This window comes from Tuber melanosporum, assembly GCF_000151645.1.
Source record: "Tuber melanosporum whole genome shotgun sequence assembly, scaffold_195, strain Mel28".
NCBI lineage: Eukaryota > Fungi > Ascomycota > Pezizomycetes > Pezizales > Tuberaceae > Tuber > Tuber melanosporum.
This window is the reverse complement of record NW_003298858.1, coordinates 36,778-95,394: the sequence shown is the minus strand read 5'-3', so window position 1 is coordinate 95,394 and position 58,617 is coordinate 36,778. Positions and strand designations below refer to the sequence as shown.

Genomic DNA, 58,617 nt, shown 5'->3' with positions numbered 1-58,617 from the left:
AGGGGGGGCGAAAAAAATTCCCTGTTTTAAAAAAGGTTTGGAAACTTGGGGGGGGAAATTTTTAAAAGGGGGGCCCGGTTTTCCGGAAAGGGGGGCAAACCCCCCATTTTTGGGGTTTTTCTTTTTTTTTTCCCCCCAGCCAACCCCGGGGGTTGGGGAGGGAAAAAGGGGCGGGGGGGGGAAGGAAAAACCCGGTTTTTTTCCCTTTTTTTTTTTTTTTTAAAAGATTAGTTTCGAAAGGGCCGGGGTCCCGGGGGGGGTTAGGGTTTTGGTTTTGTTTTTAAACCCGGCCCCTTTTTTAAAATTTTTTTGGGGGGCCCTCCCTTCGGGGTTTGGAACAAAAAATGCCGGGGAAAATTTTTTTTACTGGGGTTTGGGGTATTTCCCCCCCCCCCCCCGAAAGCCACCGCCATGTCATTTCGCGGCGGCGGGTTGGTGACCCCCCCCCCCCCCGATCCCGATCGATAGCTATATACTCGTACATGTACATTAGGTTTGACGAATGGCTTGGGGTACTCCCGCGGGCGGAAACCTTGCCTTGCGTTCCTGGGTGGGGTGATTCCAAACGTTGATTGAGCATTACAAGTAACCACGAAAAATTATGCGGCCCCCAAGACCTTATTCACAAGTTTTTCGTTAATGGACGCCATGGCAGCTTTCGTTAGGGGGGTTGTTGTCTTTGGACCTTTTCGAGAAAGTGGTACAGTACAGTACTACTATTGTGCCGTACCGGTACAGTACTCCTGCTACGAGTACCGGTTTGCTCAAAATGGAGGTGTTTGCCGCGAGCTCGGTTCAGGGGGGGTAAATCGCCAATTTGGCATTGCGGCACTATGGAAAGGGGCATTTGGCGAGTTTGAAGACATTACCCTCCTCACGTGCAAAAAGTATCATATTCATACTGGTGAAGGCAGAGCCTCATCATGAGGGATGGATGGATGGATGGATGGGGGGTGGAGTAGGGATAAAGTTCAGGGTGTCACAGTTTCGGCTGCATCCTGGATGTTGGAACCTTTTTTACCCTTGGGTCAGGAGCAGCTTCGGCAACATCCACCATACCCAAACCATGGAAAGAATCGCACTGCCACGGACTTATAATCCGGTAATGGCCCCCAAAATGACAGGTCTGTAATCTGGAGCGTGATATGCCTCCTGTCAATGTCTGTATTCTGACCGTGTAACACTTGGCTATCCAATCTCAGGCAGGGCTAGTCACCCCCCCTTCAATGGCTCCCCAACAGGACCAGGGAAGGACACAACTTCTTTCAACCCTCTTCCCCTCAGTTCGGTCCAAGCCCAGTCCAGCCCAGCCCACCGACCCCAAAACAGTCGACAATGTCCGAGCGACCGTTACAGCTCCTCACACTTCCATTCGATGTCCTCACAGCGCTTCTAAAGTCACTGGATACATTCGGTGACCTCCTCTCCCTCATCCGCACGAACAGCACCTTCTACAACGTCTGGAGGGCAAATACCCAAGGCGTGAGCCGACACATTTCCCTGCGACAATTTGCGCCATGGAGCGACGCCGTCGCAGCGCTGCGCGCGATCGACGGCAAAAGGTCGGACGAGAAGGACGACGACGACGAGGGACCAAGTTCGCGGGAGCCTCCGCTCTTCACACTCGGCGGCGAGAGCCTCTCGGCCGCGGACGTCAGGAGAATGATCAAGGGCGCGGGGCGCATCAAGGGGACCGCGAATCGCGATCGACTGAGGGACTTCAAATTTTCCCTCGTATCGGCGCGCTTCGAATCGCCGACGGCGTCCGAGCGCTTCCGCTCCGATCGCGCGCTCTACCGCGTCGCCATGTACTCCGAGAAGATGGCGAAGGATCGCCAGGGCTGGAGGACACCCAACTGCCTCGAACGAGACTTGGCGCAGCTCTCCCTGGTCGAGCTCACCGAGATCAACAAGGCCATGGAGATCTTCGCCCGGACTTTCGAGAGCCCGGCCTTCGGGGCCGACATGTGCGGCCAGATTGGAACCAAGATCTGCATGGCGGTGAACTTTACCGTGGCCAGGAAGCTTCAGAATCTGCGGGAAGATCCGGCCCGTGGGGTCGGAAAGGAGAAGGTGCGGAATCTAAAGAGGTTATTGGATAGGTACTCCCTTCTAGATATCGCCGTAGGCTACGTGAACGAGATGAATACGCTGGAGAAGAGGTTATCGGTATCGTGAGAAGGCGGTACGTACAATACCCGCGCCAACCCCCCACTGAACGAAAGAGTGCCCGGATGATGGGCGGTAACGAATACTAGGTGCCACCGTGAAGATGACCATAATATTATGATATCATACATTCAAAGCTTAAGAGAGCAACCCTAGCCCTAAAGATATTTGTGGGGGGGGGGGAAGGTGATGAGAAACTTGCGCGGTTCGGTTTGGAGTTTTCTTTCGATTCTGGGGGTTGGGTGGGGGTATGGGGGGGGGGGTATCTGCAGCCATTAAATTAAAGCATTTCACATCACAAAAAAAAACAAAAAAAAACACGTTATTGTTCAAGTTGTCCATGCAGCTCAGTGAGAAAGGTATCCCATCCGCAAAGCGGACGGCGATGATAGGAACCACTACGATACTCTCGTAATTTACCAGATAAACTAGACCCCGTGAGGAACACCACAGCGAGGCTTGGCGCAATCAACTAAATCGACCCGCCAATATTTGCCAAGCCTCGTTGAGAGTACAGTACAGTACCGCCTCTGAGCCCTCACAGAGTCTATTCTCTCATAATATTATAATTTATTATTATCGAAATGATTTCCAGTAGGGTCAAGTTCCTATTATTATACCTTCAACAACACGAAGCTATTGGTTGGTGACACACAAGATTTCTGTTGCATGGGGGTTCCTTGTTGAGGGTCCGATGGAACCTGTAGTGGATTTAAGCCTAGAGATGCAGTAGTGATTTGGTCGCTGATGTGATGGCCAAAATGCTCTTTTCGAGCCGTGCCGATGACTACTATCATACTCCGATTAGGCACTCCTACCCAACAACTACCCACTCGAGTACTCTGGGTGATCGTCTATGAAGGAACTTGCTCCAGTATGATGATTCCTCGTGTGGGCCACAGCACCCCAAGAAGACTGACTGACTGAATTTCCAACAAAAAAGGTGAAATTTCCCCCACGGATTGATTACCCAATTCACGCGGTTTAACTAAAAGGAAAAGAAAAAAAAACATAAATCACCAGCAATACATAAAAACCTCCATCTCACTCCACCAAAACCCTCAACGCCATCAATGTTAATACCCAACCGTAACACCCTTATTCCTCCACTGATCCCCAGTCAAACACTGCCCAGCAACAAACCAGCCAACATCCTTCCTACTAACCGTCCAACACCGCTCCAGCCTCTCGCCAGCTCTGACCGCACCCTCCTCCCCCTTGGCAACCCCATCAGTCAACAAGGCGGGCCGCACAATAACCACATTTCCCAACCTCCCCTCGTTCTTCCCATCAGGATTAAAATCCACATGGCGGATCCCGGCTGCAGCATGCACCTCCCTCTCCATTTCCTCCTTATCCTCGTGCGGCTCCTTCAGCAGCCAGCCGTAGAGGGGCTTCAACGCCAGCGGGAGGTCAGCGTGCCCCTGCGGGCCCAGACCGTTGGAAGAAATGACAACGAGCCGAGGCTGAGTCGCCGGCGTGGGGTAAAACTCGGTGAATATTGGGAGGAATATCTGCATCGAGCGAGTGCAGATGTGTGGGGGGACTAGCTTTGGCGAGAGGGGGTTTGTGAAGGAGGGGCGGCCGCCTAGAGATGTAAGGGTTTGGGGTTAGCACTGCTACTAGTTCCCTCCCGAGAAGGGATGGTGTGGAGGGAGGAGGTTATCATACCCAAACTGAACATGACGAAATCCACCTTCCCGGCCGCCGTAAATAGCTTGCGGATATCGTCCGCTTCGAACGCGTCTCCCTGGATGATGTGAAGCAAGGGTGAATTGGCGGGTACGTTTTGCGTCGAGAGCGTTTCCGCAGCGGCGGTCGAGTTCCTGGCCAGTATGTAGCATTCGTGACCGGCCCTGTGTAGATTGAGCAGGGTCTCGAGCCCACAGCCACGGGTCGCTCCAAGGAGTGCGCACTTCATTCTTGGGATATGCTGTATATAGAAATGGAAAATGGAGAGATATGTGTGGAGCAAAGGCAGACTCAAGGTCTCGGACGTGGTCTTTATAAAGCCTATCTTGGGGGGGGGGGAGGGTAGGCTTATAGTAAGAAAAAGTGGCTCTGTATCTACGTCCGCGGCTTGTATTTGAATAGGGATTGGCCGGAAGGAGATAGCTTGGGTAGTACGATAGACCGATATAGCATCACCACCAACCAATCCCGCATCGCGCGGTGCAGACTCCGTCGGTCCAAATCCGACCCGCCATGCCCACCGCACCGCACCCTACAGAAGAGATATATCGTACGGCGGTTGTACTAGTACAGTACTTGTAACCAGAAATAACCCAACCTAAGCCAAGCCCGTCCCTGAAAGTGCCAAGCCCAAGTGCATAATACTCCGCCTTGGCGACAAAACCCTCCGTCCGTCCAAACTATCATAGGAAAAGAAAGAAAAAAAACGCCCGGGCGATGCCCTGTTTTGCGGGGGAATCGAGGTTCCCGACCACAACCAATCATGCGGCAGTTTGCTGTTCCTGGGAGGGGGGATGGATGGATAAGCTTCATGCGCCATGCTTCGGTAACCTTACCTGGCTTAACCTTACAAACTTGTATGATACCCCGCTTACTGTTCCTACAACGGCATATCGGGCTTTTACAGGGGGAAGAAGAAGTTTAAGCACGGCACCGTATCATACACTGTACTCGTCGACCACGCATTCCGGGGACAATAAGCCCTGCGAGGTGTTTTACCTCTCAAAGTTAGGCCTGTGTTGTTTCCAACGGTTAACAAAGTTTTCTTGCGAGTGAGGGTTTGTGAGTGCGTGTGTCCACAGTAAAGAGCGATTGATAGCGCGGTTGTGTTGTGTGATGGGCACAAGGGTCAGGAAATAAAATAAAAAAAAGGGGGGGGGGAATCATGACGGAGCGGCAGGGATGTTGATGTCAAAATTTGTGGTATCGTAGCTGTGCAGCGCAGTGAGGATTAGTATAATATTATTACTTGTATTATGGAATACATCTGGTTCAGCACAGCCGGTTCGTCTGGAAATGCAAAAGCCTTCCATTACTAAACGGGAGCCTAGAGAGTACCGGTAGTATGATATCCTTTCGTTGAATTACCTCATCCATCCATTATACTCCTTAGGATTTGACTAAGGCGAGGGGAGACCGAGGTCCTTCTAGTGTCGTTTCCCATGGGTGTTGTCGAGATTTTGGTAATTCGCTGCACCACTCTTTATTGCCCGACCCCTGTATGTCGGCCCGCTAATTTATTGTGCTTGTATATCTTTCAAATATCATACTGGGGAATGTCGCTTAGAGAGCACCAGTAGTACCACTCGGAAAGAGGGAGGCATCTCCCTTCTGGGTGATTGATTGATTGCCGATCGCCTCACTCCATTATATAGCGGCTCGTGAAAATGAGACGAAATAGGTGTAACCTACAGGACACCTTTCATTAAGTAGGTTTTATAAAGGAAAAAGAGAAATAGTCATCCGTCTACATAATTTTGAACTCCACTGGAACCCTGATATCATCATCGTATAATCATCCTAGCGCTCCAAACAAAAGAAATGAAAGAAAGGTGCAAAGAAAGCCCCCCCCCCCCAACCGAACCTGCAAAAGGAAATCTAGGAGAAATGAGAAATCTAATAAACCCCCCTCCACCTAGCTAACTCATCTTCTTGACTCCGCGCCGTCTCCAAACCCGACCCTTCAGAGGGTCGGGGAGTCGGAAAAATGCTCAGATAGGCGTGCGGTTGGTCAAAAACCGGCGAAGGGAAGAACGCGGAAGGCTCCTCCACACCCGGTAATGGTGGAAACGTTTCACCCGAGCCCAGAAATCCACCAAAATCACAAAGCTCCTCAAATCCGGTCACCTGTGCACCGTGCTGGCTACCATCGGAGAACCCAGCACTGCTCAATCTGGATGAACCGGGCAGGGGGGGAGAAGTTTCTGCACCGACAGGAATTTCATCCTCGATGTAAACAATCACACCCTTCAATCGCTTCTTCACCATTCGCGCCCTCCGAGCGACGGCTAGCCTCTCCATCTTTGTGACCTCAAGGAGCTCCCGGGAGAGCCTGGTAAATTCCGCTCGACGGGGGAGTAGGATATCTCGAGACTTGATATCATCCAGTGCTCTTGTGCATGCATCGATGCCCAGCATCAACATATTCGCCGTGAAGGGATCGGCATGCGCGGTCGAATACCACATCATCTTACTCCCTATAAGCGCCTCCTCGGCTCTTGCCACTTCTATCAAAGCGCGAGAAGAAGTGATAAGTGTGTCGAGCGCATCCTGGAGAGGTTGTGTCCCGAAGCGTGGGAAAAGGAAGTGGATGATGAGCGTATGATAAGCGATTAACGTGACTGCGCGGGATCCCCCAGAGACGATTAACGTCTCGGACAGTTGTTCCGAGGCTGCCGCAAGGATATCTTTGACTCTTGAGCAGAGAGCCATCATGTCACGTTCTGGATCGAGCGATTGAATCTCGCTCGTTTGGTCCACCCTCCAATCGGAGATGGAGGGCTCATTCGCTCGAGGAAACAAGGCGTAGATATTTCCAATGGTAGAAGCAATATTGCTCAATGCCCACAGCTCCCCTATGATTTTCCCCTGCCTTTGGAAAGTGTTCCCAGAAGTCAAATCCAGCTTGTATATCATGGAATCCGATTCGCTTGGCGGTGGGAACCCCATTGCTGTCGGGGATGGCAACATATCCGCAGAGAATGGTTGATCAAATTGCATAAAGGTCCACAGTGTGACTGACAGTAGGATCCAGTATAGGTACTTCATCAACTCCGCTTCCACCTCTCCCGTGTCTACCCCATTTACTCGGCTTGTGGGAATCTTGGGGGATTTCATCAACTTGGTCACCATCCTACAGGCATATCCAACAAAACAGGTACCGCGGCGGGCCTTCGCAAGGCAGACGTCATGCCAACCAAGCAGGAGGAGAGATTGCGCTGTCGAGAGGTCGCAAGTATTTGCCGGAAGCCTGCGCAGGACAGAAATTGCATAATTAAAGTACAACTCAGACTGGGGGTCACCGTTGACATAAAGCGCCTGCGAGATTATGACGCACAGCAACAGTGGGTCGTATATCCTATTCTTGTATTGCTGCAGAAGCAGAGTCTTGGAGACAATTATAGAGATGGGATGCACCGAAAACCATGCCCCAATGAGCTCCACGACTCTGCTGGCGCTCATGAGATCAATCGGATTTTCATAGGATGGAGGGATGTCATGAAACATTGCCGGTGTAGGGTCTGACGCTAAGCATCTGAGATAAAATTTTCCGCGCGACTCTCCCAGATGGAGACAATCCAGTCGTCCATATTTGGTAGATACTATCTCCACCAGCTCTTGGGTAAGGACTCCTCGCATTGAATCGTAGCTCATTACCGCGTAGTTGACAGGCTGCTCCATGCTGGTATCCCCCTTGGCTCTGCGAGTAAAGGCTTCTATGGCTAGCTGATAGATGTTGGTCGAGTTTCCGCCAGGCGCAGGGTTGCTGCCAAAGCTTTGTTCGTACATAGTCTCAAATTCGGAAGCGAGAGTCCGTGCCCCAGCTAAAGGTAGGTCCAAAGGGCTACTAGATCCCGCTGGTACCGAGCCTCTGGAAGTACTCGTATCACTCCTAGAGTCATAGTCATGGGGAGCAGGCAGTATGGAGGTGGCAAGACTCTCAACAGTATCGGTACCTCGAGTGACCGAACTGGATCTTGTGCGTTTTCTTGGTCTCCCCTTGGGCGCTTCCAGGCCATAGATACAATCGATATTTCTTTCACGGCAAACATCGCACTTCTCCTGCCCGGAACAACGAACCTTGCGAGCCCTGCAGAACTGGCAGCTCCGACGGAGAGCACGAGTGGGGGCGGGTGATGTCATGTGAGTGGTGAGGAGAAATAAATTGGAATCCCGATCGTAACCGAGTTTTGGTTATTATTTAATAGGGTCGTAGTTTCGGAAAAAGGCTAGGTCGATGGCTTAAAGAGCTTAAATTGGATGCCCTGTTCGCACTCGAGTATGTCTGAAGGCTATCAAGCTCGAAATAAAGAGCCCTTCTTGGCTTCCCGTTACCCGGCTGGCTTGGCGATCTGGGGCGTTCCGCCAATCTGATAAATTTCTGGAGCGCCTGCGGGTATCGAAAGGCGCGTTGGTTCCTTCCGTTCAAGGTTCGCTGAGAGAAAGTTGTGGTGAAAGCGATGAAAGGGCAGCTGGATATGAAATGATTGATTGGAACCTAGAAAAAAAGAAGAGCGATGTTTTCCATACTTATGCTTTGTCACTTAATATGCCTTGCCTCTGCTCCAACCAGTAATCACGAAAATTGTCAAGCTACTATACTCAGCTCCTTAGGTGTTAATAGGGTCTGGGTAAAGTACGTCAGAAACGGTTTCTACCGTGGGATGGGTTTGCCCGCTCCCCGAGCTCAGGGTGTCGGGTGCCACGGTACAGCCGCGCCGGCAACGCTCCAGTGCCCGATTGGCATCTACATCTCGCTTAAACATCTCGGGCGCATTGTTGTGCAGCCACACAGCGATATGCATAGAAACTGAAATTCTCTAGTAGGGCAGTTACTCGTACTATCTCGCGCTGTCCACCCTTATTTGGAATAGCAGCTTGCAGGTAATAGTTTAGTATGCCAGGCCCTCATACATGCCAAGGTACGAGAACTTTGCCGACGACCCTACTACATCTCAGCAGGGCGTATCGTAAACTCTCGGGATTCGCGTAAGCCTCCCTCTTGAGCAAGACCACATCTCAAATACACCTACACAGCAGTAATGATACCGAAATTAATTTTAACCAGCCCACGCAATTATCAGGGGTTGGATTCAATTGGCGGAATCTTCGGTACCGAGCCGGCCCGTTCTCAACTCCCAGCAACTCGCCGGCCATTCTGCGCCCAGTACCGGTACTTGTACTCGAGTAAGCGGTTTTAGGGTAAGCGCCGTTGAGCCCCAGTTGTTGTCACACACGCATGATAGATCCCATCATATGATGCAGCGGTATCATAATATCGCAACCGCAATCACGTTATATCACTCGTGCATCGTGGCGCAGCCGTTTGGCCCTGATTCCGGTGGGGAGGGAGCAAAATCATGTTGCTGCACTCTCGCCTAAAGTTCGTGGTGGGCATTGCGTGGCCCTCACGGACCGAGCAGGCATTTAGCTATTGAACCGACTGAGACTGAGGATAGTGTAGGGAGTGGATACTGTAGTGAGAGCGGACAAAAAGAGCGAACATGGGTGTGTAGCAGCTATCATAGCATAGTTACAACAATGTGTGGAGAAAGTTATACAACTTGAATATTAGTCCATCTTGCAAGCCTTGTCGGGTGAGCGGGCCTAAGAGTTTCATTCTGTCCAGTATATTTATTTACCTTGAACCATGTACTGTACTGTACTGTACTGTACAGTACTATGATGTCCCTTTTTGTTATTATGATAGTATCCCAACACCTTGGCACTGGTGATTCCTATCTTGGCGCCAAGATGTCCGCATACTTTTGAATTGGCTGGTAGACCTAATGGGGAGGAGGAGTTACGGGCGTGATTCAAGGATAATGATGAATTTACCAAGTTCCTTCCACTTCTAATATTTCCTCTATTTCCATAGTATTCCCACTTTGATGCTATTCAATTATTCGGTAAATTGACAGCAGAATTCTACGAAACTGAGACATTCTCTCCGCTAAATCTCGCGTGGTACTCGAGTACAGTACTCGTATCTGGTGAGTCAGTACAGTACTCGTACAAAGACTCAATGCCAGCACCTTTCGCTGAACCCTCCCTGGCATCTTCCCACCTGTGCTGAACTTCCGCCCCGGAGCGAATGCTACTGGAATAGTCAACCAGGGTGCCTTACACGATATCGTATCCGACGCGGATCAAAACACGCCGAACAACCCCGGGGAACTACCGAGAGCCCGGGGGGCAGTAGCACCACACGAGCCTAATACTACGGTTTATGGAAGGGCAAAGACAGGCCATTCAGCTAAGCCCGCCTTCCGTCAGCAGGCGGTAGCGGTCGCTGCCAGGGAGGATCCTGAAGAGAACTCGCTAAAACAACCCATCCGGCAGTCGTCCCTAGCAAATCGATGCAGCATCTACGAGTAGTTCATGCACTCCGAACCGGGCGCAGGGCTGAGAGAGGAATGTCGCGTGGCTGAGTGGACCTGCATGCCAAGACCCCGAATGCGAATATCTCAAATCAAGGAATGGGAGTTCTTGACAGAATTATCATAGTGCACTCGAGTCGCCGGATTGAAGTTGAGGTTTTTCTTGGTAACGCGATTTGAGTATCGTAATTTAAAAAAAAATCTTTTGGATTATGATAAAATCGGTCCCCTCTAAATATTCATTCTTCCCTTGTATAATTCCGAATATTTGCGCCCTTCCTATTGTCTTGTTTTAGGGTAAAAAGTGAAACGGCCTTGGCATAGAAATTTGATGACTAACCCAGATAAAGCAGATGCAGCAGAATCATACAAGTAACCATGCAATGAAAATGCGGCTGTGCATCACACATTTCTCACAAGAAACGCTTCACTCGAAACGATTATGAGGGTCTGCCAAGACCCCAAATCTCTACCGAAAGAAAAAAACACCACACAGTTTTCCCCCTGAAATTCTCTCTGATATGATACTCTGTGCTGTTTTTCCCCTTTTCTCATATCAATTCGATTCGTCGGAGGCACTCAGCCCCGGAGTCGAAAAGAGCGTTTTTCGAGTGCCAGGTATCGAGTCGGTCTATCATACCAGGTTTTTATGCGGAAAGGGCCTTCGTTGCACATACCAGCCAGAGTCCTCAGACTCGAAGGAAAAGAAAGAAGAAGAAAAACTTGCATAAACGTTTTTCAGCCCCGGAGCTGAACGCCTCCAATCGCCCTGGTGGGGGACCGCACAACGGTTTCAACACCCGCTTAAAAGTCTCGTGCGACGTTTTGGAGCGCATGCACTATAAACCTTACTGATCTTGGGGATCTCCCGGCCCTTCCTTGTGTGATAACCTAACTACCGGTTCTAGCCCCCTCCGGAAGCGATGTTGGGGGGGTGAAGAGGCTCGAATATCCGTAGTCTAAGCATCCCGGGGGGGCAGTCTTAAGGATGAATAAGCGTTGTGCCAGAGACCCATTGGAGCAATGCGGACCCAGCCACAATACAGTACGATGTTGTGCCCTAACCGCTCGGCATAAAGCGCACCTTGAAAGAAGATGGTTGATTATATTGCGTGGTGGTTGTGCGGGTCTGCAACTCACTCCCGCATGGAAAAGCTTGTGCAATTATCTAAGCTGTACTGTTAGTGGGTGGAACCGCTACCAACGGTCTTTCATCTGTATGCAGGGCCCCAGGAATTTATATGCTATTCTCTAACACTCCACCGAAGAGCATAGTTCATCGCACCTTAGCACAATGCACGCAGCTAAGAGCATCCAAGGCGTGCCCAGGCGTCTATTGGGATTGTTGTAGACCTCCAAGCAAAGTGCCAAGGCAAGAATATAATACCAAGTTACCGTATTCGAGTTTTCAGTCATAGGGCAGCCCAAACCATTCGTTAGACATCCCCACCTCTACTCGTATCTTTGCGATGGTGAGTGTCCTGTTGACAAAAGGCAACCTCCGCCAAAAATTCGCCATAGCACGGTTTCCATAGCAGTAATGCACTACAATGATACGCCCCCACCTGCCCTTTCTGGGGGGCGTGGTATGATAATCAAGTAGCTTTCCTCCCAAACCCCTTTAACCCCGCTTCTAATTCCGATGATATGATAAGGTAACTTGGATGACGAATACCCCAATACAACAGTTAACCTTACTGCCGAGCTGGCCCAGGGCACCGCGGGGAAAACATGATTAAAGCCACAGGGACGCTCTTGCTCTAGGGTGTACTGTACGTTTCGTCACTCGGGGAAGTTTCAATCAATGCCTGGGGGCTTTCGTGGCCGCCGAACCAATGACCAATTGGACGACACTTTGGGAAACCATAAAGCGAGGGTTAAATCCTCGGATAGGTGGTCGGGGTGAATTGAATGCTGTAGCCCTCCGGGTTTTCAAGAAGTAGAGGATGAATTCTAGGCCTAGTTGGGTCGTATTCTCTCTCAAATTCCCGGTTCACCCTTTCGAAAATGTATGATGTGAGAAGTCTGCTATCATATTATCATACCTCCTAGCTGTGTGTATGTAGGCACGCCCTGGGGCCGAGACCCCAAAGAGCGTACCTTGCTCCGTATTTGCTGTCGAAGCCAGCAATCAAAAAACATCCTTAGGGCGGGCGGGGGGATTGTTCAAAAGCACGATAACTCCCAACCTGTATTGAGATATTCCGAGAGCCAGCACGTTTAAATTGGACTGTATTCCCAGGCAAACCACAAAACTGGTCGATACGGACACGCGAAGGATCCAAACCGCAGATACCAGTCAAAGCAGACTCGCAAGACAATACAGCTCTGTAAACCCCCAACCGCAACTGATATTTGACCCCCGAGTTTCCCCATCAGTTAGCCTACCCTTAAGAAAAAGGCTCGAGACTTCACTCGAGACATATGTGCGAGCTTGGTGCCAAAAATGTGAGCAGAATGGCACGCAACAACCCAAACCCTCCTACTCTACTTCACTCCTTCCGTTCAATACGTTCTGAAGTTGTGGGGGTTTTGGTAAATTGCTAGTGTAGTCCAAAGTTCTATATAAATGTCTCTACAGGTAATTAAAGGATCATCAGCTACTTTTTTATGTGATGCTATGAGCTGAAGTTTAAAAAAAAGCTCAAATCCAGCCAATTTCCCATACAAAAATATGTCTAAAAATGCGTCAAGACCAATATACCGACCTAGCCCTCTTTCTCTTGAAAATTCCCAGCCGGTTTGGGTACAGAGTTGTAATGGGTTGGAAAGTGAAATCCAAGGAACTGCTTCACAATGTCATATAGATGAAGATTTGGTTCGCTTCACCGGATCAGTGGTTGGGGTATCGTGAACATGGTTGTTTTCAGTGGAAGACTGTTTCATCTCATTTGACGCCACCCTCCCCGAAAGCAACTTTTCGATTACGGTCCGATACGAGTAACGCCGAGAAAGCTCCTGAGGTTAAAACTCTAGGTTACTACGCGAGTCTTGTGCAAGCATGATATCATACCGGGAGAGATGTTTTTTCTTACATGGCATGGATTGTTTTTCTGGTTAATTAACAGTATCGCTGTCTTGCACGAAAACATATCCCTGGGTACCTTTCCCTGGTAAGAGGTGCCCGAACATTTAGAGGGGAGAAAGGTGATATCTCGGGGATATTCCACCTTAAGTAGAGGTGGTGTTTATCCCCCCTATGTTCGGGCACAGTACGGCTTTCTGGGGCCAAGTACTTGTACAATACGAAACCTTCACGATCGTGGTCAGGTCAAAATATATTAGTCCTCGAGAGCTGTGTCAAAGAAAAATTCTCCTTTTTTCCCTCGTAAACAAGAAGAGACATCCGGAGGATGAGTGGACTGGCAGCCCCGTAGGAGTGAGAAAAATATGTTGATTTCCAACGAAGATTGTTGTTGATGTGCCCTGTAGGTCAGCGCAGCGCAATGGATTCTCCGGACGATGCACACCTCAGCACCTCCAGAGCCTAGTAGTTATACGAGAGTGCTTCAAGTTACAGAATGTGGGAAATTAAGTTCCAAAAATCGAGTAGTTTAATGATATCAATAGAATTCGTGAAACAAACTGAGTCTGTTTTTCCAAGTAATATCATACCTGAGTGAGATTGCGCGCTTGCTTTACCGTAGCATCCGCCAAACCCAATCTGCTACCCAATCCACAAAGACCCCTTGGAGCGCTCATTAGCCACGATCCAAAACCTCTGCCAACATTGGGGTAAAAGAAGGGCCTGAATCCGGGATTGAACCGGAGACCTCCTGCATTCCTGGAGACCCAAAGCAGGAATCATACCACTGGACCATTCAGGCAATTAGGAGATCACCACCATTCACGTATAGAACTGGCACGGACACGAGAGATAATCTCAATTTCGTTGGGTCATCGAGTGATATTATATGACTGGACATTCTAGTTGGGCAGGGGGCAACACAAATTGGGATAGTCTCTGGAATTGGTTGCGTGAGTAGATGCTTTGATACAAAAAGGCCTACACTTAGCTATCAGTAAGAATGGACATCTCTCCTCTTCCGCCGGGATCTACGAGTATTCCCGTTATCACTATAGTGGCGGTGTGGGAATAGCAGCGATCAAGGGGGATTGGAAAAGTCCATAGCGAGCATAAGCCACTTAAATCCCTTTTCGTCTACGGAATGATAATATACATCGCTCACTGCTTTTCTTAATCGGAAATTCGCCTACTGCCATGAATGTATACCTGTAAAAGTTTTTTATCGGGCAACACAGCTGCCTTTCGTGCTAATCACGCGGTATCCATTTTATCGTCGTCCTTACTTCCACTTCCTCCTTCCCCACCTTCCTTCTTCAATAATGGGGTATTCTCGTCCTCCTCCTTGATTCCCTCTAAAGAGCCCGAAGCCTCTCCACTCTCCTTCTTCCCTTCTTTATCCTCCTTCTCCCTTTGTTCCTTCGCCAGCCGAGCCTTCTCGTCTTCCATAGACATTCGGAGCGCCAATGCCAGCTCAGGGTCCAAACTCGGATCGACTCCGAAGTCAAATCCCCCAGCTCCTTCTCCCGTAGCAGCCCCCGCACCCTCTCCAGCACCTCCAGACGAAGCACCTCCGGCTTCGCTCAAGATCGGGGTAGTAACCAAAAGGTCTGAAAGAAGATGAGGTCCAGGTGGGATAGTAGCCAGATGTGAGTTATCAGCTGAGTTGATGGCATCGACAAAGGCTTGGAGCTTGGTGGTATTGTCAGTTTCGACCTCACCGAAGTTAACGAAGTCTATTGCGACATTGTTTTTCTTCATCTTCTTTGCGAGCTTTGTGAGAGTCTTTTCATCTTCAACAATAGGAGAACCGACAAAAACGATGATCCGCTGGCGTTGAGACTTGTTCTGGCGATGCTTTAGCGCTAACTGTAGAGTCGTGAATAGAGTTGATCAGCTTGAGACCTATGAGGTAAACTTGGAAGAATTGGCGCGGGAGATAATCTATAACGTACACCGGCAACTTGGATCCCTGTCGCTAGATGAGTTCCACCTTTGATCTTTGTGTCGTGTAATCCGCTCAAGATCTTCCCAAAATCTGTGGTTAATGTAACCAATACCTCCGGTCCCTTACCACCCATAGTCATCAAGCCTACTGATGATTCTGGGTTGGCTTGAGTTTTTGCGGAGAAGATAAGGGAGACCGCATCTGCTTGAGCCTCAAAACGAGTTGGTCTTTGTTGATCGAATTCCCTAGTCAGCTCTAAGCCCCAAGCGGGAAAAGGAGTTGAAAGCTTACGTATAATCTCCGTTCCGACTGCTCTCGCTGTTGTCGACTCTGCAAATAAAAAAGCCATAGTTAATAGCTGATATGAAATCTATGAATCTCATGGGCTCACAAACACTATCATGGTCGCCTCCAACATGATTGCGGCGGCACTTATCTGCGTAAAGTGTAAAAGCTGTTGCTGGGGTGTTGCTGGGGGATAGCGTGATGAGGCAGCGATGGTGGAGGCTGATAGGGATGATAAATCAATAGAAGTGGATTGTTAAGTGAGCCGTGTACTCGGCGTTGGGAGTTCTGGTGGGGATTCTCTAAATCAAGGCTATGGGACTGAGGTATGGTGGAATTACCCGGCTTTGCAGTGCGCCAAGCCCTTCCACGCTGGGGACTTTTAACTTTGCTTTGTTTACCAACACCTGCTCTGCTTCCAGTTTGCCCATAAAAAGGACAGACTCACAAAAACGCGCCGCTATTCCACCTTTCCTCAATCAACGCGATTAGTTCTCAAGACTCATTGTCACATATTTTCTTCTTCTTTTTTTATTTTTTACAGATGGCACCCCTTCGACGGAAAAATCGTAATTCTCAATCCCCTTCTAACGCCCCTGGGTCACCAATACGAACTCCAACACAATTCCCGCGATCCCCCATGAAATCAACTTCTGCAATGACACCAATGAAGTCGCCTTTACGCCAAGTGCGTCCTGCCGGAATTACGAAAAACCAGAAGGCCACTATCGTTGAAAACTTGAACTTAGAGAGTACGTCTGGTCTATGAATTATGTGGTGCTTCAGCAAATGGACATCTAATGCGTCACTATAGTAACCGAACGCGCCAGAAAGCTCCGTGCACAGTACACCATGCAAGCTCGCTCATTAAAGCAGAGGATCGAAATGCGAATTAACAGAGTACCCAAGAAACTCTGGGGTATGAAGATGGGAGATTTACTAGCCCAGCACTCTAACAAAAATAAGGAGCCGAAGGCAATATTACCGAAATTGGGTCCCAGGGGTGTCAGGGGGTTTGTGGAAGACGTGAAAAGATTGAGGTTTGTTCACTGGTGTGTTCTAGTCTGGCTCAGTGCTCTTACTAAATTCTTGGCCATATAGTAATGATGGAAATTGCCAGCCCGATGTTCCACCAGAACGGCTTATTGTTCCTAAAAAGAGAGTAGCCAAAAAACCTGTCGGCGCCTCAGCTCGAGAGAAGATGCCTCCACCTCCTCTTCCAGCGCATCCTTCCAGCGGGCCTAGCCTCTCTCCCGGAAAACCGAGTCTGCCGCCTTCATCTTCCCCTGTTCGGTCATCATCCCCAGCGCGGCCCCTACCTGCCAAGAAAACGGTTGGACGAACAACCCGCAAAGTTCCTTCGAATGGCTCAATTGCTTCAGCGTCAACTCGACCGTCATCTCGTGCTACAACGCGCTCCTCACTTGAAACAACTGCAACTAGTGCTGGCAGCAGCCAGGAGGTGACGAAAGCTACCAAAAGCTCGCAGGCAAAGGGCAAAGCAGCTTCGACGATGACGGCAAATACAGTAAATACAGCAAATACAGGGCTAAAGCGGGGCGGTGTTAAGGGAAACCCAAGCTCGGGGAGTTTAAAAGAAAATAAAGTGGCTGGGGTGAAGGAAAAACCTTCTTCCTCTAAAGTTACCAAGAAAGAAGCGGCAGCACCCACAGGTGGGAGAATATTGAGATCAAGGAAATAAGCTCGTTTTGGAAATCTATGGAGTTTGGAGTCAGGAAGCAAAGGGTTAAGTTTTTATTCAACTGCCTCAGGGGATGGGCATCATTGCTTTGGGCCATAGCAAAAAGTCGGATATTCCTAGCTACGTTGTTGAATCTCAGCTGGCGCAGGATGCCTCCTCTTATACTTGTCAGTTCCGTTTCTTGGGTCTGCTGCGTGTTTTCTCCTTTTTTACCTTTATGTTTATATTTTATTCGGTTGTCTGATGTGTTTTCCCTTTGACTTGGGCAGTTGTATAGTAGATGATACATATGAAATGCTAGTAAGTTGATTTCCGTATTTTGAATTGAGATTCAGCCGATGAATGGTATATGATATGATCATATAAGGTTGTTAAGGCAGGAAGCCCTCGGACTCAAGAAAACTTGAGGTATAAATCAACCACTTGATTGCTCGGTGGTATATAGTTCTAGCCCCTACAAACAAATTCGAATGATAAGGTATGAGAGTAAACTAGGCAGAAGCAGCAACATTGCGGTGGGGTCCTGGCTTTATGTCGGTGACGGCTTTTAGGAGATCCTCAATAACCCTAGGGCCCTTTTCTTTGGTCGCAGCCTCAATATCCTTCAAAGTTTGCTCTATCTCTTTAGTAGCTTCTTCCTCGGCTTTGGCGTTGGCACCGGAATGCTGCAATGCAGTTAGCCCGTTTTAAAACCCGCACCGCAGAAAGGCGAATAAGCCAACCTTAGATTCAAATTCTTTGAATTCATTCTCTTTCTGTTTTTTGTATTCTTCGATCTCTTTTTGAGCCTCGCTACGAGCGTCCTTAACTTTTTGTGTTCGATCTGTGATAGGTTTAGTAAGATATTTCAATGGGTGAACAAGAGGGAGGGGGTAACGGAGGGGTTACGCACAAGCTCTCGCTAGTGTGAGCATCGCCATCATCAGAGTTAGCAGCCATCAACCTCTTATACAAGAAATAGATCCAAAGACATCTGGTGTCTGCTGTTGCGAATACGAGCTTCTACCTTTCTGAACTATCTTCTGTGCCTCCCTTTCGGCCTATCCAATATATTGTCAGCACCACCATCGCTGTCACCATCACCCAGATTTCAACAATCCCACAAAGCTTGGTGGTGCGCACATCGAGGAGGGTTTGAATCCCAGCAGAGTTTTGAGCGGACTATAAAAGTAAAATAAGTAAGCCCTGACACTTTTGATAGTTTCTAGACGGTAGAGCGAGGGGTAAGGAAAGAGAAAAAATACCATTGTTTCGATTTTTGTATGGCTCCGGGAGCTCGAACTTTCCGATTGATCGATCAGAAGAGAGGATTTTAAGAGAGTTTATTGGAACCGAACAATGGAGCCGGCGATCATAAGCATAGTCTAGAGGTAACGGCTGAACTTGCTCTTCGCACTCATCTAGTCTTTCTCGGGCGCCAAGATTCACGCCCCTTGCAACCATCCCCGGGTCTCAAATCTCCTATGTCTGTGTACGAGTACAGCGAGAACAATCAACAGTTTACAGAGACCAGTTCCATTTCCTTCGGGCTCCCTGTGAAACGATAGAAAACTCGGCTGCAGGTCCTTATCCGTTGGAACTCCCCTACTAATCCGAACATCAAACGCGTTAGGAGGGTTTGACCTTGCCTCTCCTTTGTGACCATCATACAGAGTCCTAAATTGCACCTTTGCTACTGAGTATTTTTCTTCTCTCTTCCTCGCAGGCCGATAACCGCACACTTTCCTCTAGATGCAGTTCACCTACATCTTTGCGCGCTGTTTCCTCGTCTAGCTATATTTGCCCCTTACGTGTGGTTCAAGCAGGACGGTTGGAGACAGTGGATAGTTCGGGTGCTGTTGGAACTTCGGGACTTGTACCGGCCGGCTAACGAGCTACGATGGCGGGTGGCAATATCAAGGTGGTTGTGAGGGTGCGACCGTTTAATAGTAGAGGTACTTTCTACCTTCCTCCCCTCGAAGATACCAGTACGGGGTTGTGCGGGGTGCCCCGAGCTAACGCTGCTGTGCGGACGACCTGTCCTGTGTGAAATTTAGAGAAGGATCGTGGCGCAAAATGTATTGTTCAAATGAAAGACAGCCAGACGGTCCTGATCCCACCCCCTGGAGCAGAGAAGAGCGCCGGAAGTAAAGCCGCAAAAGATGGTGGCCCTAAAGTTTTCAATTTCGACAGGAGTTATTGGAGTTTTTCTAAGAGTGATCCTAGTTACGGTGCGTCGGCTTTGGTTATTAGATGGGTGTCGATGGGAATTCTGACGGATTTTGTAGCGGGCCAGGAGAATCTGTTCGACGACCTCGGAAGACCATTGCTAGATAATGCCTTCGAAGGTTATAATAATTGCATTTTTGCTTACGGCCAGACTGGGTCTGGGAAATCGTACTCTATGGTATTCAGTTATACCCCAAGCTCCTCTAGGAAACCTATAAGAGACATCTTAGGGGCGCAATACCATGCTAACCATTCGCGGCGGGGTAGATGGGCTACGGTGAGGAATACGGTGTAATTCCGAAAATTTGCCAGCATATGTTTGAGCGGATGTGAGTTATATCCCTAGTGGCACATTGAAACAAGGGCCACCCAGAGCTGATCTTGCTGTAGAACTACTCAACAAACGGATCCAAATCTGAAATGCACCGTCGAAGTATCCTATCTAGAGATTTACAATGGTATAGTTTTGAATAGTTCTTGTCCTACCCATACACGTCTTCTGACTATTCGAACAGAACGAGTTCGCGATCTCTTAAATCCAAGTACGAAAGGCAATCTCAAAGTTCGAGAACATCCTTCATTAGGCCCATATGTTGAAGACCTTGCGAAACTCGTAGTGAGCTCCTTCAGCGAGATCGAGCATCTCATGGACGAGGGAAACAAAGCAAGAACCGTTGCTGCCACAAACATGAATGAGACATCGTCACGTTCCCACGCTGTTTTTACCCTCATATTAAGTCAAAAACGGCACGACGTTGAGACGGGCTTTGATACCGAAAAGGTTTCCCGAATCAGTCTTGTTGATTTGGCTGGTTCTGAGAGAGCTACGTCTACTGGTGCCACTGGTGCGAGGCTAAAGGAGGGGGCTGAAATCAACAGGTCCTTATCCACACTGGGCCGTGTGATTGCAGCTCTGGCAGACCTATCCTCAGGAAAGAAGAAGAATGCAAACATGGTCCCTTATCGGGACTCCGTCTTGACCTGGTTACTTAAAGATTCTCTCGGTGGCAATAGTATGACAGCCATGATAGCAGCTATTTCACCGGCCGATATCAATTTCGATGAAACTCTTTCTACCCTTAGATATGCCGACTCAGCCAAGAGAATCAAGAATCATGCGGTCGTGAATGAGGATCCAAATGCCAGAATGATCCGAGAGCTCAAGGAAGAGTTACAACAATTGAGACAGAAACTATCTGGTGGCGGTTCGATGCCAGAAGAGAATTATGCCCCAGACACGCCGCTTGAAAAGCAAATTGTTACTATTACTACTCCTGATGGACAGGTGAAGAAGGTTTCGAAGGCTGAGATCGCAGAACAATTGAATGCGTCTGAGAAGTTGCTAGGCGATTTGAATCAAACCTGGGAAGAGAGGTTGGAAAAGACGCAACAAATTCACAAGGAGCGTGAGGCAGCACTTGAGGAGCTGGGGATTAGTATAGAAAAAGGATTTATCGGGCTCTCGACCCCAAAGAAGATTCCTCATCTTGTCAATCTCAGGTTAGTGATTTTCCCTATCTCTATCAGCAAATAGCTTATCTATCCTAGCGATGACCCACTGTTGGCCGAATGTCTAGTCTATAATATCAAGTCAGGAACCACATTAGTTGGAAACGTCGAAACCTCCACCACTGCTCAAATTCGCCTGAATGGTTCAAAGATTCTAACCGACCACTGCCGATTTGAAAATGAAAATGGTGTCGTGACATTAATCCCTGATCAAAAAGCTGCTGTCATGGTCAACGGGTTGAGGATTGATGGCCCCAGAAGATTACGGACAGGTTATCGCATTATCTTAGGCGACTTCCATATATTCAGATTCAACCATCCGCAAGAGGCCCGCGCAGAGCGAGACAAACTAAGGCAATCTGCAACAATGAACTCTGACCACCGTCACTCATTAAGCAATGCAATCACTATAGATCCATTGGAGAGGGCTGAATCTGAGACAAATGGTAGTAGGCCAGATTCTCCGGCTATGATTCCAAACAGCCGCGATATTGATTGGTCATTTGCTCAGAGGGAAGCCGAGGAGATGAGACACAGGAATATTCGCAGAGGACGTCCCGATAGTCGTCTTGATTCAATAGATGATGGAACCGAATCCGTTACGTCTTTTCCGGGAATTCGAGAAAAATATGCCTCTATTGCTACTCTAGATGAGCTCTCACTCGATACGGTGATTACTATGCCGGGGACTCCTCAGCAGGGTGAAGCTGAGGAGAGATTGAGGCTCATAAAGGATGAGATGCAGGCCCAATTAGGGAAACAGAAAGAAGAGTATCAGCAAAAGCTCAAAGCTACCGAGGAAGCTCATGTCGAGATCGAGGAGATCAAAGCTGAGAGAGTCAAAATGCAGGAAAGGCTTGAATTGGCTAAGAAGGAAATGCAAGAGAAGTTGGAGTTACAACGAAAGGAGTATGAAAGCCGACTCGAAGAGATATCACTTTCTCCCCCAAAGGCTAGAGAGTTTGATGATGGTCTATCAGATATGGAAAAGAAGCTGGCCAGATTCGCGTTTGACCATTGGCGTAAGCGAAGATATGTACGGATGGCAGAGTCGATACTACAACACGCTGCGATCTTGAAAGAGGCGCAGATAATGAGCAATGAAATGGAGAAGTCGGTGGTATTCCAGTTCACAATTGTGGACGAAGGCCACACGTTTCAGTCGAGTTACGATTTAGTGCTGAACGGAGTATCGGCTGAAGACGACGAGTTTCTTGACATGGCACGAAAACCCTGTGTCGGTGTCCGTGTGATGGATTTTGAGACCAATGCCGTTCACCTCTGGTCTTTGGAAAAACTACAGAACCGTGTGGGCCAGATGAGGCAAATTTATCAATACCTGGATAGGCCGGAGTATCTGCAGGTAAGACTCTTTAGTATTACCACCTTCAATTTACTAAACCCCTGTGAAGCACCTTCGCCCCAGAGACCCATTCTCAGAGCCAACTCCCCAACAATACTCTTTGATTGGAGACGTTGATGTTCCCTTGACGGCAATATTTGAGTCACGTCCTCAGGATTTTGTACTTGACGTCATATCACCCCATACGGCGAGTGTGGTTGGCATCATCAAACTCGCACTTGAACCTTCATGGGCGGAAGCACCCTCGTCAACTCTCAAATTCAACGTTGTGATGCGAGAGCTACAAGGTTTTGCGGAACGGGAGGGATCATCGGTTCATGCTCAAATGTTCATTCCCGGTATATCTGACGAGAGTGGTGCCACTACAACTGGTATGATAACGGATTTTGACGAAGGGCCAGTGAAATTTGGAAGTACACATCCTATGAGTATGCCTCTCGGAGCCCCACTAAGAAATACTACTCTTCGAGTGGCCATATTTGCAAAAATCACAAGCATGCATCTCGAGAAACTTATCAGTTGGGACGATATGCGAGACCCCAAACCCACATCGCCTCAGAAAAAACGGGGTGCTCGACTGAACGAGACAGAGTTCTATACCGAGGAGAAGCATGACGTTTTTGCCCGCGTCCAAATACTGGAGCTGTCAGAGTCTGGGGATTATCTTCCAGTTGAGGTTATCCAACAATCTGAAACTGATCCTGGACTATTCCAGTTACGCCAGGGACTGCAACGTAGGGTCCAACTTAGCCTTACGCATAATTCGGGAGATGCTTTCCAATGGAGCGATATCACGCAACTTCGAATCACTTCAGTGCGGCTCCTTGACCCCCGGGGGAAAATACCTGATATGTCATCGCCAACCCGCGAAATAAAACTCAACACAGTTCTAGGACCCGTGGTTAAGAAGAACTCCGATGGTACTGGCACAATCGGTGTTGTTGCTCAGTGGGATTCCAGTCTCCATAACTCCATATACCTGGATCGAACCACGGCAGACAAGTACCGTGTCCAAATGAATCTCCGGTGGAATGTAGTTTCCGACAAGTTATCGGAGCCAATCGCCTTCTCGCAGGACGTTTTTTCACAGGTGCAGCCCAGAGTACTTAAAAGCCCTAATAAATTCATGCAGCTGTGGAATAACAACAGAATTACGCATGCAAGTGTGGGACTCTTCCAATTGGTTGTTCGGCCAGCTGCAGCTCGTAGGGCGGGCGACCTCTGGAGAATGAATACCATGCACCGATATGTGAAGGGCGAAGAATATCTTGGCGAGTGGACACCTCGCGGTGTAAGTTTGGTGAGGGACTTCCTCAGGGCGAAGAGGAAAAGAATCAGGGCCGCTGAAGTCGAGAACGCCAAAGGGTTCTTAAGCTCTTTACCAGTAACCAGAAATGTGACACCAAAGCCCGGGGCGGGGGAGCTCCCAGCAGAAATGTCTCGTGAGGGCACCAGGGAGATCACGCCGCAGGAAAGTTCTTCTGGTGAAGCCATGGAACTTAGCGAGGAAAGGGGCGAAGTCGGTGGGGAGCCTGAGTTAGCAGATAATACGAAGATAATTGAAACTATTCAGGAATATCCCCCAACTAAAGACGTGCAGGATGAGGATGGGGCTCCAAAGGACCCGCCAGATTGGGCTTCAGAATACACACCAGCTGAGACTCCGGCAGGAAGTGCAGGAGGGAATTCTGAGAGCAGCCCGAGAGAGAGCCGTCAGGGGAGTCCAAGGAGGAACTCAGCAGAAACACCGGAAAGGGCACTATTGAGCGAGTCGATTGCGAGCGAAAGCGCCGCCCCAAGAGGACAGGATCCACATGTACATGTGCTACGGAGATATGTGGATTTGTGGTCCTCATGGAAAGACCCCAGCGAGGTAGGCAGCCGGTACCCTGGAATGTGTTTGTGGAGGAAATATGCTAACGGAAAACGCCTACCCTAGAATATACTTGTCCGACAGAACACGGAACCTCCACAGGATGCAGCTTGCTTTGCTGAGCCAACAGAAGCTGACCCTCCGCGATTGATTGCCGAGGTCCGGCAGATTCCCAAAAGGTTTATTGATCCAAGTACAATTAAAAAATACACTCTCTAATGTGCTCCCCTCCTGTATAGTACCTCAGTGTTGAAGTCGGGTTATCTGTTTGTGCCAGATGAATCCAATAAGGCATGGATCAAGAGGTACTTTGAACTGCGACGGCCCTATCTGCATGTTCACTCGATCACAGACGGAGAAGAAATCACAGCCATCAATCTCACCCACTGCCACATCGACCATAACCCTCACGTTCGAAAACTCCTAAGAAGACAGAACAATAATATATTTGCTCTGTACACACCGCTCAATACCTATCTCTTCGGGGCGAAGAGCGAACGAGAGATGATCGAATGGATATTAAAGATAGACCAATCTCATTTTGACACCAACACTAGTCGGAGCAACACGCCTGCCGACGAATAGAGAAGAGCACCCTTGGGTTAGCGTTAATGAATGCCGTCCTATATCGTGAATCGTGGGGAAGGCGATTGCAAGATGATACAGCAGAAATGAGTGTTTGTGTTTGTCTTTTTCTTTTTCTTTTTTCCTCAAAAAGGGTGTTCAGGGCTTCTTCGTTTTTCTCCTTTCTTTCGCTTCTTCGATCGAAGGCCGACTGTTCGTTTCTCAGTTTGTTTTTCGATAAAGCTTTAGAGTTTGGCGTTTGATTCTTTCCTTCCTCACCAGAGGGTTTTCTACGGGGAGGCGGGTGTGGGGCACTCATCGTAGAGATGAGAGGGAAGGTTTGGTAGGCGGAAAGGGAATTATGCTTATGGGCTCTCTGGTCAGGCTTGCAGCATCACGATAAGTGACGAAAGCAGTGTTTTCTTTTCTGTTTTTTTTCCCTTTCTTTTCTTTTCCCCGTTTCTCTCCCTCTTCCACTTACACTTTAAAGGTCTCATTAGAGTGATCCTTCGTAAGACACTGCTTTTCGATAGTGTCTGACGAAGATGATTACGATGATCACGATGACAACCATTACCCCCCTGAAGATATCCATTACAGTAGTTGCACTGTACCCGAGTATAGTATAATACTATTCAAAGTTTAGCCCTACGCCCAACATATTTATCGTGTGATGGATGTCAGTTATGATACCGATAGTCTACCGGTATGATAGCCTACTGGTATCATACTCGTACAGTGCAATACCCCTATCCCATAAGTAACGTACCCCACGGCGAGTCGAAACACACGGTGACACGAAACAGCCAAACAAAGTGTAGCTTAATACAAGTTATACGGCAACCACCTCCGATGAAAATCCACAATTAACATGAATCATCTCGGAGTCTGTCTTCAACCTCAATACCAATATCCAACCCATGCACCTTATTCTTTTCCCTTCCATCTTCCTCTTCCTCATATTCAATATCCAAACCATTCAATCCTTCCAAAGCACTTTTCTCTTCTGCCTTTAATTTTTCATACACGTTCTCCTTCTCTTTTACTAATTTTCTGTATCTTTCCATTTTTTCCTCCAATTTCTTCTGCTCACCTGCTAACTGAACTGCAGATTTATATCTTTTACTCCTACCCCCTTCCACCTTATTTTCTCTCTCTTGCTACTGCTTTTTCTTGTTTCTTATTTCTGTAAGCTTAGTCTGTATACTACTATACAATCGTGTATAATATTCAAAACTACTTTTTGCTGCTTTTATCTTACCACTATAGTTAGTTTCAATTATCTTTTTCACATCACCGGCTGAGATAGCTGAGTTATCAACCTTAATCTTTCGCTTCCCTTTGTTGCCAGAATTAATACCTTCTTCTATAAGGTATTGACGTTTCTTGCGTTCAGTATTGTGATGTAGATTTAGAGTTGAGCAGTGAAGTGATGCAGAGTGAGTGAGAAAGCGGATGGCAGTACAAGCCTTTTGGGATTGTAGGGTATTTCAGTAGATACTCTTCTCAGCAAAGGCAGCTAACTCTATAATCTCGGACTCAGTTTTAGGAGTTTTAGGCTCCTAAGATAGAGTTGAACTCGAATCTTGCAATATGGTATGCGTTGGCTGGTACGAATCATATCCTGGAAGGGTTTAAAGTATCTTTTGACTATTCAGTAGATAAATACTAGTAGCCTCGAAGCCACTCAGAATATTTCTTTTCGTCAACCCTTCTGCCCGAGCCTTCTCCAAAATCTCCCAAAAGCATTCCTTTTTCACAGTATGGTTTCCCTATTGAAATCTCTCCCATACTGTATCTGTCCACTTCCACTTCAGTGGGCTAAATACAGCAATATCTAAAGGCTGTAATCTATGTGTCGTATGTGTTGGCAAACAGAAGGGCATGATGCGATTTTGCAGACAATAGAGAAGAAACTCCCATGTGACATGAGAGGAATACCCATTGAACAAAGGTATGCACAATTGAGACCCACAGTCAGCCTTAATCGCAGTCTTTGTGCTTAGTCCAAAGCAGTGCTCGAGATATCATAGGCTTTTTTTACTATCTGTCTAGCCATTCTCAGAAGAACTAACAAGAACCTCATCTAGTATTGAAAGATAACCATGACTGCTTTTCATACAATCTTATATACCATCTCCTTTAAAAATAATCCTAGGTAATAGTTCAGAGCCATCTGCACAAATGGTCTCTATCACAGTTGCCATTTCCCTTCCACCATTAATCGCCTGTAGTCTGCCGCTATGATTTCGTAAATCTTTACCATAAATAACTCGACAGGATTGTGTGAAACTCATAAGATGGCTGATTTCATCTAGATTGTAAAGATTTTTGGACCTAATGTTGAACTTTGAAATAGCTGTTTCAAGCTTTTTAAATTAACTATATACAATATTTGCTATAGAATATAGTACATACATGTTCAAAGAACTTTGCAAATGTATGATAGTCTTGTTACATCTCAACTCGGACATGCTCGATTTGTCAACTGTACTTAATACCCAGTTCTGGATGGTGGGCTAGGAATAAAAGGTGCCAGTTATAGCCGATAGACTGAGTCTTTTCAGAATTCCGTTTACTGCATGGATATATTGTTATTTCTTTGACCAATGCTATCCGTAGTGGAAAGCAGTAGTCTTGTATTTCCAAACACCTGCCAGTTAATTAGCTAACTTTATCTTTATATCAATTAAGCCTATTGAGTTTATAACAATTAACTAGAGCTTGCTATTCTCCTGAAGTCAGGTATTGTTTCGGTTTATCATATTTGCTTATTGGAGTTCAGCCATAATCGCGATGCCAATGACTTTACTTTGAAACTTCATAATTCTGGGCTAATTCATTGAAAGTGGGAATGTGATTAGTGCCTTCGTTCTGAGCATGATTCAAATAGATATGTGCAAGTTTAATACTTTGTTTGCTTGTGAAATTCTTCTTGTTAAATGATATTATAGCCAGCTTTATCAAAGGTAGAGAGTTTCAACTGACTTCAATTGTCTTTTCATTGCTACATTCTACTTGAGCTGATTTTTACATGATGACAGATATCCTATATGAGTCATTGCACTAGTATTGCACCAGTCAAGTTAACAGGAAAACAGGTTTATTGGTGCTGATTGAGTACTAGTTGTTTCGTGTTGCCGTGTATTTCGACTCACTGTGGAGTACATTACCCTATTTTCTCCATCACAAAATCCGACACAATTAAGACTTTGTGTTGTATGTATCCAGCATCATTTTCAAGTTTTTGGCTTTCATATGCCAAGATTAAAAACATCCAAATCTTGATTTGACTCTAAGGTGGAGGTAAATACAACTGATTTGACATCTATGACTATAAAATTTCATTGCTTCAACAATACTACTCTGTCTTCTTTTATTTTTATTGTTTCTGAAATCCTGAAAGTTGAAGAATGAGTAATTTTGATTTATCTTTATTCAAGCTTGAATTAGGTCTAGCAGAGTTGGAAGTCTATCAACATGCATCAATACAGACAAATGTGCGTTGGCAGGGTCAAGAGTGTAAGGGTGAACTGATTAATATAGAGGCTCTCGAGCCTGAGGCATGGAAGACGTACTTTAAATACAGTACATAGAAGAAGAATAATATTTCTAATATAGGAAATGAATAGTTAATAACATAAAAAGATTTTCTAAGCACGAGATAGAGAGATTAGTTTGGTGTCTGGAAATTCCAGAAAAGGTCTCCGCCAATAATAAGATTTATGAGCCAGATGATATAGCACTTTGTATGCTACTTGCACGATTAGTATAGTCACATAGGTTATCAGACATCTATTTACAATTTGGCTAAAAGCTGGAGCAAGTATCACAAATTACAAATACCTGTAATGATCTCTCCTTGGATAGTTAGTTCTTGGTGATGGGGAATGATACTTCTGTTCTTCTTCTGTTTCCTTCCTTAGTCTTATGATAGGACTAGGCCTCTGTCCACATTACCAATAGTACAAGACCTTTGTCTTCTATCAGGAACGCCTATCATAAGCTTTCTCTAACTCTTCTTCGTGAATAGCTTTCTTTGTGTAATAATCCCTCTCTGGATAGTTAGTTCTTGGCGATGGAGAACGATACTTCTCTTTCTGTCTTCTTCGTTCTTTATCTTACGATAGCTCTAGGCCTCTGCCTACGTTACCGATAGTACAAGACCTTTGTCTTCTATCAGGAACGCCTATCATAAGCTTTTTCTAACTCGTCTTCATGAAGGACTTTTCTTGGCGTAACAATAACGGTGTAATAAAGATAAAGATCATAAAGATGTTTTATATTTGTTGAAGTAATAAGTAGGAAAAGTACTTAGAATTCAATCTAATTTTAATTATACTAGTACCGCCGACACCGGCATACGACCAGTCTCCCCCTCGCCCATAAAAAACAAACTATCTAAAATACACTACTGCGAACCATTTCGCCTTGCAACCACTCCTCCCAAACATAAATCCAAAAATCACTACCTATATGGGCTCACGGGCGCTCGCAGCAACTAGTGCTGCCCTGAATTAACGCGTCTTCCCACCTCGCCGCCCAGCCACCGTCTCATACCCTCACCCCTATCTGCCTCCAACACAATCTGACCCACATACTCAACAAAGGAAATATACAGTCTATCCCAACATCACTCTGTCCTCTTATAATGCAGTCCCAGGTCCACGTACCCCTCGGCCAGAACCACCCCACAAAATGTGCAACGCTCCTCTTTTAACAACCCCTTTGTCTTAGCCCACTGCAAAACCACCGATGTCCGAGTCGCGAGGTCCAGCTCGTCCCATTGCTGGTACCTAGAGTGCCAAAACCGATCGTGACACGTTCATAAACAGCGGGGCTTTTTCTCAAAGTGTTCGGAGAAGGTGACTCGTTTTTGGATAGCCACCGCTGAAATCGCAGTCCCACAGCAGGGACAGTCGCAGCGTCGTTGGTAGGGCAAGAAAAACCATTTCTTCGGCATAGTTACCAATCCCGGTAGAACGCATCCACTGCCATCGTGTTTTTTCTCGCACTGGGTGCAGGTTGTAGGATTCCCTACTGTCGCCAACCGACCACTTCTTTCCACCATCAGTGTACCGTCAAAGGGGTTACCTGCTACTACCAACTCCCCATCCACCATTTCAACATGCCGGGGAATCCCTAGGCCTAACCACCTGTGACTCACCCACCAGGACTTCCACCGCAATATCGCCGAATCCTTGTACAAGTCTTCATCAGCAGGGCGTTCTATAGCATAGTGGGGGCACTTAGTCCAGTGGTACCTGTCATCCTTCCCTTCACAGCTATCATGCCCGACCAACCCTGTTCTGCTGCGAATTCTCAGTAAAACATAGGAGTCCATACGGGTGAGACCGCGAAGGTGTCGAGGTGCTCTAGGTTCGTGAGCATAATACCCGTGTCCCTCCCTTTCGTGCCATGAACTCCACTCTGCTCTTCGCAATTCTCGGGCCAATGCCGCATGCCTGATTCCAAAGCTTACCCCTTCCCAACTCAGATGCTGCAATGGACGACCTACGCAGGCCTTAGCCTTTTGGTCCACCGTCTCATTGCCGCCAATGCCCATGTGTCCCGGAACCCAGCTCATGCTGACGTGGCTCAACGCGTTAAGCAGCGGTACCATAACTTCCCACAGCTCAGCCGAATCTCCTTCCAAAAACATTCCGTCTACCAGAGTGAGTGCTGGAATGCAGTCCAGAAACACATGGACCGGGTGCCTCTTGGCCATCCCCTGGGCATATCGGAGTGCACAGACAACTGCAAACAGCTCGCATTCAACAATGCTCCACGACTGGGGAACCGAGTACCCATCAACACAGGGCTGGGCCCCTTTCTCAAATACCGCCCATGCCACACCAGCCCCCCCAGAGGACTTGGACCCGTCCGTGTATATGACCACATCCAAGGACTTGTACAGATCTGTGTATAGCGAATGGTGGTGTGCAGCCATTATCACCTTGCCCTTTCCGATCATAATTGTAGGGCGGCAGGTGAGTTCCTTGTCCGAGTTCTGCTGGTGTGCTACCATTCCCTCCTGCCTCCAATCGTGCCGTATTTCACCGAACCACGGGTGTCTATCACAGTACCGGTAGTTAATAAATCGGCTGTAGCACCTCCTCTGCAGATACCTTCCTTGGATGGTAACAGGTGGCGTTCCGAACTCAGCCAGCAGTATATTGTTTGCCAGCCTCATAGGGGTCCGGAAGACCGATTGAAGGTAGTCATTGACGTGGACCTGAATCTGTTTCACATACGACCCATGGTCGGTTACAAACTCAAGCCCATAATACACAGTCAGAAGGTAGGCTGCTTGCACCAGGCGGTAAGTCTCCCATGCCCCAAGCCTTCCAACACTCCCAAACCTCCTCCCCAACGCCGAAATCCTTCTCCTAACACTCAACCGCCTTTCCAACCAATACTTTACATGAGAAGAAATGTTAAGAAATACATTAAACCTATAACCAAGAACCTGCAAATCCTTAGAGGGTAAAACCATTTCTCCTAACAACTCCATTCCTCCCCACGCCCTGTCCCCAAACCCGATCCACTGGGTCTTGAGGGCACTAAACCCCATCCCCCTAGCCCTTGCTATGCGATCGCAGTCTGCAAAAATTTCTCCTGCATGGTACCGGGCAGCGTTGCAAGAATCTGCAGCCACCATGATGACCCCATCATCAACGTATGAGATTACCAATTGTCGGACCCCGGGGGAGTAGCACATTCGCGGTGTGAATATATCCGCTATGTAGGCCCTGAAGAGAAAAGGAGAGAGAGGCGAGCCCTGAGGCACCCCTTTGCTGACATAGTAGGTCTTAGAGACGCACCCATTAAACCGGAAGCGAATTGACCGACAGGAAGTCCACCTTCGCACCCACTGACACAGGTTCGATGGACACTCCCGGGCGACTAGGAAGTCTGACAGGAGGTCAACATCAATGTTATCGAATCCTCCTTCGACGTTCATAGAGAAAATCAGCCGTTTATAGCCCTCATTATGCCATAAGAACTCAAAGACCACCGCCATGGCATTATGAACCCCCCTCTTCCGGCGAGAGCCAAACTGTGTCTCCTCCAGGTCAAGACATGTGGCCAGTCTCTGCAGGACCACGCGTTCTGCAACCTTTGCAGGTGTTGGGAGGAGGTGTATCATTCTCCACGATTTGACGACATCATATGTAGGTTTGTCAATCTTCGGTATGAGCACTACCTCTGCCCGATGCCAATCCTGAATATTGCGACTTAACCCATAGTCGACCAAACATCTCAGAGTTGTTGTATCCCTTCGCTTCCAGAATCGTATGAAAGGATACCCAATATCATCCTCGCCTGGACCCGTATTCGTAGGGGACCTAGCAAGGGCGATCTCCATTTCCTGAGCACTGTCCATACTAATCATAGAGTCCTTCCAAGGGGCAGGATCTCCAGGGGATAGCTGTTGTGCAACCAGGTGGCTGAGGTCAGAATGTGTCGTGGCGTAGGACCCGTCTGGTCTGGCCATGGAGGGAAGCGTCCGCTTCGCTTCCAATTTTCGTGCTAGCTGAAATATGTCCGGGTCCTGACTCTCAGCTATCTTGGCCCTGATGTGTTCGAACCTGGCCCTTAACAGGCAAGCCCGGTAAACACTCCTGACCAGTTTGTAGTCCTCAGTCCGCTCCGCCTTGCGCTTGGAGTATCGTCGTAGCCGAGCCACATCTAACCTCATCGTTTCCAGCTCCGGTGTCCACCACTCGCACCGACCTCTGCCAATAGAGGCCCGTGGGAGCGCATCCACCTCACACTTCACACCTTCCCATAACTTCTCATCTCCTACCTCTTTAAGGGCATCCAGCTGTTTCCCAACTTTCTCCCAGACTGCTTTCTTCCAAGCCGGCCTCCAACGCATAATATTGTCAGGAAGGTCCACCTTTAGCTTAAGGGCTTGAGCACTATGCTCACAGCCAGCAGTGTCCATGTATTGATGTCGGACATAAGGTGTCCGGTGCAGGCAAAGGTCGATTCTGGAAATATCTCGAAAGGTTGGCACTGTCGGCGGTACCATATTCATGTCGCGAGCCGGGGCTGTAAACCACTGTTTCAGCCACCATCCTCCTGTATTGTTATGATCCGCGTTGGGGTCCCAGTCTTGATGCCTGGCGTTAAAGTCTCCAAACGCAATGTCAGGTTCTCCGAGTTCATCCTGCCATCGAGCAAACTGGTCCTTAGTATAGCCGGATCGAAAGTAAACTCCAGCGAGTACCTTCTTTGCCTCTTTCTTCCAATACCCAATCTGAGCACTGCCTTCCCCATGTCCAACCACCTCAAATCCTCCACAAATATAGGACCGAACAAACACCTCAACACCTGACCCCTTAACAAAAGAAAACAAATCCCATCCATCAACATCCACTGGTACATGTTGTCCCTCTCGATCAACAGGAGGTTCAATAATAAAAAACAAATCAACAAAGGAAAACAAATCAAATACCAGCACCCGATTCCGACTACTCCTCCCCACATTTAATGCCATTGTCGTAATAAGCATTAAAAGGGGGCCTCAACTGATCCACTCGGGCCACAAGGGCCAGAGGCATAGGCGGAGCCGGTATCCGGATCCCGGGCAACCCAACTCGTCTCCTCATCATGGGGCTTAGTGGCGGTACCAGCCTTAGTTTTTAAAATCTCACGTGCCGGGGAGGAGGAAGGCCGTTCCGGTTCCTTACCTTTAGCCTTTTCTGACTTACGGCGGGGAGCCTCTTCTTCCTTGTCACTGCTGATCTCGACCAGCCTGGGTGTCGGGGACCTTCCACGGCTTCGGCTTCTTCTCCTTCTATTTCTTTTTGCCCTCTTACCCTGCTGTTCCGGTTTTTTGACGGGTTCCTTCACAGGCCTTGTCGGTGCAGTTGTTCCTTGTCTAGCAGGCCAGGAAGGTGGAGTCGGGGATGACGATTTGATACCTGGGCATCGCTCGTATCCCGTGAAGTGGTCCATCTGGTCACACAACCAGCACTGTCTCCTGGTATTCCCGCAGGCCTGGCCCACTCCTCCGGGACACGCCAGCTTGCTGCACATGTACTCCCTAGAGAAGTGTTCGCTGAAGCAGAACCGGCACCGAGAGGGGCGGCCACACATCGCCTCGAAGTGTCCAGTTTCCAGGCACCTACCACATACCTTATGGGGGCGATGTTCTTCAAAGACTCTGACATTGCGGACTCCCCCTCGCAACCAAATCTTTTCCTGTACTAGCCTTTCCTTGATGGCCTTATTATTCTCCACCACGAAGCGGATGCCACAACTTGCAGAATTGGCCTGTCTCATGGCATGTATGGATCCCGTGATATCGGGCCGGGAAACAGTGACTACACCAGTATTGGATTGCTCCAGATCAGTGCGAAGGCCATCAAAAGCCGCACTTCCAGTCCATCCTTCCACCTTCCAAATCGATCCTCATTCTGTATCAGCAAGCGGAACACCAGAAATAAAGATCTTCACCTTTTCCAGGTTCCTCTGGAATTCGAACTCCGGGAGCGACAATTCCCTAAGCAGATCGAGACTGGCTTTGTCCAACCTGCTGCCTAGCTCTATCACTAAGTGTGCTGCCAAGGTCAGGAAGATGCATCCAATTTCTGGCCGGACATGTCCTGCGCGAATATAAGGAGCATTTCCCCGAATCTTTCCCTGATTGGAAAAGGTCACATTGATCCGATTCCGGATTGTCTCAATATCGACACCCTCCGGCAGGGCAACCATCTTCCGAGTGGCGAAGCATATGGTGATGTGCCTCCCTCTAGCATTCGGAGTTGGCGACGAATGCGGTGGTGGTGGTACCGAGTTTAGTGGGTCTGGGGGCCCCATTGGTACCCGTCGGTATTCCTGTCATGTCTGAGTCGCGCCTACCTTGACACTGGCCAGGGCTTCTTGCCCGGATTGAGCCGTTGCAGTAACAGGTATTGCATCCTTCGGAACCGACTCCTGTTTATCAGCCTTCCCCTGAGTCTTGGTCGTGGTCACCGCTTCCCTTTCATTACCAGCCTCTCTGGCAGCCTTTCTTCTCCTTCTGGTACCACCACTTAGCCGTTTGCCACGCTTCCTTCGTTCTTTCCCTTTTTTCTCCCCCTCCTCCCCCTCTTCCTCTTCCTAGTGGACAGACTTGCCTTCACCTCCACGGACTACTCACAAGACTACCCCCCCTTCACTGGAGGAGCCGCCGCTGCTGCTGGACTGGTGGGATGAGGCCGCCGATATGGGCCTAGCAGGACGTACCTGTTCCTGTGGGCCAGCGGTGGGCTTGAGCACGTATGCCATTCGTTTTACTACCTCCGTAAAAGAGGCTTTAACAGTAGGAGCCCTCGTAGGGGCCTCCTCTCTCCCAGAGGTAGGGGATGGGGTGATCTGCTCCGAAGAAACCGTGGAGGCGCTTCGAGGTACATCAGGGGGGGGCGGCGGCGGGGGGATAACTTTACCTGAAGGGCTTCAATTTCCTCTCCTTGCCTGCTAACAATGTCGGTCAGTGCTTTTACTGCCCGTTCCAAGACATGAACTCAACTCCAGTAGTTTATCCCGTTCCTTGGACCTTCATCGTCAAAGGTGCGGCCACTGTTCATCCAAGTCCATACGTTCTGTACTGTGTCGTCTTCAATTGACAGAGATTCCGACGAGAGCAGAGGTTGAGTATTGCCAGACCGGATATCCTCCCGGCCTTCCAGCATGGACCCAATTACACTACCTGAGTGGGGTCCAGGAGAGGGAGTCCTACCAGTATCCAGCATCTCACAAACACCAGCCATAATCGAGTTCACCTGTGCTACCACAGTGTCGGCGTCCTCGGGTTGGGTCTCTGGGAGTTGGACTTCCAGTGTGGTTGAATCGCCACTGGGGGCTTGTGAGGGATCCTCCAGTTGGCCTCCGGGAGGTGACACCCATCGTCCACTAATAGGTAGAAGTGATGAACCTATAGCCGGTGAATAGGCGTGTACGCTGTCGCCCAAACCAGTCACTTCCGAGTTGCGTCCATCGTCCAGTTCCATAGAGGTGTCCCTGACTAGCACCTCAGAGGTAGGCAGGACATTTTCAGTCAATAGCAGGGATGGAGAAGGGGGTGTGGCCTCGATTGTCGATGGGAGTACCACAGGCAGAGGGATGGCCAGGCGCCCCTGGTGAACGCCTAGGGGTAAGCTGGGAAGAGCGGGGACAATCTGTTTTTTCTGTCCCTCATCAACGTTGATAGCCCTCAAGAATTGGGGTCCAAGGAGAGGAGCAGCAGATCACTTAATGGGAGATGCCGACCGTGTCCGGCAGCATGTTCCAGAGGCAGGAGGGTTGTAATCCTCGTCATCAGGGTCGTCCAGTCTCAACTTCAAGGTTTCGTAAAGAGCTCTTTCTCCTGAAGACATTCATGCCAGGAAGGAGTGAGTCGAGGAGCCGGTCCCAGCATTGTGGGCCTGGCGGAGGAAGCTGGGCATCTTGCTTTGGACAGCCCTAGCGAGGGGAGGAGTAGCGGACCAAGAGCTGGCCTCAACCATCGTGGCAGTCGAGTTGTCCTTGGCGGAGGGCACGGAAGATTCAGGGACTATGGCCTGAGAATGTTTGGGAGAGGAAGGTGCGGGGGCTGGAGAATACTCTGAACCATGGTCCGAATTGAACCGAATGAAGAGTCCTGTGGTAGTGCCCTTGTTCAAGCCACACGTGGCTGAACAGCCTCTCCCGATCAGGAAACCTCTCACCAAAACCTCCACTTCTTTCATCGTGGTAATGGTCGCGTCAGCGACTGTTTGCCGAACCAAATCATCAAACTGCGGGTTAACCGCGTTCTGACACCCATGGCAGTGGTGGAACTGTAAAAACTTAAAGTTTCCTCTGGGTGCAACATATGACCGTGTAGTTGTGGGGATAAGGCCACTGTCAGCCTCAGTAGCAGGCGCAAGAGACAAGGCCGCACGGGCTGTCTCAAGCGAGGAGGAGGGGTTGGAGTCGAACCTCACAGGGGACGACATCCTCGAAGGGGGGGGAGAATCCGTGGAAGAGGAGGCTGTCGAAGACGCCATCTTCATTCAAAATATTCTCAGTGATTACCGGGACCAGGCCACGGATATCTCACACTGAAGTATCTTCTAAGCGAGAACAATTACTTCTAACTGACTGCCTGAAACGAAAAATACAAACAAGTAACAGCAGATGAAGTATTTATCGCGAGCGAAATAAGGTAGAGTATTGGTTATGCTCACTTCCGACACGGAGTGCAAGAAGTAGGAAAAGTACTTAGAATTCAATCTAATTTTATTTATACTAGTACTGCCGACACTGGCATACGACCAGTCTCCCCCTCGCCCCATAAAAACAAAACTATCTAAAATACACTACCGCGGACCATTCCGCCTCGCAATCACTCTCCCCAAACATAAATCCAAAAATCACTACCTATATGGGCTCACGGGCGCTCGCAGCAGCTAGTGCTGCCCCGGATTCACGTGTCTTCCCATCTCGCTTCCCAGCCACCTCCTCATACCCTCCCCCCTATCCGCCTCCAACACAATCTGACCCACATACTCCACAAACGAAACATACAGTCTATCCCAACATCCCTCCGTCCTTTTATAATGTAGTCCCAAGTCCACATACCCTTCGGCCAGAACCATCCTACAAAATAAACAACGCTCCTCCTTTAGCAATCCTTTTGTCTTGGCCCATCGCAAAACTACCGACGTTCGAGTTGCGAGGTCCAGCTCGTCCCACCGCTGGTGTCGAGAATGCCAAAACCAGTCGTGACACGTTCGTAAGCAGCGGGGCTTTTTCTCAAAGTGTTCGGAGAAGGTGACCCGTTTCTGGGTAGGCGTCGCCGAAATCGCAGCCCCTCAGCAGGGACAGTCGCAGCGTCGTTGGTCGGGCAAGAAAAACCACTTCTTCGGCATGGTAATCAATCCTGGCAAAACGCATCCGCTACCATCATGTTTTTTCTCGCACCGGGTACAGGTCCTGGGGTCCTCCACCGTCGCCAACCGACCACTTCTTTCCACCATTAGTGTGCCGTCAAAAGGGTTTCCTGCCACTACCAACTCCCCATCCACCCTTTCAATGTGCCGGGGAATCCCTAGGCCTAACCATCTGTGACTCACCCACCAGGATTTCCACCGCGATATTGCCGAGTCCTTATACAAGTCCTCATCAGCAGGGCGTCCCATAGCATAGCGGGGGCACTTAGTCCAGTGGCGTCTGTCATCCTTTCCTTCACATTTGTCATGCCCAACCAAACCAGTCCCGCTGCGAATTCTCAGTAAAACATAGGAGTCCATACGGGTGAGGCCTCGAAGATGTCGAGGTACCCTAGGTTCACGAGCATAATACCCGTGTCCCTCCCTGTCGTGCCATGAACCCCACTCTACTTTTTGCAACTCGCGGGCCAATGCCGCATGTCCGATTCCAAAGCTAACCCCTTCCCAAAGCAGGGGGCGCAACGGACGACCCACGCATGCCTTAGCCTTCTGGTCCACCGTCTCATTGCCATCAATGCCCATGTGCCCTGGAACCCAGCTGATGTTGACGTGGCTAAACTCATTAAGCAGTAGTGCCATGACTTCCCACAGCTCGGCTGAATCGCCTTCCGAGAACATTCCGTCTACCAGGGCGAGAGCAGGAACGCAGTCCAGAAACACATGGACCGGGCACCTCTTAGCCATCCCTCGGGCATATCGAAGTGCACATACAACCGCAAACAGCTCGCACTCCACAATACTCCAAGACGGGGGAACCGAACACCCGTCTACACAGGTCAGGGCCCCTTTCTCCCATACTGTCCATGCCACACCTGCCCCTTCAGAGGACTTCGACCCGTCTGTGTATATAACCACATCCGAGGTTCTGCAAAGGTCCAAGTACTGCGAACGGTGTCGCGCAGCCATTACCGCTTTGCCTTTTCCGATCGTAATCGTGGGGTGGTGGGTGAGCTCCTTGTCTGAGGTCTGTCGGTGTGCCACCATTCCTTCCTGCTTCCAGTCATGCCGTATCTCACCGAACCACGGGTGTCGATCACAGTACCGGTAGTTAATGAACCGGCTGTAGCATCTCCTCTGCAGATACCTTCCTTGGACGGTAACAGGCGGCGTTCCGAACTCAGCGAGCAGTATATTGTTTGCCAGCCTCATAGGGGTCCGGAAAACCGACCGAAGGCAGTCGTTGACGTGGACCTGAATCTGTTTCACATACGACCCATGGTCGGTCACAAACTCAAGCCCGTAGTATACGGTTGGAAGGTAGGCTGCCTGCACTAAACGGTAAGTCTCCCATGCTCCAAGCCCCCCAACACTTCCGAACCTTCTTCCCAAAGCCAAAATCCTCCTCCTGACACCCAACCCCCTTTCCAACCAGTACTTTACATGAGAGGAAAAATTAAGAAATACATTAAACCTATACCCAAGAACCCGTAAATCCTCAGAAGGCAAAACCATCTCTCCCAACAATTCCATACCTCCCCACGCCCTGTCCCCAAACCCGATCCACTGGGTCTTGAGGGCACTAAATCCCATCCCCCTAGCCCTTGCTATGTGATCGCAGTCTGCAAAAATTTCTTCCGCATGGTACCGGGCAGCGTTGCACGAATCTGCAGCCACCATGATGACCCCGTCATCAACGTATGAGATCACCAAATGTCGGACCCCAGGGGAGTAGCGCATTCGCGGTGTGAATATATCCGCTACATAGGCCCCGAAGAGAAATGGGGAGAGGGGCGAGCCCTGCGGCACCCCTTTGCTGACATAATAGGTCTTGGAGATGCATCCATTAAAATGGAAACGAATCGACCGACAGGAAGTCCACCTTCGTACCCACTGGCACAGGTTTGAAGGACACCCCCGGGCGACCAGGAAGTCTGACAGAAGGTCAACATCAATGTTATCGAATCCTCCTTCAACGTCCATGGACAAGATCAGCCGTTTATAGCCCTCATTGTGCCTTAGGAACTCAAAGGCCACCGCCATGGCATCGTGAACCCCTCTCTTCCGGCGAGAACCAAACTGCGTTTCCCCCAGGTCAAGACATGTAGCTAATCTTGACAGGACTATGCGTTCCGCAACCTTCGCAGGGGTCAGGAGGAGGTGTATCATTCTCCATAACTTGACGACATCGTACTTGGGCTTGTCAATCTTTGGTATGAGCACTACTTCTGCCCTATGCCAATCTAGAATATCGTGACGTAGCCCGTAGTCAACCAGACGTCGCAAAGTTGTTGTATCCCTCCGCTTCCAGAATCGTATGAAAGGATATTCAATATCGTCCTCGCCTGGGCCCGTATTCGTAGGGGACCTAGCAAGGGCGATCTCCATTTCCTGAGCACTATCCATGTTAATGATGGAGTTCTCCCAAGGGGCAGGACCGCCAGGGGATAGCTGTTGTGCAATCAGGTCGCTGATGTCGGAATGTGTAGTGGCGTGGGACCCATCTGGTCTGGTCATGGAGGGAAGCGTTCGCTTGGCCTCCAATTTTCGTGCTAGCCGAAAAATGTCTGGGTCCTGACTCTCAGCTATCTTGGTCCTGATGTGCTCGAACCTGGCCCTTAATAGGCAAGCCCGGTAAACACTCCTGACCAGCTTGTAGTCCTCCGTCCACTCCGCCTTGCGTTTGGAGTACCGTCTTAGCCAAGGAACATCCAACCTCATTGTCTCCAACTCCGGTGTCCACTACTCGCACCGACCTCTGCCAATGGAGGCCCGCGGGAATGCATCCACCACACGTCTCACCCCTTCCCACAACCTCTCATCTTCCACCTCTTTAAGGGCATCTAGCTGCTTCCCAACCTTTTCCCAGACTGCTTTCTTCCAAGCCGGTCTTCGACGCATAATGTTGTTAGGAAGGTCCACTTTCAGCTTAAGAGCTTGAGCACTATGCTCACAGCCAGCGCTGTCCATGTATCGATGTCTGACATACGGTGCCCGGTGCAGGCAAAGGTCGATTCGGGAAATATCTCGAAAGGTTGGCACTGTCGGAGGTACCATATTCATATCGCGTGTCGGGGCCATGAACCACTGTTTTAGCCACCGTCCGCCCATATTGTTATGGTCCGTGTTGGGGTCCCAGTCTTGATGTCTTGCATTGAAGTCCCCGAACGCAATGTCTGGTTCCCCAAGCTCATCCAACCATCGTAAAAATTGGTCTTTGGTATAGCCTGGTCGGAAGTAAACTCCAGCGAGTACCTTCTTTGCCCCTTTCTCCCAATACCCAATCTGCGCACTGCCTTCCCCGTGCCTCACCACCTCAAACAGCCCACAAACGTAGGACCGTACAAATACCTCAACACCTGATCCTCTAACAAAGGAAAACAAATCCCATCCATCAACATCCACTGGTACATGTTGTCCCTCTCGATCAACAGGAGGTTCAATAATAAAAAACAAATCAACAAAAGAAAACAAATCAAACACCAGCGCCCGATTCCGACTGCTTCTCCCCACGTTTAATGCCAATGTCGTAATAAGCATTAAAAGGGGGCCTCAACTGATCCACTAGGGCCACAAGGGCCAGAGGCATAGGCGGAACCAGTATCTGGATCTCGGGCAACCCAACTCATTTCCTCATCGCGCGGTTTGGTCGCGGTACCAGCCCTAGTTTTTAGAATCCCACATACTGGGGAGGGGGAAGGCCGTTCCGGTTCCTTACCTTTAGCCCTTTCTGACTTACGGCGGGGCGTTTCTTCCTCCTCATCACTGCTGATTTCGACCAGCCTGGGTGTCGGGGGCCTTCGGCGGCTGCGGCTTTTCCTTTTTCTATTTCCTTCTGTCCTACTGCCCTGCTGTTCTGGTGTTTTGCCAGCTTCCCTGGCTGGCCCTGCCGGTGTAGTTGTTCCTTGTCCAACAGGCGAGTAGGGGGGAGTCGGGGATGACGATTTGATACCTGGGCATCGCTCATATCCTGTGAAGTGGTCCATCCGGTCGCACAGCCAGCACTGTCTCCTGGTATGTCCACAGGCCTGACCCACCCCTCCGGGACAGGCCAGCTTACTGCACATGTGTTCTCGAGAGAAGTGTTCTCCGAAGCAGAACCGGCATCGAGGGGGGCAGCCACATGTCGCTTCAAAGTGTCCGGTTTCCAGGCACCTACCACATACCTTAAGGGGGCGATGCTCTTTAAAAACTCTGATATTGCGGGCTCCCCCCCGCAGCCAAATCTTCCCTTCTGCCAGTCTTTCCTTGATGGCCTCATTATTCTCCACCACGAAGCGGATGCCGCAACTTGTGGCATTGGCCTGCCTCATGGCGTGTATAGATCCCATAATATCGGGCCGGGATACAGTGACTACACCAGTATTGGATTGCTCCAAGTCAGTGCGAAGGCCATCGAAGGCCGCGCTTCCAGTCCACCCTTCCACTTTCCAAATCGATCCTCGTCCTGTGTCAGCAAGCGGAACACCAGAAACAAAGATATTCACCTTTTCCAGATTCCTCTGCAATTCAAACTCCGGGAGTGACAATTCCCTAAGTAGATTGAGCCTGGCCTTGTCCAGCCTGTTGCCTAGCTCTGTCACGGAGTGTGCCGCCAAGGTCAGGAAGATACATCCAATTTCCGGCCGGACATGTCCTGCGCGAATATAAGGAGCATTTCCTCGAATCTTTCCCTGATTGGAAAAGGTCACATTGATCCGATTTCGGATTGTCTCGATGTCGACGCCCTCTGGCAGGGCAACCTTCTTCCGGGTGGCGAAGCGCATGGTGATGTGCCTTCCCCTAGCATTCGGGGTTGGCGACGAGCGCGGTGGTGGTGGTACCGAGTTTAGTGGGTCCGGGGGTCCCATTGGTACCCGTCGGTATTCCAATCGTACCTGAGCCGCACCTATCTTGAGACCGGCCAGTGCTGCTGGCCCAGATTGAGCCGTTGTGGCAACAGGTGTCGTAGCTTTGGGGCCTGATTCCTGTTTATCAGCCTTCCCCTGGGTCTTGGCCGGGGTCGCCGCCTCCCTTTCATCACCAGATTCTCTGGCAGCCTTTCTTCTCCTTCTAGCAGCACCACTCAGGCGCCTGCCCCGCTTCCTTCGTTCTTTCTTCTTATCTTCTTCCTCTTCCTCTTCCTCTTCCCAGTGAACAGTCTTGCCTTCTCCTCCCTGGGCTACTCGCAAGACTACCCCTCCTTCACTGGAGGAGCTGCCGCTGCTGCTGGACTGGTGGGATGAGGCCGCTGATGTGGGCCTGGCAGGCCGAACCCGTTCCTGCGGGCCTGCGGGGGGTTTGGGCACGTATGCCATTCGTTTTACTACCTCTGTGAAAGAGGCTTTAGCAGCAGGAGCCTCCGTATGGGCTTCCTTTCTCCCGGGGGTAGGGGATGGTGTAGTCGGCTCCGAAGAAACAACGGAGGTGCTGCGAGGTATAGCAGGGGGTGTGCGGCGGCGGGGGACGACTTTACCTGAAGGGCTTCGATTTCCTCTCCTTGCCTGCCAACAATGTCGGTCAGTGCTTTTACTGCCCGTTCCAAAACATGAACTCGACTCCAGTAGTTTATCCCGTGCCTTGGACCATCGTCGTCAAAGGTGGGACCACTGTTCATCCAAGTCCGTACATCCTGTACTGTGTCGTTCTCAATCGACCCAGACTCCGAGGAGAGGAGGGGTTGAGTATTACCAGACCGGATGTCCTCCAGACCTTCCAACATGGATCCGATTATACTACCTGAGCGGGGTTCAGGAGAGGGGGTCCTACCAGCATCCAGCATCTCACAAACACCTGCCATGATCGAGTCTGCCTGGGCCACTACCATGTCAGCGTCCTCAAATTGGGTTTCTGGGAGCTGGACTTCCAATGGGGTTGAATCACCACTGGGGGTTTCCAAGGGGCCCTCCAGTTGGCTTCCGGGAGGTGACACCCATCGTCCAGTAATAGCCGGAGGTGACGATTCCATGGCTGGTGAAGGGGCGTGTACGCTGTCGCCCAAACCGGTCGCTTCCGAGTTGCGTCCTTCGTCCAGTTCCATAGGGGTGTCCCTGGCCAGTACTTCAGAGGTGGGTAGGACATCCTCAGTTATTAGAGGGGATGGAGAAGGGGGTGTGGCTTCAATTGCTGATGGGATCATCACAGGTGGGGGGATGGCCAGACGCCCATGGTGAACACCCAGTGGTAGGCCGGGAAGAGCGGGGACAATCTGTTTTTTCTGTCCCTCATCAACATTGATAGCCCTTAAAAATTGGGGACCAAGGAGAGGAGCAGCAGATCGCTTAATGGGAGATGCCGACCGTGTCCAGTGGCGCGTTCCAGAGGCAGGAGGGTTGTAATCCTCGTCATTTGAGTCGTCCATTTTGAACTTCGGGGTTTCGTAAAGAGCCCTTTCGCCTGAAGACATTCCTGCCAGAAAGGAGGGAGTCGAGGAGCCGGTCCCGGTATTGTGAGCCTGGCGGAAAAAGCTGGGCATCGTGCTTTGGACAGCCCTAGCGAGGGGAGGGGTAGCGGACCAAGAGCTGGCCTCAACCGTGGCAGCAGTCGAGTCGTCCTTGGTGGGGGGGATGGAGGATTCAGGGACTACAGCCTGAGAATCTTTTGGAGGGGAAGGTGCGGGGGCTGGAGAGTATTCCGAGCCATGGTCCGAATTGAACCGAACGAAGAGTCCCGTGGTAGTGTCCTTGCTCAAGCCACACGTGGCTGAGCAGCCTCTCCCGATCAGGAAACCTCTCACCAAAACCTCCACTTCTTTCATCGTGGCAACGGTCGCGTCAGCGACGGTTTGCGGAACCAAATCGTCAAACTGCGGGTTAACCGCATTCTGACACCCGTGGCAGTGGTGGAACTGTAAAAACCTAAAGTTTCCCCTGGGTGCAACATAAGACCGTGTAGTTGTAGGGACGAGGCCACGGTCAGCCTCAGTAGCAGGCGCAAGAGACAGGGCCGCACGGGCTGTCTCAAGCGAGGAGGAGGGGTTGGAGTCGAACCGGACGGGGGACGACATCCTCGAAGGGGGGGGAGAATCCGTGGAGGAGGAGGCTGTCGAAGACGCCATCCTCGCCCAAACTATACTCAGTGATTACCGGGACCAGGCCACGGATATCTCACACTGAAGTATCTTCTAAGCGAGAACAACAACTTCTAACCGACCGCCCGAAACGAAAAACACAAACAAGTACAGTAGATGAAGTATTTATCGCGAGCGAAATAAGGTAAACTATTGGTTATGCTTACTTCCGACACGGAGTGCAAGAAGTAGGAAAAGTACTTAGAACAAAGTATGAAGAACTTATCCTCTTTGGCCGCATTGACCTCCTTATATAGTGTTCTTCCTGCTCATAGTCACGTGACTCAAAGTGGTCACATGCGCAAAACCAAATTATAACAAACTAATCATATGACCAAAGTGGTCACATGCTTGAAACCCCTGACCTCATCACGAGGTCATATGCTAAAAACTCATAAACTAATCATAATGCAATAAACAAGTCATATAACTTGAATGAGTCATATGCACGAAACCCATGACCTCATAATGAGGTCATATGCTAAACATAAATCATATGCACAAGGCATACCTGCAAGGCACACTCGCAAGGAAGACTCGCCAGGCGCACATCCCATAACTCATATTTGAACCATGTGCGAAAGTATCACAAATCCCACACATAACAAATCATATGACTCGAATGAGTCATATGTGTGAAACTATTACATACCTGTGACTCATAACCATGTGTCACATGAAAACCTTTTCCTTGCCAAGCCACATTGTGACACCTATCCTCTTCGGCCACATTGGCCTCCTTATATAGTGTTCTTCCCATCTGTAATCATGTGATCCAAAGTAGTCACATGTGCAAAACCAAATCATAACAAACTAATCATGTGACCAAAGTTGTCACACGCTCAAAACCCATGACCTCATAGCAAGGTCATGTGCGAAAACTCATAAACCAATCTTAATGCAAGATACAAGTTATATGACTTGAATGAGTCATATGCACAAAACCCATAACCTCATAACGAGGTCATGTGCAAAATATAAATCATATGTGCAAGGCATACCCACAAGGCACACTCGCGAGGCATACTTACCAGACAAATGTCCCATGACTCATAATCGAGCCATGTGTGAAACATAACATAATAAGTCATATGATCCAAATGAGTCATATGCGTGAAACAATAACATACCTATGACTCATAATCATGAGTCATGTGAAAACCATTTTCCGTGCCAAGTCACATTCGTGACAATACCCTTTTAAGATTTATCTACAACTATTTGCACTATTTGTTAGTTTTTGATAGTAAGCGCCTTACTTCTGAACGACTTGCAATGTATAGTGTTGCAATTAAGGAGAAAAATGCTCCATTGGAAACCTGTTACGGCTTTATCGATAGAATCTTAAGGCCAATAAAATGACCTATTTATGGTGAAGAGTCAGTATATAATGGATGGAAGTAATTTCACTGCTTCAAATATCAATCAGTTATTGTACCAGATGGAATTATAATACACTTATATGGACTAGTTGAAGGCAGAATCCATGATGCTGTAGTTTGGACTGAAAGTGGAATTTCAAAATTTTAGATACATATATCTATGCTCCAAATGGCTCTGCATTACAGATCTATGGTAATCAAGCATACGAAATTGGTGACAATCTTACATCACCATTTGGTGGTGTGACAGTTACCTGAGAACAGTACGAGTGGAATAAAGCAATTTCACGAGTAAGGATTGTTGTTGAATGGTGTTTTAAGAAAGTTCTCCAACTCTTTTCGGCACTAGATTTCATACAAACTTAGCACCGTTTACTCTCTCCTATGTGCTTACAATATCCTATTGCAGTTCTGTTTTATAACATCCATGTCTACCTTTATTATCCACAAATCTTACAGTATTTTGATCAAGAACATCAACTTGACCTTGATGTACCAGTTGATATGCCTGAACTCCTCAGGCTACCAACATTGGTAGAATACTTCCATTATCAGGATGATTCTACAAACAAATAAGCAAATAAGTGTGGAAACGAAGGGGCAATTGGGTGTCACGAACTTGGCTTGGCATGAAAAAGGTTTTCACGTGACACATAGTTCTTAGTCACAGGTAGGTTATTGTTTCACACATATGACTCATTCGAGTCATATGATTTGTTATGTGTGGGATTTGTAATGCTTTTGCACATGGCTCAAATATGAGTCATAGGACATGCACCTGGTGAGTATGCCTTGCGAGTATGCCTTGCGGGTAAGCCTTGCGCATACGATTTATGTTTCATACATGACCTCGTCATGAGGTCATGGGTTTCACGCATAGGACTCAGTCGAGTCATATAACTTGTTTATTGCGTTATAATTAATTTATGAGTTTTTGCCAATGACCTCACTACGAGATCATGGGTTTTAAGCATGTGACCACTTTGGGTCACATGACTATGGGCAGGAAGAATACTATATAAGGAGGCCGATGTGGCTGAGGAGGATAGGTTCTTCATGCTTTATTCTAAGTACTTTTTCTCGTCCTTGCCGTCGCTTTGCCCCAAGCGATTCTTTCGCCCTCATGATGGGCCTTGATGCCTTGGATTCTGGGGGAGATATCTGAGTTTACTCAGTAGTTTCTGGGGTCTTTGGTGTTGAGGTCTGTTAGGTGTTGCATGGCGGACTACTTGTTTGCTTCTCGTTTTGTCGCTTGATGGTTTCTCACAACGCTGTCACTTCGAGCACTTTATCACGGTCGCATACAAGCCCCTTTCAGTAAAATGTCTATGGCTTCCTGTCTATCATCTACTCGCAGGTTTCACATTCGATTGGGGGGATTGAACATTGCGTTTGGGGGGATCACCCGTGTCGTTCTTTGGGCCAGCTCATGTCTTTTGTTGAGTTTTAATAAAGTCCTTAGTTCTCGCGATACAAAACGCCCTTGAGTTAGACTGATGACCTTCCCAAGTATCAACGTGTCATACCGGCCGCATCAATCCAGTGGAGAGGGGGCCTCGCTGGCCCCCCCCCCTCCTTGTTAGTACATGTTTCTACGGTCGGAATCCTACAATGTTGTTTATCACCGTTCCCTTGAAAGTTTTGTCCTTGCAGCATATACGGTGGTTCAGCCAGGTGTCTCCTCCTCGCTACGGTGGAGATAGCTTAGACCCTGAAAAATCTTACCCCCTGGTGTGGTTCTTCCTTGCTACCTGGAGTGGTGTGGGACGATTGGCTGCCAGACACTCACATTGTCTATGCGTTTGGGTGGTTCGGTCATGGTCTGTGGTTGGCGGCTTCACCCATTGCAAGTGGGGCCAACCTTCTGTTTGTCTGCTTCTGTTTGTTCGCTCTCCCCGTTCTTGTCGCGTCAGTTGGGGATGCCTCTTGCTCGTTGTTCGGTCCATGCCTGTTGCTGGACCTGTGGAGCTGGCTTTGGCTGGCTCTGCTTACCTTTTCCCAGCTCGGTTGGACTTTGGTTCAGCTGGGTTGGATGGTATGGCTGGTGCTGGCGCCTTCGGGTATTGGTGCTGCCTCCTCTGTGACTCCCGGCTTTGGCTGGTGGGCTCCTCTCGGCTATATGGAGTTGAGGGATGTGGCTCTGTTGGCATGGCCAAGACCAGTGGCTGCCTGATGGGGTTAGGTATAGCTGTCCTGTGGCTGTTGGATGGTTGATCTGTCTGAGGGGCTGAGGGGGCTGGATGGGCTCTGTGGCGCCTGGTGTGTAGGGCTTGGAGGGGGCTGATTGCAGGGGGAGAGGCACCTGGGAGTACCGGTCAGGCATGCATCAGGTTGGGCGATGTCTAATTAAGTGTTTCCGACCTGATGGGGCTGTTGGGTAAAGCTGCTGAGTGCTGTAAAGCTCCTCAACGACCCAGATGGTTGATAGCCACTTGTGTGGATAGTGGGTTGCAACCACCTGGTTGGACTTGTTTCAGTTCTACATGCTGGGTTTTGTTTGGTTTGTTTAGTTTCTTTGGTTTGGCAATGGGCATAGCTGGTGGGGGCAGGACACTATGGGTGGGAGATAGGCCCCACTGGCCGTTTAGGTCTGTTACCACCTCTATATATTTCTTTTGTTTATGAGTTTGTTTTGGAGAACAGGCAGCCGGTACAGGTCCTCCTCACCATTACGCTCTTCGGAAGCACTTGACAAAGTGGGTTTATATGGTCGATGGCCTGGCATGCGGATGCGAGAGGTGGACATGTTGGTCACCTCCTCTCTGCCATTGTGTTGCCTGTAGTTTATGTTTGTTTGGAGGGTTTTTGTTGGTTTTTTTTTTTTTTTTTTTTTTCTTTTTTTTATTGTGGTGGAGGTTTTGCGGGATGGTGTTTAGACCGGGTGGTAGTGATTTTATATTTTGTTGGACGAGGAATCTGGTTGGATTGGTCTCTTACTCAGCTTCAGCTACACTTGGTGCTGGTTGGCCTCATACCAGAGTGGCTACGGACTTGGACCGGAGCGGGCACTGGGTTATTTGATGGTCTTGTAATTAGTTCTTGTGCGGGCATGACACAGGGATGGCAGGTGCGGGGCCATAGACTTAGTTAGCTTAGGATTAGTGGTATACCGGTTAGTGGTATCCCTGTGCTGGCAGGGGCTCGTCGTATGCCAGTGTTGGCAGTATGAGTTTAAATAAAATTAGATTGACTTCTAAGTAGTTTTCCTACTTCTTGCACTCTGTCTCGGAAGTGAGCATAACCAATACTTTACCTTATTTCGCTCGCAATAAATACTTCATCTACTGTTACTTGTTTGTGTTTTCATTTCGGGCGGTCAGTTAGAAGAAGTTGTTCTCGCTTAGAAGATACTTCAGTGTGAGATATCCATGGTCTGGTCCCCGTAATCACTGAGTATAGTTTGGGCGAGGATGGCGTCTTCAGCAGCCTCCTCTTCAACAGATTCTCCGCCCCTTCGAGGATATCGTCCCCCATCCGGTTCGACTCCAACCCCTTCTTCTCGCTTGAGATAGCCTGTACGGCCGTGCCTCTTGCGCCTGCTACTGAGGCCGACTGTGGCCTTATCCCCACAACTACACAGTCATATGTTGCACCCAAGGGAAACTTTAATTTCCTACAGTTTCACCACTGTCACGGGTATCAGAACGCGGTGAACCCACAGTTTGATGATTTGGTTTGGCAAATGGTCGCTGACGTGACTGTTGCTACGATGAAAGAAGTGAGGGTTTTGGTGAAGAGTTTCCTAATTGAGAGGGGCTGTTCACCCACGTGTGACCTGAACAAGGATACCACCACAGGACTCTTTGTTCAGTTTAACTCTGATCACCAGTCGTAATACTCTCCAGCCCTGGCACCCTCCCCACCCAAAGACTCTCAAGCTGTAGTGCCTGAATCCTCTGTATTACCGACCAGAAGTGCGACTATGGTAGAGGCAAGTTCATGGTCTGCTACCTCTCCCCTCGCTAGGGCCGTTCAAAGCAAGATGCCCAGTTTCCTCCACCAGGCCCCTATACGCAAGGATGGCTCATCAACCCATTCCTTTTTGGCCGGGATGTCATCTGGAGAAAGGGCTCTTTATGAGACCCCGAAATTCAGATTAGATAACTCAGAAGATGAGGACTACAGCCCCCCTACTACCGGAACGTGACGCTGTACATGGTAGGCATTCCCCGCTAAATGATCCGCTGCTCCAGTTCTGGGGCCACAATTTTTAAGGGCCATCAATGTCGATGAAGGCCAGCAAAAACAGATCGTTCCTGCCCTACAAGGCCTGCTCCTCGACGTGCACCACGAACCCCTGGCCATTCCCCCACCTATGAGTCTCCCTTCGATCATCGTGGCTACAACACATTCTCCATCTCTGCTGGTAACCGAAGATGTCCTGCCTACCTCTGAGGTATTGGCCCAGGATACTCCCATGGATTTGGAAGAAGGATGCAACTCTGAAGCAACTGGACTAGGCGACAGCGTCCATGCCCCCTCCCTGGCGATAGTGTCCTCACCACTGGCCTTCGGTAGAGAATGTGGATTGCAGGAAGGACACCAGTCAAGCTCCCTGGAGGTTCTACACGATGTCCAAATACCATTAGAGGTTCACCTTCTGGATACCCAGCCTGAGGAAGCTGATGCCACAGTGACTCAGGTGGACTCAATTATGGCAGGGGTCTGTAAAATGTTGAAAGAAGGTAGGACTCCCTCTCCTGGGCCCCACTCAGATAGCATAATTAGATCCATGTTGAAAGGGCTGGAGGACATCCGCTCTAGCAACACTCAGCCACTTCTCTCCTCGGAATCTGGGTCAATTGAGGATGACACTGTACATGATGTCCGGACCTGGATGAACAATGGCGCCGAATTTGGTAATGAAGGACTAGAGGGCAGAGTGAATTATTGAAGCTGGGTACATCTGCTCGAACAGGTGGTAAAAGCTCTGACAGATATTGTTGGCAAACAAGATGAGGAGATAGAAGCACTGCAAGGTAAGTTGTCCACCCGTCACCAATCTCCCTCAGTAGGGCCCAGCAATACCCAGGTCGGGCCGTTGGGAACAGCACCACCCCATGCTCCTGTTGAGGGAAAGGAGTATGCTACAGCAGGCCCTACTACTAAAGCCTCCTTCACGGTAGTGGTGAAAAGAATGGTATACGTGCCCAAGCCTCCCACCGCTCAGAAGAAACAAGCACCTTCCATCCACCCCACATCAGCAGCCTCCTCCCACCAGTCTAGCAGTGGGAGCTCCTCCAGTGAAGGGGGGTGTGACTCTACGTATGACTCATGGAGGAGAGGGCAAATCAGTACAGTTGGAAGAAGAGGAGGAGAAGAAAGCAGGAAAAAGAGAGGGTAGGAAAAGAGGTAGGTGCCTGAGCGGTGCTGCTAGAAGGAGAAGAAAGACTGCCAGTGGATCTGGTAGCAGAAAGGAAACGGCGACCCCAGTCAGAGCTCAGGGGAAGAACACTGACAGACAGGAACCAGCCCCTGTTGCTGAAGCACCTGCTGCTCTGCCAGCTAGATCAGGAACTACGGCCATGGCCAGCAACAAGGTGACCGTAATCCCGATATGACAGAAGTACTGACAGGTCCCACAGGGACCTCCCAACCCACTCAACTCAGTACTGGCACCGCCACCGTCATCACCAACCCCGGATGCCCGCGGAAGGCATATCACTATACGATTCACCACCCGCAAGCAAGTAGCCCTACCTGAAGGAGTGGGCATCGAGGCGATTCAGAATCAGATCAACATGACCTTTTCAAATCAGGGAAAGATTCGAGGCAGTGCCCCATATATCCGTGCCGGGCATGTCAGGCCTGAGATTGGCTGTATTTTTTTAACCTTGGCTGGACATTCCGTTACGGAATTAGGCAACTGGCTCGATAAGCCTAGGCTTGACCTACTTAGAGAATTGTCACTACCAGAGTTCGAGTTTCACAGGAACTTAGAGAAGGTGAAGATCTTTGTTTCTGGTATCCCACTTGCTGACACAGGACGAGGGTTAATATGGAGAGTTGAGGGATGGACTGGAAGTGCAGCTTTTGATGGCCTCCGCACTGACCTAGAGCAATCCAATGCTGGTGTAGTAACGGTATCCAGGCCAGATATTATGGGGTCAATCCACGCCATGAGGTAGGCTAATGCTACAACGTGTGGTATGCGTTTTGTGGTCAAAAGGAACGAGGCCATTAGGAAAAGGTTAGCTGAGGAAAAGATTTGGCTGAGAGGAGGAGCCTGAAATGTTCGGGTGTTCGAAAAACATAGACCCCTAAAGGTTTGTGGTAAGTGCCTGGAAACTGGCAATTTTGAAGCCACATGTGGTCGCCCACCCCACTGTCGGTTTTGTTTTGGGGTGCACTTCTCCTGAGAACATATGTGTAGCAAGCTTGGGTGCCCGGGAGGTATGGGCCAGGCCTGTGGACACACTAGGAGACAATGTTGGCTCTGTGACTGAATGGACCATTTCACTGGATACGAGTAGTGCCTAGGAGTTAGGTCGTCACCCCCAGCTCCGTCTTCTTCAAGTACAAAGCGAGAGACGGCCCCACCGACGGAACCTACCAAGGGACAAGAATAACAGGAAAGTCAGACAAGGAGGGCCTAGAGACGACGCCGCAGTCGTGGAAGGTCTCCAACATCGTGACTAGTCGAGATCAGCAGCGACGAGGAAGATGAGAGCCCCTGTCAGAAGTCAGACAAGGCCAAGGGTAAGGAACCAGAGTGCCCCTCCCCCTCCCCCTTGCCGGCACATAGGATTTTGGAAACTACTGCCACCTCCAAACCCTACCAAGAAGATACCTTCTGGACAGCCCGGGACTAGGATAGTGGTACCCCCTATGCCTCTGGCCCTTGTGGCCTGAGTGGATCAGTTGAGGCCCCCTTTTAATGCTTATTACGACAATGGCATTAAACGTGGGGAGGAGTAGTCGGAATCGAGCGTTGGCGTTTGATTTGTTTTCTTTTGTTGATTTGTTTTTTATTATTGAACCGCCAGTTAACCTGGAGGGACTGCATGTACCCATAGACGTTGATGGGTAGGATTTGTTTTCCTTTGTTAAGAAGTCAGGTGTTAAGGTATTTGTCAGATCCCATATTTGTGGAATGTTTGAAATGGCAGGACATGTGGAGAGCAGTGCCAGTGTAGGCTACTGGGAGAAAAAGGTGAAAAGGGTACTTACTGGGGTTTACTTCCAACCTGGGTACACTAAGGACCAATTTGTTGGCTGGTTGGATGAGCTCGGAAAGCCAGACATCGTGTTTGGTGACTTCAATGCCAGACACCAGGATTGTGACCCCAATGTGGACCACAACAATACGGGCAGACGGTGGCTAAAACAGTGGTTCACAGCCCCAACACGCGATATGAATATGGTCCCCCCGACAGTGCCTACCTTTCAGGACGTGTTCAGAATTGACCTCTACCAGTACAAAGCACCATATGTCAGGCATTGATACCTAGATGCCGCTGACTGTGAGCATAGTGCTCAAGCCCTGAAGTTGACGGTCGACCTTCCCGACAATGTTATGCGTCGAAGGCCAGCCTGGAAGAAGGCAGTATGGGAAAAGGTTGGGAAGTAATTGGATGTCCTACAAGAGGTAGAAGATGGGAGGTTATGGGAAGAAGTGAGACGAGTAGTGGATACACTCCCACAGGCCTCCATTGGCAGAGGTCAGTGCGAGTGGTGGACACCCGAGTTGGAAAGAATGAGGTTGGATGTGGCCCGGCTACGTCGATACTCCAAACGCAAGGTGGAGCGGATGGAGGACTATAAACTGGTCTGATGTGTGTACCGAGTATGCCTGCTAAGGGCTAGATTCAAGCATATCAGGTAAAAATAGCTAAGAGCTAAGACCCAGACATATTTAGGTTGGCACAGAAGTTGGAAGCTAAGTAAACCCTTCCCTCCATGGCCCACTCAGATGGGTCCTATGCTACTACACATTCAGACATTAGCGACCTGATTGCACAGCAGTTGTCCCCTGTCGACCCCACCACTTGGGGGGATTCCAGGATCGATATGAACAGTGCTCAGGAGATGGAAATTGCACTTGCTAGGTCCCCTACGAATACAGACCCAGGTGAGGACGATATTGGCTATCCCTTCCTACGTTTTTGGAAACGAAGAGATATAACAATATTGAGGCTCCTGGTGGACTACGGGTTACAGCACAATATTCCAGACTGGTATAAGGCTGAGGTGGTGCTCATAACTAAACTGGACAAACCCAGGTAAGATGTCGTAAAATCATGGAGGATGATACATCTCCTTCCAACACCGGCAAAGGTCACAGAGCAGGTGGTACTACTGAGACTGGCTGCCTGCCTGGACCTGGGAGAGACACAATTCGGGTCTCGACAGAAGAGGGGTGTTCATGATGCCATGGCTGTAGTCTTTGAGTTCTTGTGGCATAATGAGGGCTACAAAAGATTGGTCCTGTCAATAGACATCGAAGGAGGGTTTGATAACATTGATATGGATTTGTTGTCTGACTTTTTGGTGGCTAGGAGGTGCCCCAGATACCTTTGTCAATGGATCCGTCGATGGGCTTCCTGCCAGTCGGTACGGTTTCGCTTCAATGGGTGCATCTCTAAGCCCTACTATGTCAGTAAGGGAGTGCCTCAGGGCTCACCACTTTCCCTATGTCTTTTCAGTGGGTATGTGGCAGACATATTCAGGCCTCGCATGCAATACTCCCCCAGTGTATATCAGCTGGTGGTCTCCTACGTTGACGACGGGGTCATTATGGTAGCAGCGGAATCTTGTAAAGCGGCCCAATACCATGCGGGAGAAATATTTGCAGATTGTGACCATATAGCTAGAGCGAGGGGAATGGGATTTAGTGCCCTCAAAACTCAGTGGATTGGGTTTGGAGATAAAGCATGGGAAGGAATAGATTTGTTAGGAGAAATGGTGATGCCTTCGAAAGACTTACGGGTTCTTGGGTATAGGTTTAATGTATTTCTTAACTTTTCCTCTCATGTAAAGTATTGGTTGAAAAGGGGATTAGGTGTTAGGAGAAGGATTTTGGCGTTGGGGAGGAGGTTTGGGAGTGTTGGCGGATTAGGGGCGTGGGAGACTTACCGTTTGATGCAGGCAGCCTACCTTCTAACCCTCTACTATGGGCTTAAGTTTGTAACCGACCACGCGTCGTATGTGAAACATATTCAGGTACACGTTAACGACTGCCTCCGATCAGTGTTTCGAACGCCTATGAGGTTGGCAAACAACATATTGCTAGCCGAATTCGGAACGCTGCCCGTTGCTATTCAGGGAAGGTACCTACAGCGGAGGTGTTATAGTCAGTTCATCAATTACCATTACTGTGACCAGCATCCATGGTTCAGGGAAATATGGCTACAGTGGAAGAAGGAAGGCATAGTGGCACATCGGTAGAGTTCGGACAAGGAGCTCGCCTGTCACCCGTCAGTCTCGATTGGGAAAGGCGAGGCGGTGATGGCTGCACGCCACTGAGTATTATACAAAGACCTGTGTACATCTTCAGATGTAGTTATATACACTAATGGGTCCAAGTGTCCAGAAGGGGCTAGTGTAGCCTGGGCAGTATTTGAGAAAGGAGCCTTGGCCCGTGTTGACGGGTGCTTGGTCCCCCCATCCTGGAGCATTGTAAAATGCGAGCTGTTTGCCATTGTGTGTACCCTCCGGCACGCACAGGATATGGCCAAGAGATACCCAGTTTATGTGTTCTTGGACTACTTGCCGGCCCTTGTCTTGGTTGACAGCATGTTTTCGGATAGTGACTCGGCTGAGTTGTGGGAGGTAATGGTGCCCCTGTTGAATGCATTCTTAGACATTAGTTTCAGTTGGGTCCCGGGTCACATGGGCATTGATGGTAACGAGATGGTCGACCTGAAGGCCAAGGCATGTATTGGACGCCCTCTGCGCCCTCTCCTCTGGAATGGGGTTAGCTTTGGGATAGGTCATGTGACCATGGCTTGGGAGCTTCGAAAGGAGGAATGGAGGACTTGGCATGCTAGGGAGGAACACGAATACTATGCTCGAGAACCAAAAGCGCCTCGACACCTCCAAGGCCTAATCCGGATAGATTCCTACGTTTTAATGAGAATCCATAGTGGGACGGGCATGGTCGGCCATGATGGCTGTGATGGAAGGAATAACCGACACCACTGAACTAAGTGCCCCTGCTATGCTAGAGGACGACCTGCTGATGAAGACTTGTATAAAGATTCAGCAGTTCCAAGATGGAAGTGCTGGTGGACGGAACATCAGTGGCTGGGCTTGGTGATCTCTCGCCATGTCAAACTAATAGATGGGGAGCTGGTTGTGGTGGGTAATCCCTTTGACGGCACACTGATAGTGCAAAGGAATGGGGGGACAGTATCGATAGAAGACCCTACGACCTGCACCCAGTACGAGAAAAGACACAACCGCAGTAGCTGCGTACTGCCTGGTGAGGTGACACTACTGAAGAAGTGGTTCTTTTTGCCCGACCAACGACAGTACAATTATCCCTGTTGTGGTACCGCCATTGCCACTGCTACTACAAAGAAATGCACCACTTTCACGGAACACTTCGAGAGGCGTCCCCGGTATGTGCGGATTTGTCAAGACCGATTCTGGCGCTCCCAGCATTTGCAGTGGGATGAGCTGGACCTGGCGACATGGACGTCAGTGGTTTTGAGGTGGGCCAAGGTAAAAAGGGTTACTGAAGGAATCACGATGCCCCTACTGCAGTGTGGTATTGGCAGTGGATTACTTGGATCTTGGGTTGTATTATAAGAGGACGGAGGGGTGTTGGGACAGACTATACATGTCTTTTGTGGAGTATGTGAGTCAGATTGTGTTGGAACTGGATAGGGGTGAGGGTATGAGACGGTGGCTGGGTAGCGAGGTGGGAAGACGTGTTAATCTGGGGCAGCACTAGTTGCTGCGAGCGCCTGTGAGTCCACTTAGGTAGTGATTTTTAGATTTATGTTTGGGGGGAGCGGTTGCGGGGTGGAATGGTCTGCGGTAGTGTATTTTAGATAGTTTGTTTTATGGCGTGTGGGGGAGACTGGTCATATGCCAGTGTTGGTGGTACTAGTATAAATAAAATTAAGATTGAATTCTAAGTACTTTTCCTACTTATTACTTTAACGAATATAAAACACCTTCATGATCTTTATCTTTATTGCAACGTTATCATTACGCCAAGGAAAGCTCTTCACGAAGAAGAGTTGGAGAAAGCTTACGATAGGCGTTCCTGATAGAAGACAGAGGTCTTGTACTATTGGTAATGTAGGCAGAGGCCTAGTGCTATCGTAAGACTAAGAGAAGAAATAGAAGAAGAAGAGAAGTATCGTTCCCCGTCGCCAAGAACTAACCATCCAAGGAGGGATCATTACATTGGGCAAGCAATTGGGCTTGCAGGTAGCCGAGCGAGTGAGTACTTGAGTGAATGATTGAGTAGGTGGGCAAGCAGGCGACTGGGTAAACAATTAGAAGGATGTGGCATTGAGCGATTGAGTAGATGAGGCACATTGGGCAAGGGTATGATTGGGCGAGCAGGCGAGCGATCAAATAAACAAATGAACAAGCGATGAAAAAAAAGATTAAACAAATAATCAAACAATCAAATCAACCAACCAACCACCAAATCAATAAATGAGAGAAGAAACCAGTGAACGAACAAATAAGTAAATAGATGAATATATCAATAAACAAAAGAGTGAAAAGAGGAAGAATGAAAGAAAAGAGGAAGGAAGAAAAGAGGAAAGAATAGATGAATAGTAATAATAAAGTAGGTGAGTTTTATTACATATCTGCATCTATATCATACATTCCAGCTTGATGGTCAGACTTTTTCACATTCCTGCCTCTCTACTCACTTGTTCCTACTTACTCACTCTGCCCTGCTATTCATTTGTTGTTTTGGTATAATTACTTTGTTATGGTGTAACTTTTAATTATATTTTTTCACAAGTACTTAAATAAGTATTGAAGCTTCTAGATCGATGTTAGTTTATTGAGACAGATTGTGGAGGTTTTTGAAAACTATCAGAGAGTTCAGAGATTTAATGAATTAGTTTGAAGATTCAGAGATGGACAGGAGATTTTTTGGACATGTTTTTCCTTTGTTATAATAGGAGCTGATGGAGGAAAGGGTAGCATGCTTGGAGAGATACAGATAGGGATAGTGATTCATAGAATAATAAGAATACATTGTTTATATTTTACTTGTTCACCTGTCTTTATAGTTAGTTTAGAGAAAATCAAGCAAAGCTATTTTTATCCTTACTTTACGCTTTTGTGTACGTCCTACCGCAGACCTCACCTAGTGCTGTAGTTTCTCTCTATCACTATGCATGTCAGTCATTGACTATTATACACCAATAGAAGAGAGTAGAGGAACTTGATAGTAAGGGAGTTGTAACTGCCTAAAGTCTTTATTACTTATTTCTTTTATTAACATAAAAGTATAGAAGATACTAGGAGAAATTTTTAATTTATTAGTAGAATTGATAACATGATAAAATATAGTTGAAAGAGAGGCAAGTATGGAAGATGAAAGCAGAAGAAGCTGATTGAAAAGTTTGAATTACAATGTAAGTTAAT

At 48.9% G+C, this 58,617-nt stretch overlaps 6 protein-coding genes; 2 read left to right on the top strand and 4 right to left on the bottom strand.

Annotated features, from left to right (window-relative positions):
- Positions 1–3,105: 3,105 nt before the first annotated feature.
- GSTUM_00000483001 (uncharacterized protein) lies at positions 3,106–4,125 on the bottom strand. XM_002837599.2 has 2 exons: positions 3,841–4,125; positions 3,106–3,757 (listed from the first exon to the last, which is right to left on the bottom strand). The coding sequence occupies exons 1-2, from the start codon at positions 4,088–4,090 to the stop codon at positions 3,246–3,248; spliced, it is 762 nt and encodes a 253-aa protein (XP_002837645.1). The 5' UTR covers positions 4,091–4,125; the 3' UTR covers positions 3,106–3,245.
- A 1,632-nt stretch (positions 4,126–5,757) lies between these two features.
- Positions 5,758–8,094, bottom strand: GSTUM_00000482001 (uncharacterized protein; the record flags this gene model as incomplete). XM_002837598.2 has 1 exon in its annotated part: positions 5,758–8,094. Exon 1 carries the CDS (start codon positions 8,002–8,004, stop codon positions 5,758–5,760), a length of 2,247 nt encoding a protein of 748 aa, XP_002837644.1. The 5' UTR covers positions 8,005–8,094.
- Positions 8,095–14,479: 6,385 nt separating this feature from the next.
- On the bottom strand, positions 14,480–15,766 carry GSTUM_00000481001 (uncharacterized protein). XM_002837597.2 has 4 exons: positions 15,610–15,766; positions 15,506–15,544; positions 15,222–15,441; positions 14,480–15,135 (listed from the first exon to the last, which is right to left on the bottom strand). Exons 1-4 carry the CDS (start codon positions 15,630–15,632, stop codon positions 14,521–14,523), a joined length of 897 nt encoding a protein of 298 aa, XP_002837643.1. The 5' UTR covers positions 15,633–15,766; the 3' UTR covers positions 14,480–14,520.
- Positions 15,767–15,981: 215 nt separating this feature from the next.
- GSTUM_00000480001 (uncharacterized protein) lies at positions 15,982–17,514 on the top strand. XM_002837596.2 has 3 exons: positions 15,982–16,251; positions 16,314–16,539; positions 16,601–17,514. The coding sequence occupies exons 1-3, from the start codon at positions 16,158–16,160 to the stop codon at positions 17,199–17,201; spliced, it is 921 nt and encodes a 306-aa protein (XP_002837642.1). The 5' UTR covers positions 15,982–16,157; the 3' UTR covers positions 17,202–17,514.
- A 178-nt stretch (positions 17,515–17,692) lies between these two features.
- Positions 17,693–18,644, bottom strand: GSTUM_00000479001 (uncharacterized protein; the record flags this gene model as incomplete). Its single annotated transcript, XM_002837595.1, has 6 exons — positions 17,693–17,866; positions 17,924–18,024; positions 18,062–18,144; positions 18,208–18,241; positions 18,324–18,362; positions 18,446–18,644. The coding sequence occupies 6 exons, from the start codon at positions 18,642–18,644 to the stop codon at positions 17,693–17,695; spliced, it is 630 nt and encodes a 209-aa protein (XP_002837641.1).
- A 267-nt stretch (positions 18,645–18,911) lies between these two features.
- GSTUM_00000478001 (uncharacterized protein) lies at positions 18,912–25,368 on the top strand. XM_002837594.2 has 13 exons: positions 18,912–19,135; positions 19,238–19,411; positions 19,469–19,587; positions 19,677–19,738; positions 19,800–19,867; positions 19,925–20,127; positions 20,191–20,667; positions 20,749–20,909; positions 20,958–21,301; positions 21,626–22,281; positions 22,331–24,154; positions 24,221–24,333; positions 24,394–25,368. The coding sequence occupies exons 1-13, from the start codon at positions 19,081–19,083 to the stop codon at positions 24,737–24,739; spliced, it is 4,602 nt and encodes a 1,533-aa protein (XP_002837640.1). The 5' UTR covers positions 18,912–19,080; the 3' UTR covers positions 24,740–25,368.
- The last annotated feature ends 33,249 nt before the right edge of the window (positions 25,369–58,617 follow it).

Bases quoted from the DNA above. Each gene is read 5' to 3' on its own strand.
- GSTUM_00000483001 (XM_002837599.2), bottom strand. From the start codon at position 4,090: ATGAAGTGCGCACTCCTTGGAGCGACCCGTGGCTGTGGGCTCGAGACC. The intron at 3,758-3,840 runs GTATGATAACCT...TTACATCTCTAG, and splicing joins TTTCGTCATGTTCAGTTTGG to GCGGCCGCCCCTCCTTCACA.
- GSTUM_00000481001 (XM_002837597.2), bottom strand. From the start codon at position 15,632: ATGTTGGAGGCGACCATGATAGT. The intron at 15,545-15,609 runs GTTTGTGAGCCC...TTTTATTTGCAG, and splicing joins TTGGAGGCGACCATGATAGT to AGTCGACAACAGCGAGAGCA. The intron at 15,136-15,221 runs GTACGTTATAGA...ACGACTCTACAG, and splicing joins CAGGGATCCAAGTTGCCGGT to TTAGCGCTAAAGCATCGCCA.
- GSTUM_00000480001 (XM_002837596.2), top strand. From the start codon at position 16,158: ATGACACCAATGAAGTCGCCTTTACGCCAAGTGCGTCCTGCCGGAATT. The intron at 16,252-16,313 runs GTACGTCTGGTC...GCGTCACTATAG, and splicing joins TGAAAACTTGAACTTAGAGA to TAACCGAACGCGCCAGAAAG. The intron at 16,540-16,600 runs GTTTGTTCACTG...TTGGCCATATAG, and splicing joins GAAGACGTGAAAAGATTGAG to TAATGATGGAAATTGCCAGC.
- GSTUM_00000478001 (XM_002837594.2), top strand. From the start codon at position 19,081: ATGGCGGGTGGCAATATCAAGGTGGTTGTGAGGGTGCGACCGTTTAAT. The intron at 19,136-19,237 runs GTACTTTCTACC...TGTGAAATTTAG, and splicing joins GCGACCGTTTAATAGTAGAG to AGAAGGATCGTGGCGCAAAA. The intron at 24,155-24,220 runs GTAGGCAGCCGG...CGCCTACCCTAG, and splicing joins CATGGAAAGACCCCAGCGAG to AATATACTTGTCCGACAGAA.